Source organism: Anolis carolinensis, chromosome 2 (genome assembly GCF_035594765.1).
Source record: "Anolis carolinensis isolate JA03-04 chromosome 2, rAnoCar3.1.pri, whole genome shotgun sequence".
In the NCBI taxonomy this organism is placed as follows: Eukaryota; Metazoa; Chordata; class Lepidosauria; order Squamata; family Dactyloidae; genus Anolis; species Anolis carolinensis.
This window is the reverse complement of record NC_085842.1, coordinates 85,461,280-85,533,368: the sequence shown is the minus strand read 5'-3', so window position 1 is coordinate 85,533,368 and position 72,089 is coordinate 85,461,280.

Here is a 72,089-nt window from a genome sequence, read left to right as displayed (position 1 = left end):
AAAGAGGCAGCATTTGCTCATAGTTAAAGTTGAATGAAACAAGGATCTGGCAGGAGTTTAATATATGGGTCTACATAGGGTGATGCTTCATAGCGCCCCCTGATGATGGGTAAGGTAAGAACAAGTACAGTGCAACTTCTGTATCCAGGAGACCCATACCTGCAATTTCATTTATCTACTTCTGACAAAATATGGCTTCTCTAGACATGTTCTAGGTTCCCCATGATATTCTTGGGCCAGCAGTCCTTCATTTCAACAGGGTCAGGAATTGTATTCATATGAAATCCAGGAATGTATACTCCACAGATAAGGGGGCAGGGGGGCATACTGTAAACACTAAACATTTTATTGAAGGGTTTTTAAAAATAGCTTGCTCAAATTACCAAGCTGGATATATTGAGGTGGGAAGTCCTGCCCTTTATTATCCATATTTTATTCAGCCTCTCTGGGGTTAGGACAATTGTTGTTTTCAGAGCTTTTGGCCTATAGCTTCCAAATCTCTTATTGTAGGCCATGCTGAGTGAGTGGTGTTGCCAGATAGAAAATGAGCTGGATATTATACCTTCAATAGTTGTTTAGAAGAAGGGCTTTCAGAAGATGTTTGCCATGCAAACAAGTAACAAGAAGCAACAGTGGATGAAATCTCTGCTTCTACAGAAGCATTTAAGCTACTTAAACTCTTACCAGTTTTCACTTTGGCAACCCAATGGGTGAGACTTTTGGGAGCTACAAACCAAAAGATGTTGAGGGACAAGGACGTTCTCTACTCCAATGGAATCTGGTTGTGCAAAGGGCATATATTCCATAATCAAATTTATATGCTTTGAACTGGATTGTATGAGTCCACACTGCCATATAATCCAGTTCAAAACTGATAATCTGGATTTTATATGGCAGTGTAGAAGGGGACTGAGGCCCCTTCCACACTGCCCCTATATCCCAGGATCTGATCTCAGATTATCTGGCAGTGGAGACTCATATAATCCAGTTTAAAGCAGATAATCTGGGATCAGATTCTGGGATGTAATGAAAGGGTAGGAGGGGCCTGAGTGACCTTATGCATTCAGAACATGAATGTGTGTAACTTGCCATAGGAATGATAGTTGTTTTGGAATGACACCGACTGGTGTTGGAAAGCATTCTTTTGTTCAAAACTCAGAAAGCTGTCTAGACCTAAGAGACAGTACTTCATATACATTATCTGCCACAACCTTTCCTTCTTCCAGCTGCCCAACATCCCTTCTGCAATAGAATGGTAATGCTTCTGGGTTATTTTACTGCTGTGTTGCAAAGATAGATAATGTATATGAAGTATTGCTTTCCAAAAACAGTTGGTGTCATTCCAAAACAACCATCATTCCTATGACAAGCTCAGATGTATGAATGGCTGAAGGGACCTAAGGGCCCTTTCACATATAACCCAGAATATCAAGGCAGATAATCCACAATATTTGCTATGAACTGGATTATCTGAGTCCACACTGCCATATAATCCAGTTCGGTGTGGATTTTATACAGCTGTTTGAAAGGGGCCTAAGAGAACCATCTAGTGCAGAGGTGGAGAATATGGGCCCCTCCAGATATTGGGATTGATCTCTCATCAGCCTGTTCTACAGAGTTAATGGTGACAGATGATGTTAGTTGCGATTCAATAATACAGTACCTGGAATGCCACACATTCATCTTTCCTGAGCATTGGCATTCATGGCACCGGTGACTTAAATAAAACAACAAAGTTGTAATTTCATATTATAAGATGCCCCTCTACTCTGATTCTTATAAGTCTATGATTTGGCTCAAATCAGACTTCTGATACTTATTTCCTCTCAAAACAAAATGTGTTGAATGGTGTTGGCTGATCCAGGACCACTGATTTTTTTTTTCTTGCTGGAAGGGGATTTAAACCCAGGCTTCCTGAATTCAAGTCCAGCAGCACTAGGGTTCACTGTTTTGTTGGTGAGAGTGTGACATTGTCTTTTCAGTGTTGGGTTAAAACAACACAAGGCCTGCTTTGTACTTGAGAATAATTTACTGCCCACTACTTGCTTGTTATTGCTGCTGCTGTTTCTCTACTTAACTTTTTAAAAATGATTATAGCTTGTATTATAGTTGTTAGCTCCACTGGGGATTTTAACTGAGGAAGGAAATATTGGCTCTAAATATTTCAGCTCATATATACATTCATACAAAGAAAAATGAAATAAAATTCCTGGCATCCTGTTCAGCAGTTATGACACTGCAAGCTGGACTTTTCATCGTCTAACTGGGGATGGTTATGGATAACAGAATGGTATCCCTGCCTCCAGATTTGCCCTCAGAGTCTGGCAGCAGCCCAAACAAGGTACTTCTAAGGGCCTGGAGATCAGAATGCTGGGAAATTGCATCCCCTGCATGCTCCTGGTCTTGGGTGTCTTAAGGCAAGCAGTCATGGCAGGAACCCCAGAGAAGTCTCAGCAGCTGCCAGTTCTCAATGCATTTAGGAAACAGGGAACATGCTACAGAGGTTACATTTCAGAGCTCAAGAGCCTTGGCTGCTCTGAGGCCACAAAGATGTCAAAAGGCCAACTCAGTCCTTTGAGTAGTTGTTGTAATCATTGCCATCTTTAACTTATGGCAACCCTGATCATCAACTGTGGTGTCAAAGTCTTGCAAATTGTGTTGTGACTTCCTTGATTAAATCTATTCACTTGTAGTGCCAAGCATTGTCCTCTTCTCCAAGCAGTCATGTCTCCTAATGATGAGTCCAAAGTGAGACAGTCTCAGTTTAGCCATATTTGCTTCTAGTGATTTGCTCCAAGACCGATTTATTTGTCTTTTTCATGGTCTGTGGTATCCACAGAACTCCTCTAACACTGCTTTTGAAATGTGTTTTCAAAATCTCTATCTCCTCCCCTTCTCCATCCAGATTTCACAACCATACATGAAAATCAGAAATTCTATAACCTGGCTGAGTTTGAGTATTTAGTGATATATCTTTATACTTGAACACCATGTCTAGTTATTTCATGGTTGCCTTTCCATCTCTTGATGTCTTGGATTTAGTTTCCATTTTGTTCAACATTGGTTCTTTGTTGCCTACTTTAAAGTTATGTAAATTATTTATGGTAATTACTTTTGTCTTCTCAATATTGAACTATAACTCTGCCAAGAGCCCCCAGTGGCACAGTGGGTTAAACATTTGTGCTGGTAGGACTGCTGACTTGAAGGTTGGGCTTCTGACCTGAAGGTTGCCAGTTCAAATCCAACCCGGGGAGGGTGTGGATGAGCTCCCTCTATCAGCTCCAGCTCCATGCAGGGACATAAGAGATGGTAAAGACATTTAAAAAATCAAAGCGTACCCTAAGCAATGTCCTTGCAGATGGCCAGTTCTCTCACAACAGAAGTGACTTACAGTTTCTCAAATTGCTCCTGACACCAAAAAAAACTATAACTCTGTTTTTTGTACTTTCTTCCTTAACTTTTCTCATCACTCTTCTTCCCTGTCAGTAAAAGTACATGATAACATAGCAAATAGGTTATAATTTGCTGTTTTTCCATGACATTTTGAAGCAGCTGCTTGAGGCAGTTGTCTCACTCTGTTTAGTAATGGGGCCAGATTTGGTGTATGTAAAACTGCCAGTGGGTTTACAGATTTACTTCTTTCTTTCTTTTACCCTGCTTTTCCAATTGACCATGTAACTGGGGCTGATGAGAGTTATGGCCTGATGCATCTGGAGGTGGCAGAGTTTGGAATTCCAGGAAGGAATTCAGCTCATCCTGGTGGAATAGATCAGAATGTTTCCATCTTGCTCAGCTTTTCCTTTGTTAGAATTGTGTGATTTTATCACCCTTCCCTGGGAAAGTGTCACAACTTATCAGAACAAGATAGAAGCAATAGTTAAAGGTCAGGAAATATCATATTATCAGCCTTGTCTTTTGAGATGCATTTGGCCCAGAAAATGGAGGATGGTATCTAGTTCATTGTGGGGACCCCAGTAAAGGGCAACTGAGTAGAAGGTAGTGATGTGCATGGTATTTATTTCATCAGTTTCATTTGTCTATTCATTTAGTATCCATTCAGATGCATGAAATGAAATATGCCATTTTCGGACGAAACAAAAGGCAACACGAAAGAAGAAGCTGCACAGTCACCGTGCTTGCTTTTGTTTTCCTTTTGTTTCGGACTGGGTAACAATAAGCAGGTACTGACAGATGGCTATTTTCCCATTACAGCTGATTTGTACTATTGGGAGTTAATAATAATATTAATATTAATAACAATAGTTACTCTGGGACCCTGAGTTGAGTCTGAGAGAGGGCTGCTTCCCCATGACAACTGATGTGTGCCAATGGGTGTTAATAATAATAATATTATTAATAACAATAGTACTCTAGGGAAGACCAAAACATTTTAAAAGTTGGTGGGATAAAAGGAGTTGAAAGGCCCTCAGTGTGTGGTGATTTTCACCTCTCTAGCCCAAAAACCGAGGGGGAGGGGTTTGAGCCTCAAAAGCCCTCTCATTGCTGCCAATGGTCTGAAAATTTTTGTTTTTTCATAAGCGAGACAAAAATTCTATTTGTATAGGCACCTCATTTTCAGAAACAGGGACAAAAACAAATTGTTATAAAACTAATGAAACTAAACAAAATGAACAGCAATTCCATACAAATGCACACCACTAGTAGAAGGGCTGCTTTAGCCAGCTACAGAATGGGGGCTTTTTTTTTGCCTTGAGTTTTATTGCTGCATCCCACTTAAAGTAATGCAATCATTAAACTATAAGTTGAGGTCCTGCCTATGATATTGCAACAATGCACTGTCTTTTGACCAAAATCTGGAAACCCATTTTTTAAAAAAACAGTCAGCTGTCCTGAGCAATGGAGTTCTGTGGCACTGGCAAGAAGGGTGCTGCAAAAGGATGTAACTAGCCTCTTCCCACCTGTAATTGACAATGTAATTGACCCCTCCAGGTTGCTGTTTGTATGGTCACTCACTGGTGAGAAGGGGATGATTGCATCATTTTAATCTTAGGTCTGTGTCTTTTAATATTTGTGTTTTAATGGCTTTATGTTTTTATCTATGTATTTTAATTATGTTGTACCTAATCTTGAGGAGGAGCAGGTAAGATTTTTAAAAATATTATGGTATTATTACCATCATCATCATCATCACCATCTTGCATTGATCCACATGCTAGCACCACAGAACTTCACCCGGCTTTTAAGGTGGGGTTTGGGGTTATTTACAATTGCTGCAATGGTACCAGGATGATAAATGTGAATACGAAACACACATATATATAGTCTCAGATATAACTAATGACATCACGACTAACTAACAGGATGCCAGCCCATTGTTTTGGTGCACCTATGACTTCATTTTGACAGACCCTTGCATCTTAGTTGGCTTGGGAACTGAGTGAATCAGAACTGTAGAATCACCGCAGGAGAACACTAAATTGGGAAAGGCTGACCTACTTCTTTTCTGGGAAGTGCCACCCATTGCCCAGTGTCCCATGAAAACATTCCCATGTATTATCCAGTTCCCCTCTTTGTATCATTATTGTACCCCTTTGCCCTCTAGCTGATTCCTGCCAAACATCTACATATTTGCTGATCCTATTTTGTTACTACTTGTGGACTATTTATATACTGATTAGCTCCACATGGCTGCCTGTTTAAAGAGAAAAGCCCTAATGAGATGTTGGCTTTCTTCTCCATTTAGGAAGACCCAACCAGTGGGAAAGAAGAAAAGTGAGACTGTATTGAGCACTTCCTATCTTAATTTCAAAGCAGAATGGTTCAGAATGTGATCTTTAACAAGAGGTCTCAGGACACATTTGTAAAATGTTTCTTATGGCTTAAGAACTGGGTGCCAAGAATGAAACTGGTCAGGTCCCTTCAATGTAGGAACAAGAATAGAGAAGAGGGACAACAGTAAAGAGTTAGCTGGATCATGTTCCATCTTCTTCAGAGCTCTCCTGGGTGCCAAATTCAGCTTCCTGCTGAATTTGGCACCCAGGAAAAGAGCTGCTTTCAGGAGTTCAGCACATGTAGACTGTACCCCCAATACAGTGGAGTCTCGTTTATCCAACCTCTGTTCATCCAAGGTTCTGTATTATCCAAGGCAGTCTACCTCCTGCCCAGATCCACAGCTGTTTCTCTAGGCAGGCAAGGATCGCAGATTTTAAAAAATCTTCACAGGACTGAACTTTTCACGGATTTTAACGTCTGAAAATGTTGTTACTATAAATTCATTTTATGCAATTCTATTTTATTTGTAGTCAATTTTTAGTAGTTAATGTTTTTGTAGTCAATGTTTTCAATACATTGCAATGTTTTTGTGTTAATTCGTAAATACAATTACTACATAACATTACCATGTATTGACTGCTTTTTCTGTTGATTTGTTGTAAAACATGATGTTTTGGTGCTTAATTTGTAAAATCATAACATAATTTGATGTTTAATAGGCTTTTTCTTTATCCCTCCTTATTATCCAACATTTTCACTTATTCAACTTTCTGCCAGCCCGTTTATGTTAGATAAGCGAGACTCTACTGTATTTGTATCTTCAGTTAACATAGTCTTCTATCAAAATGGTACCCTCCAGATTAGTTGGACTACATTTCTGAGTATGGGTGGGAATGGCAGTTCAAGACATCTAGAAGGCAAGAAGGTCCCTTTCACATTACATGGTTGCATCCTATAGAATACTAGGGGCTGCAGGTTAGGGAAGCACCAGATCTCTCTAAGAATTCTAAATGTCCCCCCATAAACTACAAATCTCAAGATTCCCTATAATGTTGCTACTGCAGTTAAAATAAGTCATAGCGCTATTGTTGCATAGGGTCAGATTTAGTTCTGTTAACTTAGTTATGGATACACCCTGAATTTGCCATTGGCATGTGTATTTAATGCCTATTTCTCTTCCCTTTAATATTCTTTAACTGAGGAGTGCCTGATGGTTTTCACATTGATGTAATGTGAATCGGCTATGTGTTTCACTCCAGACTTTTAAGGAAGCTCTCCAAGGTGCTGAACTACACATTCAGGAGTGTATGTTCCACCCTGCCGATATAGAAACTACCTCTATTTTTGGTAGTCTTTTAGAGACAAAACCTGTCTGTTAAAACAGAGGAGATTTCTCTAATAATTTACAATGCTTAGGGCTCTCTATCAGCCTCCGAAAGAAGTAAAGGAAACTTCACTCTGAATAAATTTTGTCAAAAAAACCCTGTTATAAATTTGCCTTAAGGCTGCCAGAAGTCAGAAATGATTTGAAAGCACACAACAGCAAAACCAGTAATCTTCTCTTCAAACTTTTTTTTAAAAAAATATTAGAATATTTAAAGCACAACAAGAAGGATTATGCATTTTCTCCATCATTACAGTGCCTGTTTTATGAGCACATTCTCACAATCTCACCTCAGTCGCTGCTTAGATTTAGATTTAACAACACAGAGTTTTTGCACAGGCCCAGCTTTTTATCACTGCTTCAAAATGGTCCCTGGAAATGCAATAAAAGAAAGAAAAACCCTTCTTCTCCCTTATTGCACTAGCCAATGTGCACGTAATTACTAATGAGGATTGTCACCACATTGGTAAATGAAAGAAAAGCTGGGGGATGGCCATAGCATTCCAGAACTCACCCTAGCAGATGTGCCGCTGTTGTGTGTGTGTGTTAGGATGGAGGAGATTGGAGAGCCAGAGGAGTGAGAGGCAGGGAGGGGGCAGTTTTGATTTAAATCTTTTCTCTCCCCTCAAATAAAAGGCAAGTAATCCTTTATTCCTAAGTGGAAGCAGGTGGGTGCATGGATGGAGCATTCTTTGTAGTTTCTTCCAGATGTAGCAGGGAAGAATTTCAGCCAAAGAGTTGAGCAAAGTGGATCCAGGCTCCCCTTCCCTCATGGTAGACTAACACACTACCCAGGTCTCATGGTGGCTTCAAAGGTAGCTAACCTCGTCTTCTTGAAGAGGAAGAAAACCAGGATCTGATCCATGAAACCAATTCTTTACACTATAGGTGAGGGCATTCCCTCCATAATTTTTTTTGCATAGGTTCAGTCTCTTCATTTGAGACTGTATTCCTTTTGCAGAGGTTACGTTTCCACAAAGCTCCAACTACTTGGAGCTCTTGATCTGTGGAAATGAAATAGTTCTTCAAAGTAAGGCATGATTATATGAAATATGTGTGACAGGTTACACTCAGACTCAGAAGGGAATGGCAAACCTCTTTTGAATGAATCTTTCCTAGAAAAACCTCTGATAGGTTGGCCTTAGTGTTACAATAACAATTATTGCATTTGCTATATTGATTCCATCACACTGGCAATGAAGGTCCGCATAGTTAAAGCAATGGTATTCCCCATAGTAACCTATGGATACAAGAGCTGGACCATAAGGAAGGCTGAGCGAAGGAAGATAGACACTTTTGAACTTTGGTGCTGGAGGAAAATCCTGAGAGTGCCTTGGACCACAAGAAGATCCAACCAGTCCATCCTCCAGGAAATAATGCCCGGCTGCTCACTGGAGGGAAGGATATTAGAGGCAAGGAAGAGAGGCCGACCAAGGGCAAGATGGATGGACGGTATCCTTGAAGTGACTGGCATGAACTTGAAGGAACTGGGGGTGGCGACGGCCGACAGGAAACTCTGGCGTGGGCTGGTCCATGAGGTCACGAAGTCGGAAATGACTGAGTGAATGAATAATAATAATAATAATAATAATAATAATAATAATAATAATAATATTGATTCCATGGATTTTTAACTGATTTTATTTTAATAGATGATGTTTTATCCAATGTATATACCTGGTTTATGTAATGTTATTATTGTTTGCATGTTGATGTATTTTATTTTATGTATTATGTATTTTATGCATGGCATCTTTATGTGCTATTTTGTAAGCCGCCCGAGTCCGTATGGGAGATGGTGGCAGGGTATAAATACAGTACTATTTATTTATTTATTTATATTTTGGATTTTCCCCATTCAGGATACAAAGTATTATTGGGGGAGGGCTTTCTGTGAGATTTTGGAACAAAAATATCAAAGATTGAGGGATTTTGAGGATTGGTGTGAAGTTTAGGGTCACAAATGTGGGGTCCAGGGCTTGCATGTGGGTTATGGTCCACACTATGCCTACTCTGATAACTGATAATGACTCTCTGAGGTTTCAGGAAAGACTCTTAGCCTTCGCTGGAGCTGCCAAAGGTACAAACTGGGTCCTCCTCCTCCTCATCTTGAGCTACACCCTTCCCTTTTGCACTGATGCATAAACTTCTTTGGAGTTTGTCCATTTCTTCAGCTCTGTTCCATATATCTATTCAAATGTCTTAAAATCAGGGCGACAAGAAAGATACAGAAAACCTTTACTATTTCAGTTCTAATGCAGTCCTGTCACTCTACTCTTTGTCCATCTTCCTCTCAAACTCACTTACAACTAACTAGCTCGCCTTTGCCCACTTGGTTGAATGTCCACGTCCACCTACAGGGAGAACCACAGGGAAAATAAAGGAGATCGCTGCATCTTCTCAGTAATTGATTTGAGTTCTCAGAGTTGACCATTGAAGAAGCTACCACAGCTAAGGAAGAGGAGACAAGAAACTTCAGAAGCTCCTAAGTAGGCTTCTAAGTAGGGTGATGGTCTCAGCAGGTGCCAAACATGTCTGATTATGATGCTGGCCCCAGGATTGGGTTTTATACAAGATGGCTGAGGCCTGGGTAGCCAAAAAAAGAAATGTCCTTAGCATCTTCCTTCTGACTGCATGAGGGGTATAACAAAGAAGATTCATCCAAGAAGATAGGCCTGTAGTGAATGTTGCTGATTTTTATTCCAGAGAATGCCCTTGGCCAAACAGGCGTCATTTAATATAGCAGAAAGCAACAGTATGCATGTGAAACAGCAGAGGAACCTGGCTAATAGGTAGGGATATAAGCAGACTGTTGACATGTGTACATTCTGGCACAAATGTGTGGCTTTCTAACTTTTCTTCCAATGAGTACTGGATGTAAACTTTGTTAATCTCAGTATTCCCAGCCCAAAGAGGAGAAACCACTTCTTTCTATTCACTTTGTTGCAAAGGTCTCGAGTTGACACTTAGTCATGTTTGGCAAGCACTACTGCTGTTAAACTGAATACTTATTAAAGAGGAAATGTGTATGTGTGTTCTTATGGAGAAACAAATTAGAGTGAAAAACAGTATATGTCACGAATGACAGTCCAGATACTATTGGCAGCTCAGGTGACTTTGACACTTGGTGACACTTGTCTTGCCTGCCAAGGCCTACTGTGAGATCAAAGCAGGCAACATAGAGAGCCTGGAGATCCTGAACATGCGAGCATATATAAATACCCACATAACACAATACACACAAAAAGCTACATGTTTCTGAGAGATTAGGTCTCTACAATTTGCTTTATTAATTACTTATCACTCTGTAAACAGAATGTTCAGAACATTCCTGCAGCATATTTATTCTCTGTGGAATGCAGATATCAGATAATGGAAGGAAACCTGGTGATAACTCCACCTTCAGATTTACACAAATGGTGGGCAAAGTGCATATGGCACTAGAATGTTTCTGTAGATCCCCATACCCTCAGACTATCCATTTTTAGGGGGGGAAAGGGAGGATGAATTTCCAACATCTCTCTAATATTCCAGGCTAGCAGGACCTAAGTGTCCTGGGAAATTTAGAGCACCAGCATGAGTTATTTCCACTGCTAGCATTAAAGATGAACCAGTGGATATTTTAGGTAGTTTATGGCCAACTGCTGATCAATAAAACTGCTTGGAAAAGGATTTTTCTCTTGGGCACTTTCCCTGCTCCTACTACAATCTCTGTCTCTTGCTATCTCGCAGGACTCATCCAAGATGTTTTGCTGCATGACAATGCAAGATGGTACCACCCTCATTTCTGGTACAGAATCCAGTTGGAGTGGCTGTCACATTTTACTTCAATACTGGCAATGGGATAACATATTCACTTTGTTAGGGAAATCTCCCAAAATAGTAAAGCTTTGAAAAATACAAACAGGATACTTAACTGAGCAGTCAACTCACAGCATGCAAAAGGTGAAGTGTTGTGGCTGTAAAAAAAAGTCTTGAGCCAAGGAGGCAAGGATGCAGAGTTCAATCTTTAAAGTTTCAAAATGGTTTATCAAAATATATAAGAACTATATTCTTCATAGAAAAAAATTTGGTCTAAACTTCTCTCTAACTCCATTTCTTCTAAGGTTCAAAAAAGAAAAAAAAACCTCCAAACACTAAAAGGTAAAGGTAAAGGTTTCCCCTGACGTTAAGTCCAGTCGTGAACAAATCTGGGGGTTGGTGCTCATCTCCATTTCTAAGCTGATGTCCATAGACATCTCCAGGTCATGTGGCCGGCATGACTGCATGGAGCGCCGTTACCTTCCCGCCGGAGCGGTATCTATTGATCTACTCACATTTGCATTTTTCGAACTGCTAGGTTGGCAGGAATCCAAACACTACAGTTCTTCAAACACTCAGATTAGGGAGAGGTCTGCACGCAAAGATGGAAAAAGCAGAAGTGAGGCATGAGATTTCAGTTAGAAAATGAGAGGAAAGAGAGAGAGAGAGAGAGAGAGAGAGAGGGAACGAATATATTCAGGAGCCCAGTGGTTCCCAACATTTTTTGACCAGGGAGCACTTGACCAGGGACCACTTTGACCAGGGACCACTCTCCAACATTAATACCAAAAGGGTTACGAAACAGTTTTTGGTCAACTTTAGATTCAGTTATTTGGGGTGCTGATTCAGAAAATTGCATTGGATAGACCATGTCAGCTCTAGTTTCTGATACAGAACATATGCCATCCAGCAGTTGCCATCTGCTCACCCACAGAAAACCACATTTGATAATCTAGAGCTGATGTGGTCTATCCAATGCAATTTTCTGAATCAGCACCCCAAATAACCTCAGGAACAGGCCTAAAAATGAAGATATCTAGGTGCCCCCCACTTCTAGACACCACATCAAATGGCTTCACTCAATGGGAGGGAGGGAGGAGGAGAAACAGAAGTCAGGAGGCTTGTTCTCATGCTTTTCATGGGTAGTCAGTCTCTTTCCCCTCCGACATCCCTGTTGCCTCAGCACTATAAGAGGGTTTTGCTAGACCAGTCACTCTCATTGCAATGGTGTAGTAACTGTGAGGTTGTGGAACATATATTCATTCTTGGGGACCAATGGTGGTCCACGGACCACAGGTTGGGAACTGAACCACTGACCAAGCCTAATGCTATCTAACTGTTACTTACTGAGAACTGTAGACTTGAGCAGTGTGAGGTTGACTTCCAATACACTTGAGGGTTGCAGACTGGACAAAATAAAGAGTTACTACCTTAACCTCCCTAAACCTCCCTGAATCAGCCAACTATTTCTGCTCAGTTGTAAGGTTGGCTCTTTTCTTGTAGTCTTTGACCTCCATTTGTGAACTATGCAGCATACACAATGCAAGTGTAGGCAGTAGCTGCAAAAGGAGAGAGGCTAGGACACTGGCCATGAAGAAACCGAGGCACTGATATGGCAGACTGCTTGGAGATAGCAGGTTTGTCTGCTTTTCCTACCCACACCCATGACATAATCCTTGAAAATTGCAGCTGCCAGCACTCTGTCCATATTTATACTACCTATCTATAGCAGTTTGATACTACTTTAATTGACATGATTAAATCATCTGGAATATTGTTTTTTTAAAAGCTTAATTCATGGATTAGCCAATATTGTACTTTGGCAGTATCATAAGATAACATGACTCATAACAAGTGATAATAATGCATGCTAAAATGGGAGGCTGGTAGGGAAATTGGAGACCCACAATACAGATGAACAGAATAAATCAAGGAAGCCAGAGTTTGCAGGACTTGATGATAGAGTGTCTGGGAGGTCTCTCCTCCAATGGGTTGCCATACCTTGAAGTCAACTAGGCAACAATTAAAAACAACATCAACACAGCCACCTCTGCATTTCTAAGAGCTTCTACCTACTGGGGGTAGCAGAAGAGCTCTTTGTAGCCAAGAGGATGGATGCCCTTCTCTGATACCCCCACTCCCCAGTGTCTGCTGCTAGAATTTACAGGACAAAAGAAGGTGGCAGCTTGGAATCTGAGGATTCTCACAAAGAAAACCCTCAGGAGTAATTCTCTGCACCTAAAATTTAGTTTCCTTTATTTAAAAAGGCACTGCTCCAGGCCTTGACTCCTGGCAACCAATCAAGAAAACATCATCTCCCAACACACAGTGCTATTTACAGGTCATAAACACTAGCCAAAATCAACCTCAGCTGGGAAGGAGGTGGGCTGGAGAGAGACCTGTCCTGGTTAACTCATTTCTTCTAGGAAATACAGAGAGCAAGGCAGCAGCAGTTGGGGTTGCAAGCAGTTAGACTGACACATGTCCCAAGCACAATTCAACCTTGTATCTCAGATGTCAATTACATTGTTTTCTGATGATAACATCAGCCATGGTATCAGTAGGATGCCTTAGAGGACCCCATTCCCTCAGCCCGACATTTGCAATCCATGCAGATAATAATTTTCTCTCTCTTACAAAACAGCATAGAGACTTATTGCAAAGGTGACTTTATTATGAGAAACTGCCCCATACTAAAGTCTCTATCATTCCAGTGTGCTATTCTGCTATAGTCATGCTAGCAAAATTAGTGGATATATACCGCATTTGCACTGTTGATATCATGCCTCTCCTCTGTACTGCAGTTGTATCAATTTGCCATTCTGTAGTCTCATGGTCATACTTCCATACACCCTTCCTGCACAACTGCACAAGTTTGGCATTAAAAAAAAGGCAAATGTATGCACAAAATAAAATGAAAACAGCCATCTTGGGAATAGCAAGGGGGAGGGAAGAGAAGGAGAAAGCCACCCCCTGACATCACATTACTGTCAGCATGCCAGCACAGAAGTTGATCCATTCGTCCAACGTAGTTGATGAAAGCATTGCTGGATTGGGAATTATTGATGGGTATTACCCATCAATGGCTAGGGATAGGAGAATGGACTAGCAAAGTGGTAGTGGGATGCACACAGCATTGTGTGATAGGCTCCAGATATAATGCCAGCTTGCTTGCCTTGTGTGATAAAATCTTACACTTGTTTCTTGTCACAGTTAAAGAAAGTTCCTGTGAACCTGCTCAGTTTCTTCAAACTATCTCATGATCCCAAATGTCTTACACAATGGTTATCAAAATACGGTTCTCTGGGTATTTTGCACTTCACTTCCCAGAAGCCCCAGCTAGCTTGGCCAATGGTCTGGAATTTTGCAACCTGAAATCCAAAGATCTGGAGAGACAAAGGTTGAAAGCACTAATAGAATCCAAATGCTTTTCCTTCCATGTTATAATGGGAGATGCTCAAGCCCTATTGATCCAAGATAGAAGCTGTCTCATATTGAGTCAGGTTATTGATTTCTGGATGGACAACTATCCTATGTTTAGGGGGCACACACACCTTCAGCTGGACCTGATAATGCGACACCTCTTAAAAACTTCTTTCCAAGAAGCAATGGACTAAAACATGTCACATTGAACTAGATGGATGTTTGAGATGCAATATATGTATTCTACTACTGAACTACAGCTGTTATCAAATAATTCCATCTATTTATCTATGAATGAAATTCCCATTCATTTATTCATTCAACTGAAGCAAAAGGCTTATAGCTTTTGCTTCTGTTACCCTCAATGCATGAATATCAGCCTGTGTGCAATAGATGAAAAAGAAAATCTAATTCTTATCCGTGCCTTCCAGCTGGAACTTCTATGTTCCTATGCTTTTCACTTAGTAAAATATTTGTGCAAAGGGTACCAATTTAGATTTCTCATGTGCCCTCCATACTCTGCCATTGGAATCCATAAGGAAGGCAGTGAGAATAACCAAAGAAGAAAATGGTTGAGAGACTCTTGAAAAGGCAGCAAAGCCCAGCTGGAAACTGTAGCCCGCTCTTCACAGAGAAGAGTGTGGCTTTGGGGGATACTCCACCTCTTTTCTGCATCTGGCTGGTGTCCGAGCAGCCAGCGGGAGAGGCGCTGTGTTTTGAACAGAGACCCTCTCTGCTGCATCTCTGTGTGTGGCAGGGATTTCCCTCACACAACCTCTGGCTCACATCCCAAGCCCAAGGAGCCAGGGGTCAAGCAAACACAAACACAACATGTGGTTTCTCAAGAGGGGTAGAGATCCTGTTGCCAAAATGCATTCACAGAGCTCCAGCTATTAAGAAGTACAAATGAAGAAAAAGCAAGCTAAGCAGAGAGATGTTTCTCAGGCAAGCTGAAGGATGCATCCTCTCTACTGATTTGCTGGAAATAGCTAGTTGAGGGTGTTTCTGAATTTGCTCCCTTCCTACTTCTTTCTTCCTTCTGACTTATGCATGCTGCTGTCCACTGGACCTTCCTGTGTAAAAATCAATTCCTTTCCATCTTGAAGTTTTGTTACAAATGAAGTAGTCCTCACAAGTCTAGAATATTCTGTTCCAGAATTAAGTACATAAGAAAGACTACCATTCAACATTTCATTGATGAAAGCTGGGACACATCAGGCCAAGCAACATTTATGTGTGGTCAAAATGGCAAAATGAATAAGAACACGCTAGCTAGAGACTCTATCCCACAGTGGGAGCCAGTATAGTCCTCACCCTCACCATTTTTAAATGTTGTGGGAAGGGTTCCATCATAAATTGTACTCTCAATGGATTCTAAGTGTTTAGAAACCAGGAAGGAGGGGGGGGGCAGTGTGGGATTATCCTAGGAGAGATTGCAGCAGTTTCCTTTTGCCTGAGTCTACTGGGAAGGGCAAGAACCAACTCTTCCTTTCCTCTCTTCTTTCTTTGCTACTGATTTAACTGAACACAAACTACTTTTGTGCTCTGAACTCACTTTGCTTCAGTAGGAGTAAAATGACGACAGAGAGGTTTGAAAAGGACCAGGACAGATTGAGAGAGACATTTTAAAAAGAAGTTGAAAAAGTGGGATGATTAGAACTGTCCTTGCCAAATCAGGACAGTGCCAGGGCATATCAAAAGCCTCTCAATCCCAGCATTCTCTCTAAGTTGGAAAGGATCACAAGGCTATCTAGAACAACTTTCTGCCATTCAGGAATATATAACTAATGCACTTAAGAAAGATGGAAGCCTCCCTGAGTCCCTCTGGGGGGAGAGGGCAGGTTAAAATGTTTTATTTACTACTACTACTACTACTACTACTACTACTACTATTATGCCCATCAAACCCTTGTTTAAAGATATCCAAAGAAGGTCAGTCCCTTTTCCTCTGAACTGACCTGCATTGCTGGAATGACAAATATGAACTTCCAAAACAGAAGACATAGTTGTCAGTGGCATTTGAGCTGCAGCACACCCAATTTTAGCATGAAACATGGTTCAGGTCTGCCATTCATTGGACTGCTGCAGCAGAATCTGTGGTTACCTTGAAAACAATATATGTATTACCCTAAAGGAACTGGATGGCTCAAGGCAGATGTCCTTAGCATCATGCCTTCTAGATGCGTTAGGCGACTATCTCTGGCAGGCAGCCCCAATAGTTAGAATTATTGCTTTTCCACAGTGACCACCCAAATCCATAATAAAAATGTGGCAAGAAAGAGTGTGCAAAAACCCAAAGGACCAAATGTATCTGTGATGACGTGAATCTTTGCAAACAGGTTCCTCCATTGCTATGCAATCTCGGAGGTACTACAACGACTCAATCTTCTCATTCCCCAAAATCTCAATCACTGCAATCAGATCTTCCCATGATACCACCAAAAGTACAAAGAACAACAATAACACCTCATTTGGGGGTTGCTGTTGATGCACAACCTCAGGCCATTGAGGAAGACTCCGAGATACCACTGCCACTGTTATTTCAAATTCCCACCAGTAGTCCCAGTGGAGACGAGTCAGTGCAGGAGGAGGAGGAAAAGGTGGTGGTGGAGGAGCAGATGGTGTGTCTGGGGTGGATTTGAAAATCTCCCTCTCCAGCTGCACTTGCCCTCTTTCAGGCAGCGGTCCTCCCTCAAAGCACCTGGAAGGCCTCGTTCCTCCACTTGGGATCAATTCCATTTCAATCCAGCCAATTCCAAGCAGGTAGTGTGCATGCACTGTAATCTCAAAGTGAGCTGTGGAAAAGACGTCAAGCATCTCTAAACCAGTGGCCCCACCCCACGTGGATTGGCGATGAGTCTGGGACTGGAGGTGGTAGCAGCAGTTGTACTAGTTCCTCTACTGTTGGAAGTGTAAAGGATATGAGAGAGTCCATGTTTGATAAGGGGGGCATGTCCAGGGGCAGGAACAGAATGAGTGTGAAGCTGCCCACTGTGAGTGAGATCACCTGTGGATAGGAGAGTTAATGTCTCTGAATGACAAGGCCTTCCACATGGTGGAGGGGACAGGGTTTAGTCGCTTCCTCAGGTGCCTGGCTCCCCACTACAAGATTTCCTCCCGCACCACATTCTCCCGCACGGTGATTCCTTCCATGTACTGTAGCTATAGGGACCTGTTGGAGAAATTGATGGATGGTGCCGGCCAAACCTTCATCCACTTCACCACAGACCTTTGGACTTGCACCGGTGCAGCCTACTCTTACCTCTCTCTTACTGAACATTGACGGGATAGAGGAGAACATGGAGACATGTTGAAGTCATGGATGAGGCTCACACTGCTTCACAGCTCATGAGACCATAGAACACATGATGGAAGAGTGGCTTCCTGAGAGGCAGCTGCTCATACTCATGCCTGGTTTTGTGGTGTCTGATTCCAGGACCAATGTGGCACGGATGTTGCATTTCCGGGTGTGAAGTGCTAGACCTGTCAGTTTCTACAAAGGAAATTAACAAACTCCCAAGCAACATCTGGCAGATCAGAGAGCTGATCGAGCTTTGCCAGAAAATAGCAGGTTACTTCCACCACAACATCAATGGTGGAACACTTCTAAGGGAGAAGCAGGCCAAGGAGGGGGTTCCCAAATACAAACTCCTTCAGGACATCAACACCCAGTGGAACTCCACTTTCCTAATGCTCCAATGGTTGGTGGAGCTGCAGAAAGTGATCCAAGGCCTGTCACGGGCAAGTTGTCATCTGAACATGTGCCACCTGACAAAGCTGGAGTAGGACGTCATGATCCAACTGGTCTCAGTGCTCCATCCCTTCCTGGAGACAACTGAGGCATTAGTGCTTCCACAGCCCTGCTGAGCCTGGTGGTTCTTCTGGTGGGCTGAAGGACCATTTGGAAGGGCTTGGGGGAGGGGGCAGCATGCTTCAAAGCCAGAGAGTGGCTGATGGGTACTTGACATCACGGGTGATGTGGTGAATCACATCACAGGGAAGTGGTGAATCGCTTGACTGAAGCTGCAGGCAGACACCTTGACCCCTTCCTCTCCAGTACGGAGCATATGTTAGCCACCATGTACAATCCACATCTGAAAACAAGATTCTACTCAGACAATGTAGAAGGGTGGAAGGCCAAGCTCTTGTCAGCTGTGAGGGAAGCTAACAAACTGTGGACTGCAAGAGAGGGAGGTGTAGTGCTAGCAACAGAACCTTGCACAAACATCTCGGAGCCCCTTTCTCAATCGGCGACCCTGAGCACGAGTGGTAGTATTGCAAACGGGGAGATCGGCACCAGTGGGAGTCTGAGGGCAGGATTCTACATCAGGGTGGTTGCCAGAAAGACTGGGCCACAAAGGACAAACCTAAGTGTTTCAGTCCAGCAGTAACTGTACAAAATTTGGATCGCAGAAACAGATCAAGGTTCAGCCAAAATTCACAAGCCTAGTGGCTATGGTGAGACAAATTAAAAGATCTGATGCTTACATGAGTGATGTATTAGAGCTTAGCTCTCCCAGTGCCCCTCCAGGTTCACAGAATCTAAAAGGCTACCTGGTCCAAACTCCTGTCATGGATGAATATGCAACTAAATTACTCATGAAAAATGCCCATCCAACCCTTGCTTAAAGACCTCCAAAGAAGGAGATTCTCAGGACAGTTTATTCCACAGTTGAACCCTTAACAACAATAAAAAGAGTTCTTCCTGATGTTTAGATATTTTTAAATATATAATTTGAACTCACTGGTTTGTCATTTAATCTCTGGAGTAGAAGAAAATAAGCTGTCTCCATCTTTCACATGACATCCCTCCAGATATTTAAAGATAGTTATTAGCTTACATCTCAGTCTTCTTTTCTCCAAGCTAAACATACCAGTTCCTCCAGTCATTCCCCATAAGGCTGGGTTTATAGACTTTTGATCATTTTGGATGCCCTTTTCTGGGCATGTTCCAGCTTGTCCATGTCCTTCTTGAACTGTGGAAGTGGTATTTGTCAGAATCCACTTGGAATTCTGGTGAGGTATGACTAAAGCAGAATAAAGTGGCACCACTACTTCCCTCGATCTGGACACTCTGTGTCTGTTGATGCAGCTCAGAATCACACTGACTTTTTTGGCTGATGCATCACACTTTTGACTCTGGATCCTATTCACATTAGAGTTTTCAATCAAGGTGGCACCCATTGAGGTTTTCATTTTTTCCCTATCTAGCTATAATACTTTACATATCCTTGCTAAAATTCATTTTGATCATTTTGCCTAGCTCTCTGATCTGTGAAGGTCATTTTGAATGCTGATCTTATCCTCTGTGGTATTTGCTATTCTCCTCAATTTGTTGTCATTAAACAATCTAAGATAGTGAAATAGAAATCATGCTGTAAATCTGTAAAGTGTGCCTTCTTTTCCTCTATCCAATATTGTAATCCTGTATTTTTGAAGGATTAGCCCTAGTAGCTGTGACTTGAATTAGTTGAAATCCAAAATGTCTGGAGTGCAGCAGTCGGGGAGGGCTGGCCTAGAATGAGGCCCATGTACCTTCAAGGTTTATCAGGGAAGCATTTGGTTCTTCATGGGGGCCAGCTGGGCTTGGAGCAGGAAATTGCAGGGCTTGGTTCCAGTGTGTGTGGCTGAATCCCAGCACCGCAATAACTGGCTCATAAATCACAACCTCACTGAGAAAGCTTGCTTTGAACATGGTCTACACCAGAGGAAAGAGATTTAAGGGTGACCAGGCCAATTTCTGACCCTCTTCGCCCATCACACAGCACCAGGTGTCCTGAAAAGCACAGTCAATGACTTCCTGGTGTATTTGCCATGATGTATGTATATGTGATTGACTGTGGTCTCCTTATTTCCTTGAACTGAAAAAAATGCCGTACTAATGCAGGGGTGAGGCAAGATTTGCTTGCTGAGCCCAGCAATGATGGCTCAGGAGGGGCACTAGATGGAAACATAGGCACTGCAAGTAGAGTCAGAGATTCTTTCATTAATGACCTCATCATACGGGGCTAGATTTGGCAGCACCCATAGAGCTGGCTGGCTCTGATCACACAATGTGCCAGTTCCGTGGATGAAGGAGGGCACCAGAGTGCCACCACTGCCTTGGCAACATGGGAGGCTCCCCGTGTTGCCATTCCTTCAATGGGGGAAGCTGTATGCTCCATGTGCAGACCACACTTCCCCCTGTGTGAACAGTTGCTGGAGGAGCCCGGCGAAGCAGGGTGTGTTGCAGCAGCTTCCTAATGCCTGGCGGTGAACCAGAATGCTGTCGAGAGCTGCCACCAAAAGTATGATGATGAGGCTTTTAATGTGCATGTGTGTGCAGTACATATATTCACATCAGTCACAGCATGTAAAATTAGGAAATTGTTGTCATCTCCCAAAGTAACTTTTCTAATATGTGTGCATAGTAAGGTTGCCAGCTTTTAGTTGGACCAGGCATTGGTATTTTAATTCTGGAACAGGAAGATGTAGTGTAACATTTCACAAAATAGAGCTATAGGATATATTCTTCCCTTTTCCCTCCATCCCTTTTTTTTGGGTCTTCCAAAAAATTTTCTGCTCTGGATCTGTTAAATATTACAGGAGATATGTCTTGTATTCAACCTGGTGTGTGTGTGTACGTGTGAGAGAGCTCAGGACAGAGAAATCAGAACATATCCTTTCTCGAATCCTCCAGATTTGGGGCAGCCCCTTGCACAATCTATCCTGCTTTTGGATGTCAGTGGAGAACTCCAAAGGCCCACCATAGTTCTGTTAAGAAGGCTGTGAAACTCATATGAGAGCTGCTCTGCAAAAGTTTGCCCTGCTCCCATATGGTCAACGGCAGCAGGAAGGGTCCCAGTCTAGCTCTTGATGCATAGAAGAAACAGATGGCATGTTGGTTGGAGCTGGCCTGACATAATCAGTTCTGACAGCCGATTCTTTCTGTCACCAGAATTTCTTCCTGGTTGAATTACAGACAAGGTATTGTGTTCCTTTGGCTCTTCTCAATGCAAACTACTCACTCCAACTTCATTGCAATTTTAGGAGCTCCCCAGAGGATGTTAAGAGTCCAATGAGACAAGGTTCAGAGCCTAGAAGAGTTACTCAGAAGGTGGGGGACACAGTTTGTAGAATCATTCACAATTCACACATGGCCATTATCTATATAGGATGGGGGATCCAACAAGTAGATATTTTGGATTAGGATTAATGCAAAGCTAGTGGTGGCTATGTGAACAAGACAACAAGGGAGCTGGGGCCTCAACCACCAGTTTCATACCCTCTGAACAGGCCTGGCTGCTCTGGACACTGGCCCCTTGGTACTGATTGTGTGCAGTTTTGCTTTGCTTTTTGAGTTTTGACTTTATGGCACTATAATGGCTGTTTACTTTTTGCGATTGCCTTTAATTGTCTGGGCTGGGACCCTTATAGGGACATCTGATACACCCGGCTGCTCTGGTTAGATGACAGCTATAAATCAGAGGCAGAAATATAGACACGATACCTGTGGATGTATTTCATCTTTTCATTCCTTAGCAGTTGGTTGATGGTAAGGAAAAATATGAAAGCAATATTGGTAAAAGCATTGGAGAGTTACAAGTAGAAAATTGTATCACTGAAGGCCTCTGCAATATTACATGGTGTTTGTGTATGATAGCACAACAAAAGTCTCATCTTGGACTATGTAAGCATGTGTGTGTACGTATGTGTACCTTTGAGTCACCTGTTGACTTATGGCGACAAATTTCATAGGATTTTTTTAAAGGTAAGAAATACTTAGAAGTGGTTTTTCCAGTTTCTTCATTTGAAATATAGCTTATAGAAACTGATATTCATTAGTGGTCCTCCATCCAATTTCTAACCAGGGTTAACCTTGCTTAGCTTCCCAGATCAGGCAGGATCTGGCACTTTTAGGGCACTTAGGAAACTGGTCTACAGATCACACTTACTCACTAAATGGACCCAGTAAAGCAAGACCAAAGGCTTAGCAAGGACCATTTCCCTGTGCCACTAACTAATGAGGGATTCTTTCTGTGGCTGATAAGATGCTGGCAGTTTATTTGGACGTTTAGGCTTAGGTTTCCGGCCAATAAACTGTGCCCTTTATTTTGAGTTAGCCACCATGCTCCATCAATTGTTATGGACCAATTTTTGCTGTTGCTGTTAGCTGCTTAGATATCTTGCATTTTAATGTATGTTGTATAAAGTTGTAATTATGATTTAAAAGGTTGAGTGTCCTTCCTGTGCTTTGGTTCTCTCACCAAAGCTCTGAGCCTCATTGCACAGAGACAGAGCCAAGAGATTGGAAAAGTTACTTTTTGGACTATAGTTTCCAAAACTGCTGGCTGGGCATTCTGGAAGTTGAAATCCAAAGTACAGCTTTTTCTAATTCTACAAATAATTGCTATTGTGACCGCTTGTAATCTGCAAAAGAGAAGAGGAATGCTCTGCTAAAAAAGGCAGGAAAGGCAAAGTCCAGCCTGAGTTCACAAATGGACATCAAAAAGCTGTTAGACAACACCATCCACTTTTCTGCTTTCTGGTCTAGGGCTTCCCCTCTCAGGAGTTCTGACTTCAATTGTGCTTTGAATTATATTTTATTCCATATATCCAGGTTTTTTCTTCTCTCTTTTGGGAGTCCCTGCCAGAAAACCACACATAGTTGCACACATGTTTTCAATAGGAGCGTGTGCTTATGAGTGTTGGCAATCAGCAAAAAAAAAAAAAAAAAAAAAAAAAAAAAAAAATAGAGCAAGAGGAACTGCATACATCAAAACTACAGTACTTCATAGTTTCACAGTGAGCAAAATAGAAAGCGGGTGTGTGGGGTGGTGGTGGTGGTGGTGGTAATTGCCTTATTGTTTGACCCAGGCTCACTCAGACTAAAGAAATCATTGTTTGCATTAGTGTTTTACTAGAGAAACTCAGGAGCCATCAACATTCTAGTGCAGTGATGGCAGACTTTTTAGAGACCAAGTACCCAAATCTGGGGGTGAGGTCATGGGTGGACATGGGAGTGGGGGTGAGCAGGTGGGCAGCCAGGAGGGGGAGCAAGTGTGGGGTGTGCGAGGAGGGTGGGCAAGGGGTGGTGAGCAGGTGAGATGGAAAGCGGGGGCCAGGCGACAGCACTCATGCCAGGAGAGAGGGTGCTGAGTGCCCTTTCTGGCACATTTGCCGTAGGTCCATCACCACTGGACTACTGGATTTAGAACTAAAGCATTCTAAGCACCCAAATTTGTTTTAGAGACCACAGTCAAAGTCTTTCCTCACAATTACTCCAAGTTTTTTCTTTCTTTCATGAGGGTGCAGAGGGTTGGTGGAGAAATTTTGGTTGCTTTTTTGAACTAGTTGAGAAATAGAATTCCCACGGTTTCCAGCAAACTATTCCATGTTTTACCAGTTGATCCAGATTATCTTCTCCCCACCCATGCATCAGAGCATAGTTTGAAACTTTCCAGTGGAATTTATACAAGAATTCACCTGCGTAGAGAAGTATTTCTTACATATGATACTTCTAACCTCACTAGGTCAATGGGGATCTCACATAATGATTGTTTTCACCTTCAAGATCTGCAGTGTCATCAATGGAAGTTGATTCTTTCCTAAAGCAGCCCTGTTGTGGGGTTCACAGTTCCTTTGGCAATCACCAGACAGCCAACTTTCCAGTGGTGAAAGCCTTCATACTTAGGACTTCATCACATGTAATTAAATCAGCATTTCTACGCATTTAAGAAACGGCAACCGACAGAGTCCATTACATGATGCAAACCCGTACAGTGGGTTTCAGATATTTTGCCATTTCTAAAGTGTGTTTTTTCCTACACTTCCTAAGTCGATTGGCAATCAACTTCTTTTTCAATTCCTCACGTAGAGATGAGTAAAAATGCCCCATTTACCATGTGATGGAAATTCCCCCTTTCCCGCTTGTAAAGATAACAATGATGTCATCATGGAGGGATGAGCTGAGATGGGCAGTATTGATTCCTTCCTTCACCGTTATTGTTTTGGGTCTGAGGAGGAAGGAGCGGTAATTTGTTTCTCTTTTTAAACATAAAATAAATAGACTTACCTTTGAATTGAGAGCTATCTGTACAGTACTTACAAAGAGAAATTGTAATAGCCAAAGAAAATGGGGAGGAGATAGTGGGAGGAGAAATATGTCTCCCATGTGATGAGAAGGCAAATGGATAATTCAAAAAGAAAGCAGAAAGAGGAAAATCATGTGATAGGATAGGAAAATCATCCATCCAATTTCAAAATGGGGTTTTGTGAAGCTTAAAAGAAAAACAACAATCCCAAATGCTTTACTTATCCCATGGGATGATGTCCCAAGGCTGTTTTAAGCCAGCAGACATGCAGCCCACTGCTGGGGATGTACTAAAGCCTTACCAAACTATTAGAACCTGCAAGTATAACTTTTCCACTGCTGGCATTTGAGACTTTGTGGAAGTGACCCTATTCCCTTTGTTTACATGCTACCTTCAAAATTCTGGCAGAAGTTTATCACAGAGAAGAGACAAATCTAGTGGTGGGAGCAGATCTGCATATTAGCCACAGCTCAGGAAATGACACCCAGGGGAGCAGCTGCTTTGTGTAGGAGGCCATTCCAAGTGGAATCCCTATTGCAGGTGCATGAAACAGTTCCCACCTAAAATTCCACTCCCACATATCTATTGCTATCTTGTTAGGAAAGACACTACTCTTCCTATCTTTGACAAAAGGGGAAATCATGTTAAGTATGTGCCAAAGGCTTACAGCTTTGGAATTCTGCCATCCCTCTTAACATAGAACAAAGGAATCACATGGTTTGTTAAATTCATCCTGAGGGGAAATTTGGTTGTGATTCCTCCTAGTGGAAGGAGGTTTCTGAGTAGGTATTGGTGCTATGAAATATATATATATATATATCAAGAAATCGTTAGTTAGTTAACTATCTATTGTTGGACTGGGTTGAGATATATAAAGTAATATATTAGAATAAGAATGATTGAAACAGACCTAAGAATTTTATGTTCAAGTTTACATATTGTTTAAAAATTGTTTCTATGTACTTTTTACTTCAAATCCATCTTCATTCCAGATTAGTTCATGTAACTACAATACAATTTTATAATTTTATGGTGTAGCTTCTGACTTCTGAATTGTCATGAAACTTAGGTCATTTCCACACAGAGTGTTCCTAATGCTGCCAAATGTCATGCTTCCACTAAAAGTGATAAATATTGATGTGCCTTGATTCAAGGGTCTGGCATTATTTCACTCTGTTCTCTCCACCTAATTTGCATAGCTTTCTTTTTCCCATCCTTCATTGGTTTCCACATACACGTGTCTGTATTTACATCAGTAAATTGTCCTGGGTTTGAGCACAAACTTTAAAGATGGTTTTCAAGGTTCTGAATGTCATCCTCCAAATAGTTTACGCCCTATGAATAGCTATTTTAAAAAATTCAGAATAAAACTCAGAATGGATTTACCTAGCCACTGGGAGTTACCATTGTGACACATTCCTCCTTTTCCAAGTGGGTGCTTTTCAGAGCCATTTAAAAAATCTCAACAAGGTGAGTTGTTTTGAAGAAAAGTACACACAACACAGGGCAAGAGGTTTGCATTTAAGCTTCCTTTTGAGCAAACATAAGTTGAAAATCTCATTGATTTCACCCGGGAATTACCTAGTCAGGACAATATCATATTTGTGTCACATCAGACAACTTGATCTAGTCAGTTTCCCAAGTTGTTCTAATCATTATGAGGATAAAAAATGAGATAAAAAAACTTGCAGGATGATTTCCCCAGATTCTACTAATTTTTTGTCTTTATAGGTTATGGCCAGCACCCACACAGTTATTTAAAGGCTAAACAGTACAGGATGAAATGATTGCACTTGTATGGATTACAACCAGGATCTACACATTTGTTCTTAGAAGTAAGTGCTTCTGTTTTTGATGTAATCTCTGGGATGGCTACTTGAAGTGTTTGGGTTGAGGAAGTCTGATTCCCAGAAGCATTAAAGTAAGACCATAGGTCAGTGGGAAAGGACTCACAGCATAGCATGTGAATTGAGTCTGAAATCAGAAATGCACAGCAAGTGTGTCTCATGTATTTTCTTATCTTTCCATTGCAGAGAAATTACATTGCTATTTTTCTTCCTCTACATATTTTTATGTGAAAAGATGGAAGGAGGGAGATAGAAGAGGCAGGAGGAAGACAATGCTATTTGGACTTATCACTCCATGGCAGATGCCTATTGAATGTCTCATCCAGAAGCATCCAGAGGCTGAGTGCACTGAATCTGAAATATTTTGAAACCTTGATAGCTAAAATAATACTGAAAAGGGGAAATGGACAGACTTTTTCTTAATGAGAATCCTGCAGAAATTAACACAGAGGAGGAATTTTGAGAGAGAACACATCCCAATTTCTTGGGTCAGAATCCTGACACACAAGTGAAATCCATCAGAACTCTTTGTCTCCGCGATTCTGGACTTCATTATAATGTATTTTCAGCCACATCAGCTTGTGCTGCACACTCCATTCTCTCCTAATGAGCTCTCATTCTTGCACACCTCAAGGCACGTCAAGGTAAGTGTCAAACTGTCCCCTCCTCAGGCTCTTCAGTTCATCTCCTTGAGGAGCTGCTTTTCAAGCTCTCCACTCTGTGGCTTTGAGAAACACTTCATTAGCAAAGGTAGCCAGCATCCCTCTGGGCAAGAGACAGCTTATCTGCCTGTACCCTCATTAGTCCCTAACTGTTCCCTAAAACAGACGCTTGAAGCTCTGTTGATATTGACAACACTGGCAGAAAAAAGTCCCGCCATGATGTTGCTAAAATAAGAATTGTGTTACATCTCTGGTGACTCCAAGGGTTCAAGCAAAGTCTAAATTAGCACCATTCATGTGAATAATAAAGGCATCACTCACCTCAGTTCTTTGAACAGCCAGGTTTCAGGGGTGCACCCCTGAAATTCAGGGTGTCAGGTTCCTCCAGATGAGCTTATCATAAGCTTATACTGTTTTGTAATATTTCAATTTATTCACAAAGACACAAGTTGATCATCACAGCTTAAACACACCAGCAATCCCCCCTTCTCCATTCCTATTTTCCAGACTTCCAATTAAACTCTCTGGCCGTCATCTTATTTCTGTCTTAATCTGCTTCAAAGAAAGCCCTGGGATGTCTTGTTTTCATTCTTTTACACAGATATAGAATGAGCGTCTTCTTTGAGTGGTGGAGAGAAGATATGGTGAGCAATGTGAACAGTAACTCCCATCAACACCACCAGCACAACCAGCGGTGAGAATGTTGAGAGTTGATCACGTCTAGCGGACTTTGACTATAGAATTGCATTGGAAGACCTAGAGATTCCTAGCAAGACCATATTAGTCAAATCCATGAATAATTACTGGTAAGTCTGCAAAAGTTAAAGCTGCAAATGTGGAGAGCTGACTATATTTGTGTGTATAAGTTGAAACATTTTTGACAAAAAAATAAACTCCGTCAACTTATCCACATATCAGTGCTGTAAATGCAGTACCTTCCCTGACATTTTGTAGTCTTGAAGCAGAGCAGAGTGGCAATAACTATTTTTAATAAAGGCTTCATATATAAACCTTTGCAGTTTCGCAAGCCTCATGTGATTTGCCGAGAAACTATGGGAACCCCCTATTAAAAATGGCTGCAACCGCTCTGCTTCAAGTATCCAAAATGGTTACGACTAAATGTTGATTGGGCTGAAAAAGAAGGAGAGGAAGGAAGGAGAAAGTATTCCAGTATGTAGAAGCAAGGGGTAATGGGGTGGGAGCTTCTTGCCCCTGCCTTTTGTCACTGCTTTCACTCTGGGTCCCTAATAGATGCAAGTTATTTTCCTTGTTTTTCTCCCTCCATCGTCTTCTTTCCCCCTCTTTGTATAGATGTCTTAAACATCTAAAGATTAGCAATGCAGGTTACCAGCACCTCCATTGTAACCCTCAAATAAACAGATCCACTCCTTCTCTTTAGCTATTTTTAAGTATTTTTTTCTGTGAGAGGAATAAATTTGTTTATCAAATTGCCATCTTTAAACCTTAGACTTATCTTATGGGTCATAACAAAATCCATAATGTTGACCCCTCAAACCTGCCCTCAACATATACTTGAGGTCAACATATATAAGTATATGCAATACAGATCCCATTTAGCTGAAAAATCACAATATAAGGCTGCAAAATGAGATGCTGTCATATACATTTTCCTGTGTGGATACAGCAGAAATGTACCATTCTGCACTATCAGAGCATAGCAATCATTATTTATTTTATGGCATCTCCCAGAATCCCCAACCAATATCTGGGAAATCCTTAAAAATGTCCCCATGCTCTCCTGAAACCCTTTTTCTTTCTCCAGCCTCTTCTGTGTTTAGCTGCCATCACCTGTTTTAAGTGCTGTATGAGTTGGGTGACTCATTTTCCTGTGATTTGGTTTTGCTGTTCAGAGAGCCAAAGGAAGGGATTCAGTCTGAGATGATATTCTAATGTTTCAACATGGAGCCTGTCTGAGCCATATAGTGGGAAGGCTTTGTAGGATTATTCTGAGAGAGAGAGAGAGAGAGAGAGAGGGAGGGAGAGCGAGAGATAACTTGGCACACCAGAAAAAAGAGGAAAATTCCCACTGGAATAATTGATCAGGGGTAATTCCTAAAAATAGGAACTGGGGAGATTTATGAAGGGGTGGGGCATGGTAGGGTGGGACTTCTCCCAACAGTTTCATGTTTCCTCTTGGATAATTTCCTTGGTGTAAGGCAGGGGTCCCCAAACTAAGGCCCGGGGCCCACATGTGGCCCATCAAAGCCATTTATCCAGCCCCTGAGGCGGCAGCTCCCTCCTCCTCCACCGAGGAAGGTGCGTGTGGCGCAAGGGAGGAGAGAAAGGCGTGCACTTTTCCCATCTTTTCCCTCGCCTGGTGCGTGCCTTCCAAAGCTTTTCTTGTTTATAATGGTATTTTAATTATTATTTAATTAATTATTAATTATTAAGGGGTGCTTTGCTAGTGCTTTTGGTGCACAAAGGCAGAAGGAGGTTGGACTAAATAGCCCAAGGGGTCTCTTCCAATCCTCTTTATTATTTTTATTATGATTATGATTATGATTAACATTGAGGCTGTATTTATTCCTGGTTTTTTTTTTTTTTTTACTTTTTTTACTGCATAGGAATTAGTTCATAGTTTTTTAAAAAACTATAGTTCGGCCCTCCAACGGTCTGAGGGATTGTGAAGTGGCCCCCTGTTTAAAATGTTTGGGGACCCCTGGTGTTAGGGATGCTGATTTCCTTTGTACCATGTTAATTGCTTGTCTATGGCCTTTGAGCCACTGTTGTAACAGTAACTAAGCCTAGATTTATTTGTTTTGTTGACAGTCTGACCTCCCACCTTTCCATTAATACTTTTGGCCATGCAAAAGCATTTGTGGTTGGAAATGTTAAACCAGATTGGAATGTCATGGCATCCACAAAAGCACCACTACATTTATAGTAGCTTGATCCACACTATCTTAAAAAAAGGCTCTCATGGCTCATCATGTGATGAAGGCATTGGAAATAAGCCAGATTCAACTATGCACTTGTAACACTATGCACTTTGCGGATCTACCCATCACACCTCAGAAAATTTATTTCTTGAATAACAACTTCCCAAACCCCCCAAGTAGCATGGCCAGGGGAACCTGGGAGGTATAGTACCAAAACACTTTGCCTTCATCTCAGTGGATCTCAAAACTGAGTTTATAAGAAGCTACATTATACCAAATCAAACCATCTAGCACAATGTTACCTATTTTACTGTAGGTAGCAGCTCTCCAGAGTTTCAGATCTGACTCTTTCTCAGCATAGTAGAGATTTAGAGACTTCTGCATAAATGAGATTTCTGTTACTAAACCAGGCCTCTTCCTTGCTGAATGATGAAGGGCTCCCTAGGTTTCACTATGGGCCTCATAATATTGAAGTTGAGAAGCATCTTCTCCTCCCTTCTCTGCACTGTCAGCACACTGCGGGCACAGCACGAAGCCGGGCTCCTCATAGAAGAAGCCGGGGAGGAAGCAGGAGAAAGCTAGGGACAGCGGGTAACCCAGGAGAAAGCCAGGGCAATGAGGAAACAACCCATGATGGTAAGAGAACGCAGTGTGTATGCTGCCGCATGTTTTTCCCCGCTGCTTCCCAGCTTCTCACTCTCAATGTGATAAGGTCCTAAAGTGAAATCCTCACTCCTAGGACTTACTTGCTGGATGGATTTATGTATATATGTGTGAAAAGTAGTCCATCCATGGCTTGAAAACATTCCACCACCGTCCACAAAATTCCACAAAGCAAACCTTGGTTTTGCCATGTTCTATAAGGGACACCCTATTACTGTGCTATTGTGTATAATAGTATTTAAGTACCTCAGATTTTGGTATCTATGGAGGTCCTAGAACCAAACTCCAGGGATAAAAGGGATCCACTATATTTCTTTTATTTCAGTCCCAGTTTTCTCCTGGCAAGAGATTCAAAGCAGTTTTTTTTAAAAAAAAACCTGGAATATAAAGTCTAACTAAAAATCTTATTTTCAGAAGTTACAAACAATTCTGTTATGAGGCACATGGTTTAAAAAGTTTAAAACTGTTAGGAAAGGGTGCTTGAGTCCCCTCGAGGAGATAGGGCGAGTTATAAATAAAGTATTACTATTGTTAAAAACACACTTAAAACATAATTTAAAGTTACTAAGATAAAAGCACAATGCATTACATTCAAAACACTCTTCTGACATATAATTTAAGCACCAATGTGCTGACTATATAAAAGTAATATTTGCCAGCCAGAAGGAAAAAAGAGAAAAAAAAGAAAAAAAGAAAAAGAAAAGAAAAGAAAAGAAAAAGGAAGAGAATCAAATTTCCACAGACTTAGAGTACCTGCCCCCGCCCTGCGAGAATCAAATTTCCACAGATTGAGAGTACCCACCCATGCCCTTTTGTATGCTTGCCAAACATGCTTTTCGTGATCTGATGAGACTGAGAGAAAGCCCTTCCTGAAAATTGATAAAATTTCGTCTGGTATGTAAAGGAAATAAAGGTGGGGCAGAGCTGTTCCTCCATTCAGGAAGAGGAGCGCCACTGATGGGTGGGTGGAACCCTCCACTGGCCCTGCTTTGCCCATGAATCTATGCTTTAAAAAGTAATGCTGTCAGTTTTCTTGTTAGTAATAGCCACATGAAGGTCATCTAATGAGACATTTTGGGGATGGGTGTTTGAGATGTGTTAGATTCAAAGTCCAGTGGATTCCCTGCAAGGCTTGGGACCCTCAGCTCCTCCACTGTGCAAGCTAGGAGATCAGGAGGATGTAGCAACAGTGGATCTAATGGTGTTCCGTTTCTATCCAACTCTCTAACATGCCTCTCATTTTAGCTGTATCAGATGTCTTACTAAGCTGTGTGTGCATTTACTCAGGATATTTTAAAATTATTTTAAGAATGTTTTTCCCCAAGGTATAATAAGAAGGAGAAAGTCCTGTCTGCAAAAAGGTGAAAAGTTTCTTATCCCCTGGGCTTGCTAGAGGCATACTAGGTTGGAATCTCTATCTATGTGGTACCTAATAGTTTCTGGCAGGCTATTGACACCTTCTGTTTTCTGCTGTGATATTTTAGATGTTGGCACTGGGTTCTTTTGAAAATCTGGGCAGAAGAAATTTGGGTGAAGAGCTTTGTGAAACGTGAGCTCCTTGGGAAGTTTGCCAACATGGTTTTTCCCTTTGTTATCCCCAAAGAAAAGAACAAACAGGGTATAATAGGAGGTCTCTTTCAAGGGTTGCCTCCTAGCTCACATTGGCCAGCCTTGAAGAAGAAGAAAAATAAAGATTTTAATTGAATCTTGATGAAAATAAATGTGGACTTCATTTATCAGGAAGCCGGCCTGGGGGAGGGGTACCTCTCCTCTCTCTTTTTGTTTGTGTGCATGTGTTAAACCCAAAACATCTGGAAGAGGCCTGTAGAACCTTCAGCTCCTCTTGATTTATTCCATTTATACACCATCTGTCAGGGTCTTTCCAGAATATTTAAAGAATCTTTCCAGATTTTATTTAAAGCACTTAACGTGTATTTTTAAATAGTTTACTTACCACAGGCCCTGACTTTCACAAAGCTATTCTACATTATGGTTGAGATCTTATATGCGGAATAGTATTATCAGTTCAGGATCATCTAAGACCCTGGCTTTTCAGAGCCAAATTCTAGGATCTAGAGAGAGTCTTTGAGGGGCAGGGTAGGGGAGAATCCAAAAGTCACAACAGGAGGACTACTCTTTCTGCTACTTGTTTCTAACATTTTGGTTGTATCTAATGAAGATACTGAACAATTGGGACATACTGATTTCTCTTTGTGACCTCATGGACCAGCCCACGCCAGAGCTCCCTGTCGGCTGTCGCCACCCCCAGCTCCTTCAAGGTCAAGCCAGTCACTTCAAGGATACCATCCATCCATCCCAAGTCACAGCACTGGCCATACTGCAGAGGGATGGGAGGCTACGTGTGTGTATTTAAGATACTTCCTCCCTTCCCTTTCTTTTGCAGCTTTCTTTCTTCTTGTTCTCTCTGGTGCCCGTGTTCACTGGAATGACTCACCTGGAGGGAGTTTGGCTGTAGATCTGAGGGTTTCAAGTTTCATATTAGTTTTCATCATGCAATTTTTCTTCCCAATTTTAATTTATTTAATATTGAATCTTGTATTTTTTATTTTAATCCATTTTCTGGTCTTTTTTGGATGCTTTCTTGAGATTATTTCTTTTGGGTCCTTCTGTTTTCCATGCACCCTGGAACAGCTTAGGGATTTTTTTTGTTTCCTTCAGGTTGCCATATGCACTAGAATAACTCACCAGGAGGGAGTGTGGCTGTAGATCTGAGGGTTCCAGCTTCAATACTAGCTTTCCTTTCTAATTTTAATTCATTTAGTAATTAGTCCTACTTTTATTTTTGATTTTAATTCATTTACTGGTATTTTCTGATGCTTCCTTGGGGAAAAGTAATTTCTTTAGTGTCTACTGGAGTAGCATAGCATGAGAGAGTTCTTTTGAAAATTTAAGGGTCCCCAGGTTAATACAAGACTTCTGCACACAGTTAATTTTTTTCTTTTAATTCATGTATTAATTAATACTATTGCTGTTTCAATTTTAAGTCATCTATTAGTTAATTTAATTCATTTGATTTACCTTGATTAACTTCAGTACCTTCAGGTTTGTTGTTATAAGGGGTTGGTTTAAGCTCTGAATTACTGTGTCCCAAAATGATGTATGTAAAAAAAGTGTGTCACCAATATGAAATATTTGGATAGCTCTGGTCTATACTATTGACCCATACTGTAGACTATTGTAATAAAGATACATAGGTACAACCATCACTGTCATGCATGTGCAAACATTACAAGACAGAAGACAACTCTTTTGGAAACTGATCCATTTTTGTTTGGAATTTTCATTGGGAAAGTTTGTAAGTGCCAATTCCAAGTAAAGCTGGAATGCATTGCCCCCAAAATAAGAGAGTGTTGCATATCCATAACATACATTGATTTATATACATATATGCATTTTTAAAACATTTTCAATATGCCAGGGTTTTTCAAGTCTGCTTTTTCTTAAAAAAACATCACCCAAACTATTTGGAGGAAGAGTCATATAACAGGATTTCAAGTATTGTTTAGAGGGCTGCAACCCTTGGTTTCCTTTCCAAGAACCTTGTCACACAGAGCCAAAATCAATGGCATGCACTGATTTAGCCCCAGTTGCCCATTGAGCTGGCTAGCTCCAATTAGACAACACTGTGCCGGCTCAATGGGTGGAGGGCAGAACCTGTGTGTGCTGCCACTGTGGCAACATGGTAGGCTTCCCATGTTGCTAATGACTTTAATGGGGAGGGAGGCCGCGTGCTCCACGCATGCAGCACACTTCCCCCCATGGGATCAGCTGCCAGAGGAGCCGGGCATGGGGCGGTGGCTTCTCCATGTCCTCCCCACGAGACAGAGTGACATGGGACATTTTCTGTGGCAGTGTGTGATTTATAAATACTCCCCTCTCTGGTGGCACTGTAAAATTTCCTCTTGAAAGTATGTGAAAATTACCTCCAGCTTTAAGACAGATGTGTCCTTTGAGGATGTCCTGCCAACAAATAGAGTGATTCACTAGCATCAGATGAAGGATCAAGTTACCTCAGGACAAACTAATGTTAATGAATCCTTAGTGAGTTTCCATTTTCTGTTCTCACAACATGCGGTACAATTAATGGGGCAAGTCCATGGCTGAGACTTCTAAGCATGACTGTTATGGCAAATATGTGTAATAACTATGGGCTGAAACATAAGGGAAAGGAAGAATTACATACACAGCTATAGAGATGTAACTACATACCAGATCCATGTTTCCTGATATAAGAGCTGGATCTACACTGTAAAATTAATCAGTTTGACCCCACTTCAAGTATCAGGGCTCTATGCTACGAGATCTAGGGGTCTTGTAGTTTGGCGAGCTCTTAGGCAGTGAAGGCTACCTTTGAAAACTACAACTCCCATGATCCCATAGTAATGAGCCATAGTACTTAAAGTGATGTCAAACTGCATTAATTCTGCAATGTGGGTGCAATATAATGCTGTAACTGATTTAGTTCATGGGTTCAGTCTCCAATTTGAATACATTTAATTTTCAATTGAACTCAATTTTTTAAATCAAATTGGTAGTACCAATTAGAGTAAATCTATTGAAGCAATAATAACTTGGTAGATAAATCAACACTTTGGAAAATTTCATTGATTCTGGGGGTCTAGTCTAGTTAGGAAAAAAAAAGTTTTCAGACAAGTTACCCAAATCCTGTAGGTTTCATTGGCCTGGATCCAACTCATATTTCTTTTTGGAATGATCAGCTTTGCATAGTTGGAGAATATACATTCTGTAAGGACTTCTGTAGCGAATTATAGGTTTTAGTTTTTGAAATAAGAGCTTAACAGAAGAAGGAAGAGGGTAGCCTTACTGCTTTTATAAACAATTCTTTTAAAATAAGCAAATAAAATGAGTATCCTAGTGATTTGATCATGCAAAAGAGGAGTCAATGTTTACTCCCATGATTCCAAACCACTGAGCTGTAGTAATTAAAGTGCTCTCAAACTACATTAATTCTACATTGTAGATGTATCTAAGATCTCAGGATCTTTGAGGAGATCTACTACATCAAATTTTATTAGCTTTCCTGTTCCAGCAGCAACCAGGCAAATGCCACTGAGAAATTATTTTCCTTTTTTTCCAGTCGCAGGTAGATCTTTATCTTATTTCATAAGCGGATACATTAATCAGTTTAGACCTAACAAGTAGCCAACTAGTCTACTTCTTAATTTACTGTCTACATTGGAAAGATATAGTGATCTATTCAGCAAGAGCAAAAGCGTTTCCATCCCTGCGTCCAAGGGCATGACTATGGGTGCTCCCAGAAAGCATCAAAATGTAGATCAAATATGTGGGGCAAAAAATTGCAGGACTTGACAGCAAGTCCAAACACTGACCTATCAGTCCTGATAAATGGTCCACCGCTGTCTTGACACTTTCCTTTGTAATGGATAGAAATCTGTAAGATGGACAAGGGACATCTGGCAGAAATTTACTTTTTTAAAAAAATCTCTGAGATGTCCTGGACTTTATATGTGCTCATGCGGATTTCCAAATGTACACACAAGCAGATTTCTTATTCTCTCTCTCACCCAACTGTAAATTTAAGCACTGTTTAATAGCATGAACATCACAACAAAGGAATGTTTGCAGAGAATTCTTATTGTAATAGTTTTCCAATTGTGCTTCTATTTAGCCCGTGTGTCTATGGCTCCATTTTTGCCAGGCCTGATCAGCTGTTTCAGGACTGTAAATTGCACACATGCACTGGAGCAGTCCACACCAGGGTACACAAATGAAGTCACTTTTTTCCATGATTGCAGGGATATACAATCATGCAAATATTTTTGGGTGGAATTGGATTTTAAGCACACTTTTTTAACATGTGCTTTTCAGCTGTTAACCCAAACCAGTGCACATTTTTGCCAAATGTAATTTCGCTACCGTTTCTTTCGGGTTTTAGTGCATGTGTAGAAGAGCCCCATATAGTACTAGAAGATTTCAGTGTTAGAGCTTTGTATCAAGTACATTTGGCTCTAAAGTAGAATATTGGATAGTATTGGACAAGTAGGATTTTTCTTTTGAACCTTGATCAATTCAAAATAGCAGAACATTGTTCTGGAGGAAACCAATGACTCATTATTGAGAATCTGATTCAATCTGTACTAACATTAGCTGATATCCTATATCACATATATAGTTAAGAATGCTCAACTTTATTCAGCCCTCCACATTTGCTGGGATTGGGGGCATAGAACCCCAATGAAAATGAAAAACCACAAATAAAAAATTAATCTTTATTTTTACCTGAGCAATCTAGCAAATCTAGATCATGATCCTGTGGACAACTTCCACTGGAAGCTAACCATGGACTCATACTGGAGGAACTAGAGATTCCTGGAGATGCTCTCCCTAGAAATATTTGTCCAGTAATATCTATTTTAAATATCACTCTCCATACAGAAAGGACTATAGCCTACCATATTTTCCCTGCTTCACCTTTTGATCTTTGAAAATTGTGAATGATATGAGGCCTCAATTGTGAGCACCTGCAAGGCGGTGAGCCCTTGAGTTGCATAAAACCACAGGTACGTGACAGGTGGGGCTTTGTGTATATACCTCTAGGCAGCCGTTTTTTCAGCAAAGAGGCATGTAATACACAATTGCATAATCTCTCAGTGCTTTAGGCAGGGGCTTTACCCCCCTTACAGTTCTGGAAAAGAAAAGAGAGAAAAGAAATTCACAATTAGTCTTGACTGCTGATCTATTTTGCTATTCAAAAAAAGGGGGAAGCAAATGTTGTTGAAACTGTATTTTGGGGGACTCTTTCATGAAAGGTTTCATTAAACAGCTGCAAGCATGATCTAACCCCTACCTATCAGACAAAGACTGTTGATTGAATTTTGTTAGGTTAATGATTTGATCATGCGCCAATGAATACACAGGATTAGTGTTTTCTGACTGTACAAAACAGTTACCTGAAGACAAAAGATGAGGATCTAATACCTGGAAGCTGAAACTAGATTAACTCTGGGGTGGAACCTGGTTTATTATAAAGGGGGATTAGTTTTTGGGTTGTGTCCAGTTGGGGTTAATGGATAAATGGTTGACTTACTATCATCTGAATTTGTCATTTTGATGGAGCTGCTGAGGTAGTTTGCTTTCATTTACAAAAGCAAGTGGAATTTTAACTTCTCTTTCCTTCAAGATGGCATTATTATAGACCTGGGCAAAAAGAGAAGCCAAAATAAAAGCAAAACACAATGTCAGGACTCCCAAGCTGTGAGTGAATCCATGCTACAAATCTAGTGTTAAAATTTAACAGGTTTCTGCCCTTGACTAAATGAGGAAAAGTTTAGAGGCACTGTTGTGTGTTTGGTGGTGTAAGGAGCTGAGAAACATAACACTATTTTCAAAGTGAAAAACAAGTGTCAGCAATTTGAAGCTCTCCAAATGTTTGGAGTTACAATTCCCATTGTCTTCAGCCAGCATGGTCAATGTTCAGGCTTCATGTGCATTGTTGTTCAACTCTACTGAAGTGAATGTGGTTGGGGAAGGCTGTTACAGTGCTTATTTTCTAGGGCTGGAGGGGCAGGTGGCAGATGGAGAATGTGACAATACACTTTATATCTGCATGCATTAGGTTTTCCAGATCTCAGGATCTGGACTTCTTTGTCTCGTCTCCAGAGAGAAAATAAAAAATCTCAGAGTAGGATCATTGTCTTGAAAACCATGTGCATGTATATTTTCCTCATTTGTGAGACTTGATTACTAATCTAGAGTAGATCATGCTTTTTAAAAAAGATCAGCGAGTGTGGACATGGAAATTGAAGCAGCACAAAGTGATACTAAGTGTAGCTGATTGAATCAGTACTATTTTTTAGTCTGGCTAATAGAAGTGTACACGATTTCGTTTTGAGTACTGGATTTGGATAGTTTGGCTGATTTGGTTGTCAAATCCATGAAAACGAGCCTGGCATGAGGCAGCCAAAGACTTAGCCAGTCACAGGACAACTCCTAGGCTCCTATTTATACCATGTGAACAATAGCCAATTGTAATGTTAGAGAAGATGTCCATATTTCTATTTTATAGTCTTTTATTTTTAGCAAAGCAGTTCCTAAACCAAAACCAGCAAAGTAAGTTTGGAACTCAAACAAAAAAAAGAAGAAAGGGAGAAAAAAGCACAATAAAAAGTGTTTTGATTAAAGACTTCTGAATGTTAAAAGAAAACATAGGGAAGTTCTCCAATTGAAACCACACACAGAACATATTGCTTTAATGTAAACCTGAGTGCAGCTTACCGTGACACATGGCGTGACTGGAAATCAAAGTGATAAAGCCCTGGGAAAGTGTCATGAAGCCTGTACTGTATTGTTTAAAAACATGATGCATTTTAAAATATTACTTTATTTCTCTTAGAGAAAAACCTTTCCCAATTGGGGAGGGGGGGAGGAAAGACCTTATTACTAAATAATGTGGCTGCAATTCTACACCCACTTACTTAGGAATAAGCCCCATTGAACTCAGTGGGACATACCTCTGAGCAGACAGACCTAAATATCCTTAACACACGGATCCTGGAAGCTAAGCAGAGTCAGCTCTAGTTAGTACTTGGATGGGAGACTGCCAATGAATATCAGGTTCTGTAAGCTGTATTTCACAGGAAGGAGCTGACAAAACCACCTCTGAATATTCCTTGACTAAGAAAAGCTTATGAAATTCATGGGGTCATCATAAATCCAAAGGCAACTTGAAGTACACAGACACAGACACAGACACACACACACAGACACACACACACACACACACACACAGAAACAAAACCATGTTGTGAAATGTGAATTCTGAACATATACTCCCAAAACTCTTCAAGACACATTTTGAAGAATTATGGTGAGGAAAAAAAAAGTGATGTCGGAAATGTTGGCCTTATAATTAGTTCCTCCCAAGGTAACCCTTTCCCACAAGATTTATACACATATTCACAGGGCCGACATGGACATTAGGTGAGTGAGATAGCTCCCTCAGCAACTGAGTTTGAATATCATGAAGAGATAGAAATTGCTAATTTATTAATGTATCATTATTCATTGTATTCTTATTGCTAAGGAAATATACATGGGTACTTATGGGGAATTTTGCCTCAGGTGCCCAAATAACTTGCCAGACCTTAGGTGCAGTTTGCCCTGATTGTGCAGGGATGGGCATTGCTCACTGCTTTGCCTTATGCAGAAATGTGTCTTGAATTGGTCCTATTCACAGAAAATATGCTCTTAATAGAGAGATATTTTTTATCAGTTCCTGATGTTTGGAGGAGCCAACAACATATTACCTTGGACTGGGAGAATCTGGACAGATGTTAGGATTTTTTTTTTGTAGATTATGCTTCTTAATGCATAACATACCACACAGACACACAACACAGAACTTGCCTAACTACAGAAAATTTCATCACACTACCATCTAGAAAAGACATGAATTCTGAGGAGAATTCAGCTTTCTTGAACAATGGTCTCAAGAATATGAAGCCAAGGAATGCATCCCAGACCTAGGATTTTATTGCACGAGGCAAACAAACTGGTAATGCAGCTAGACTATCCTGCTACCAGTCTGCCTGCACTCCCTGTGATTCTTTTGTCCCTTGCTATTAACAGGCCCTTTCGCTTCGGTGTCACCATACTGGCAATACAGTCAGTGGGGAAAAAAGTATTTAGTCAGATACCAATTGTACAAGTTCTCCCACTTAAAAAGATGAGAGAGGCCTGTAATTGACATCATAGGTAGACCTCAACTATGAGAGACAACATGAGAAAACACATCCAGAAAATCACATTGTCTGATTTTTCATGAATTTATTTGCAAATTATGATGGAAAATAAGTATTTGGTCCATAACAACAGTTCATCTCAATACTTTGTTATATCCTTTATTGGCAATGACAGATGTCAAACATTTTCTGTAAGTCCTCACAAGGTTGGCACACACTGTTGCTGGTATGTTGGCTCATTTATCAAGAGCAGTAATGTTTTGGGGCTGTCACTGGGCAACACGGACTTTCAACTCCTTCCAAAGATTTTCTATAGGGTTGAGATCTGGAGACTGGCTAGGCCACTCCAGGACCTTGAAATGCTTCTTACGAAGCCACTCTTTCATTGCCTTGGCAGTGTGCTTGGGATCATTGTCATGCTGAAAGACCCAGCCACGTTTCATCTTCAGTGCCCTTGCTGATGGAAGGAGGTTTGCACTTAAAATCTCTTGATACATGGCCCATTCATTCTTTCATGTATACGGATCAGTCACCCTGGTCCCTTTGCAGAGAAACAGCCCCAAAGCATGATGTTGCCACCCCCATGCTTCACAGTAGGTATGGTGTTCTTTGGATGCAACTCAGCTTTGAGTTGTGTTTCTGCCAAACAGTTCTACTTTGGTTTCATCTGACCATATGACATTCTCCCAATACTCTTCTGGATCATCCAAATGCTCTCTAGCAGACTTCAGTCGGCCCTGGACATGTACTGGCTTAAGCTGGGGGACATGTCTGGCACTGCAGGATCTGAGTCCCTGGCGGTGTAGTGTGTTACTGATGGTAGCCTTTGTTACTTGCTCCCAGCTCTCTGCAGGTCATTCACTAAGTCCCCCCGTGTCGTTCTGGGATTTTTGCTCACCATTCTTGTGATCATTTTGACCCCACGGGGTGAGATCTTGCATGGAGCCCCAGATCTAGGGAGATTATCAGTGGTCTTGTATCTCTTCCATTTTCTAATTATTGCTCTCACAGTTGATTTCTTCACATCAACCTGCCTGCCTATTGCAGATTCAGTCTTCCCAGTCTGGTGCAGGGCTACAATTGTGTATCTGGTGTCCTTTGGTCTTCACCATAGTGGAGTTGGGAGTGTGACTGATTGAGGTTGTGGACAGGTGTCTTTTATACTGGTAACAAGTTCAAATAGGTGCCATTACTACAGGTAATGAATGGAGGACAGAGGAGCCTCTTAAAGAAGAAGTTACAGGTCTGTGAGACCCAGAAATCTTGCTTGTTTGTAGGTGACCAAATACTTATTTTCCACCATAATTTGCAAATAAATTCATGAAAAATCAGACAATGTGATTTTCTGGATGTGTTTTCTCATGTTGTCTCTCATAGTTGAGATCTACCTATTTTCCTCCCTATCCATCTTATCCCAAATCTTCTCAGGCAACTCTCCAACACCTGTCCATGCACTTTATTAAATGGTCCTGAAATGATGCACTTTTATATGACTGCCCCCATTTTATCCATCAGTGGTGATGCTTGGTTTTACTTCATTTTTATATAGTGACAATGGCAGTATACTGTATTCTGTGTTTTAACTGTACTTGAATTATTTAATTGCTTATTTTATTTGATTGTTGTGTGGATACTGTTTTTAGTTATTGATACTTGTTTTAACTTGTTACGTTTTGTCCCTGTTTTGGGCTTGGCCCTATGTTAGCCTCCCCGAGTCCCTTCGGGGAGATGGTGGCGGGATAGAAAAATAAATTATTATTATTATTTTATTAAGACACAGCAAACAAGATAGACATGCTGGATTTCGTATCACAAAATCAGAAGTCGAACACTTCCCAAGTGTCTAGGACTGTGTGATGTATTTTTGGATGATGCGCGCAGATCCCAGCAGGGTGGCCTTTTGCAGTTGGCAGATCGTAATTTTGTCAATGTCTATTGTTTCCAAATGCCGGCTGAGATCTTTTGGCACCGCACCCAGTGTGCCGATCACCACCGGGACCACCTGCACTGGTTTCTGTCAGAGTCTTTGAAGTTCCATCTTGAGGTCCCGATAACGGCTGAGTTTTTCCTGTTGTTTTTCGTCAATGCGACTGTCACCTGGGATGGCAACATCAATGATCCAAACCTTTTTCTTTTCCACAACTGTGATGTCTGGTGTGTTGTGTTCCAGAACTTTGTCAGTCTGGATTCGGAAGTCCCACAGTATCTTTGCGTGCTCATTCTCCAATACTTTTGCAGGTTTGTGATCCCACCAGTTCTTTACTGTTGGCAGGTGGTACTTGAGGCATAATGAATCATTTGGGCCACATAGTTGTGCCTCTGTTTGTAGTCTGTCTGTGCAATTTTCTTACAGCAGCTGAGGATATGATCAATGGTTTCGTCAGTTTCCTTGCACAGTCTGCATTTTGGGTCATCAGCTGATTTTTCCATCTTGGCCTTAATTGCATTTGTTCTGATGGCTTGCTCCTGGGCTGCAAGGATCAGGCCTTCTGTCTCCTTCTTCAGAGTCCCATTCGTGAGCCATAGCCAGGTCTTCTCCTTATCAGCTTTTCCTTCAATTTTGTCAAGGAACTTTCGATGCAATGTTTTGTGCCAGCTGTCAGCTCTAGTTTGTAGTGTGGTTTTCTTGTACTGGTTTTTTGTCTGCTGTGCTTTGAGGAGTTTCTGATTTTTGACTTCAATCAAAGCAGGTTCTTCACTTTGCTTTACATATTCTGCCAGGGCATGTTCTTCTTTGATTGCTTGTTTTACTTGTAAGAGTCCTCTGCCACCTGATCTTCTAGGCAGATATAGCCGGTCAACATCACTGTGAGAGTGCAGTGAATGATGAATGGTCATGAGTTTTCTTGTTTTTCTGTCCAAATTGTCCAGTTCCATCTGTGCCCAGTTTATGATGCCAGCAGTATATCTTATGACAGGTATGGCCCAGGTGTTTATGGCCTTGATGGTGTTGCCTCCATTGAGCTTGCTTTTGAGAATTTTTCTGACCCTTTGTGTGTATTCTTTGCTGACCACAATTTTCACATGTTCATGCTTGATGTTGTCCAGCTGTAATATGCTCAGATATTTATAGGCCTCTGTCTGGTGACACTTTATTGTTTGGCCATTGGGCATATTTATGCCCTCACTTTCAATGATTTTTCCCTTCTTCAATGCCACTGTCGAACATTTGTCCAAGCCAAACTCCATGCTGATATCAGTGCTAAAAATTCGGACAGTGTTAGTCAGAGACTGGTTTTCAGTTTCTGTTTTCCCATACAGCTTCAGGTCATCCATGTACATCAGATGCGAAATTTTGTGAGATTTCTTAGATGTTTGATAGCCGAGATTTGTTTTTTGTAAGACTGTTGACAGAGGGATCATGGCAATAATGAAAAGCAGAGGGGAAGACGAGTCTCCCTGGAAAATTCCTCTTCTGATGTTAACAAGTCCATAGCTTTTATTTCCAACAAACAGTTCAGTTTTCCAGTGCTCCATCATGTTTTCAATAAAGGTGCCAACGTTTTTACTAATCCCAATGGCGTCCAGGCACTTGATGATCCAGCTGTGTGTGTAGGAGTGAATCAAAGGCCTTTTTGTAGTCAATCCACATCATGTGAAGATTAGCTTTTCGGCTTTTACAGTTCTCCAGAATCATTTTGTCAATTAACAACTGGTCTTTTGTGCCTCTGCTTTTCCGTTTGTTGCCTTTCTGTTCATCTGGCAAGATTTTTTTTTCAAGATAGTCTTGAATTTTGTCAGCTATGGTGCCAGTCAGTAGTTTAAACATAGTGGGCAGACACGTTATTGGCCTGTAGTTTCCTGGTGCTGCTCCTTTTGCTGGATCCTTTTATATCAGGTATGTTCTTCCAGTTGTTAGCCATTCACTGATACTTCCTTTCTGCAGCATCTCATTGAATTGGTGGGCCATTTTTCCATGTAAACTAATCAGATGTTTGAGCCAAAATCCACGAAGTTGATCACTACCAGGCGATGTCCAGTTCTTGACTTTTTGCACTCGTTTGCTGATCATTTCAGTTGTTATTTCCATCTGTTCCATTTTGTTCTGTGAGAATTTTCCTTCAAACTCCTTTATCCACCCAGCGTTTTTGTTGTAGTTCTTATTATTTTCCCAAAGCTCTTTCCAGAACTTCGTAGTTACAATTTTCTCTGGCTTTATGGTTACTGTGTCTGTTGTTTGGTTCAGACTCTGGTAGAACCGTCTTTGGTCTGATTGAAACAGTTGATTTTGTCTGTACTGGATTATTCTGGCTTCATATCTTTCATTTTTATTTTTTTTTGGCTTTTGCTGTAATTTGTTCTTTCACAATTTCCATAGCTTCTTCAATTTTTCTGGTGTTCAGCCAGTACTTTCTGATCAGGTATTGCTTGATTTTGTCATTCTTCAGTTTCTTCTCTTTCATATTTTTCAGGTTACTTGCATCTGATCTAAGTTTTTTGATTTTCAACTCTAGCCTGACCTTCCACTTTGGTTTTCCAGTCGATTTTCTTTAGGGCTGCCTTGGTTGTAGGAGCCCAAGCTCTTCTGTTACTATCACTGCTGCACTGTAGACATACTGGTTTGTTTGTTCAATTGCTGTTATTTGGACAGTGGAGAGTACTGTATTCACATCTTTCATGAGAGGCGCCAGGTGTCTCTTGGGCACTGTTTTTAGAGTTGGGAACCGCTTTCTTATTGCATTTGCTGCAGCATGAGCCATGATCTTATCCTTGAGCTCTTGTTGTCTTGCTGTCAAGGTTCCTGGTGGTTCAACAGGTGTTTCAAGTGCTGGTTCTTCAAATTCTTGCAAAAGCTCCACACTTTCTTCTAGTTCAATCTGTTCCACCATTCCAAGTGTTGCTGGAGTCTCTGCTGCTTCTCTGTGCTGTGGTCTGATGGTAATTTGCTTTGCAGATTTTCTGGATTTCTTCGAGTTCAACTTCACTGAACACTTTGTTTCTGATTATGAATCTGCGTTGGTCAGCCAGTCGGGATTCTGTTATCTGTGAGTCAGGGTACTCTTGTTTCCATAGCTGATGCATCCTTTTTTGGTAGCTGCGCTTTTGAGGTTCAGAGTTGTAATAGCATTTCATAACTGTGCGGTTTTCTGGCATTGTATATTTCTGTGTATTTCATTTGTATTTTGATTCCGTAGCCCACTTGTCGATGGATGTCCAGAATCAGCAGCATCCACCACGGTCCTTTTTATCCTGGGCAACGACCGAGCCAGTATAGACTTCGTTTTGGTTTGATTCTTCATAATGCTAATGGGTTAGGTGCTCTTGGTTCTATTCCTCAGCTGAGGCCTCTCTGGCTTGGTTGGACCTGCTGGTAGTTACACTACTGCCAGCACAGCCCTCAGCGTCCTCAGAGTGGTTAAGCCCCCCCCACCACGTCAATTACAGGCCTCTCTCATCTTTTTAAGTGGGAGAACTTGTATAATTGGTATCTTACTAAATATTTTCCTCCCACTGGTGATGTCAAGGGCAGTGTTCTCCTCCTCGCCACTTCACTATTGCCAGTCTGGTTGCTTCCCTTTTAGTTTATATACTATATGTCCCCATTTTCTTGTTTATAAAGAATCGAACTTCACTAAAAATAAAAATAAATTTAAAATGAAGAAACATCAGTACTCTAGGAAGGTGGGGTAGCATGGGCTTATGGAAGTACATTTGTAGAACCACAGGTTGTATTGATAAAGAGAGGAGTGATATCAAGAGTGTTCTATATGGTACGTATCAATTATAAACAATAACGAAATAGTAGTGAAATAGTGGATTTGTGTGATAAAGTCCCTAGTGCTTGCATCGGTTCATTTTACCCTCTTTCTAATGGTGAGCAAGGAACATCAAAGGCTAATTCAGTAAGAGGTTGGGCTAGTGCAAAAGAGGACAAGGGGCCCTGTTCACTGGAGCTACGCCTGCCATTGGCTGCAAAATTGTTAAAGGTACAGCAGGAAGATTAACTGCACATTTAATCCAGGGTCCCAGCTTCTTTTTAAATAAAAGATTGGCATTTGGATTGGAAAATGGGAAAATATAAAATGGGTGCTCACCTGGGCCCATGCCTAGAATCCTGGTGAAATGGATAGCATGGAAATCCTACAGAAGTTCCCATCCTCTCATTTGCAGGGACCTAGTTTGTTTTTTTTCCAAGAACCCCAAGATCCATCTTGTAAAGTCAAATAAAAAATAATGGCATTTAGAATTAAAGAACAGAGTGCTTCAACTGAATACTTCTCCAATTCATGTCCTTAATGTTAGCAGCCTACTTTGTGGTGATGGAGTCTTTTGGCATGAGTTGCTGATAGGAATCAGAAACCCTTGCTTGTCTACTGCAAATCACTCAAAGCCCCCATTCCACTGTTTGACTATCCCAGATGTAAGAATAAGGTGCATTCCATAGAATCATAGAATCATAGAATCATAGAATAGTAGAGTTGGAAGAGACCACATGGGCCATCTAGTCCAACCCCCTGCTAAGAAGCAGGAAATCGCATTCAAAGCACCCCCGACAGATGGCCATCCAGCCTCTGCTTAAAAGCCTCCAAGGAAGGAGCGTCCACCACGGCCCCGGGGAGAGAGTTCCACTGTCGAACAGCTCTCACAGTGAGGAAGTTCTTCCTGATGTTCAGGTGGAATCTCCTTTCCTGTAGTTTGAAGCCATTGTTCCGTGTCCTAGTCTGCAGGGCAGCAGAAAACAAGCTTGCTCGCTCTTCCCTATGACTTCCCTTCACGTATTTGTACATGGCTATCATGTCTCCTCTCAGCCTTCTCTTCTGCAGGCTAAACATGCCCAGCTCTTTAAGCCGCTCCTCATAGGGCTTGTTCTCCAGACCCTTAATCATTTTAGTCGCCCTCCTCTGGACGCTTTCCAGCTTGTCAACATCTCCCTTCAACTGTGGTGCCCAAAATTGGACACAGTATTCCAGGTGTGGTCTGACCAAGGCAGAATAGAGGGGGAGCATAACTTCCCTGGATCTAGACGCTATTCCCCTATTGATGCAGGCCAGAATCCCATTGGCTTTTTTAGCAGCCGCATCACATTGTTGGCTCATGTTTAACTTGTTGTCCACGAGGACTCCAAGGTCTTTTTCGCACACACTGCTGTCAAGCCAGGCGTCCCCCATTCTGTATCTTTGATTTCCATTTTTTCTGCCGAAGTGAAGTATCTTGCATTTGTCCCTGTTGAACTTCATTTTGTTAGTTTCGGCCCATCTCTCTAGTCTGTCAAGATCGTTTTGAATTCTGCTCCTGTCTTCTGGAGTGTTAGCTATCCCTCCCAGTTTTGTGTCGTCTGCAAACTTGATGATCGTGCCTTCTAACCCTTCGTCTAAGTCGTTAATAAAGATGTTGAACAGAACCGGGCCCAGGACGGAGTCCTGCGGCACTCCACTTGTCACTTCTTTCCATGATGAAGACGACGCATTGGTGAGCACCCTTTGGGTTCGTTCGCTTAGCCAATTACAGATCCACCTAACCGTAGTTTTGTCTAGCCCACATTTTACTAGTTTCCTTGCCAGAAGGTCGTGGGGGACTTTGTCGAAGGCCTTACTGAAATCCAGGTACGCTACATCCACAGCATTCCCTGTATCGACCCAACTCGTAACTCTATCGAAAAAAGAGATCAGATTAGTCTGGCATGACTTGTTTTTGTTAAATCCGTGTTGACTATTAGCAATGACCGCATTTGTTTCTAAGTGTTCGCAGACCACTTCCTTAATGATCTTTTCCAGAATTTTGCCTGGTATTGATGTGAGGCTGACCGGACGGTAATTGTTTGGGTCGTTCTTTTTTCCCTTCTTGAAGATAGGGACCACATTCGCCCTCCTCCAATCTGCTGGGACTTCTCCCGTTCTCCAAGAACTCTCGAAGATAATTGCCAGTGGTTCTGAAATAACTTCCGCTAGTTCCTTCAGTACTCTTGGGTGTAGCTGATCTGGCCCTGGGGACTTGAATTCGTTTAGAGAGGCCAGGTGTTCCTGGACAACGTGTCTCCCTATTTGGGGTTGAATTTCCCCCAATCCTTCGTCCATTCCGTGTTGCTGAGGTTGAAGATGGCTTTCTTTTTCTGAGAAGACCGAGGCAAAGAAGGCATTGAGCAGTTCTGCCTTTTCCCTGTCCCCTGTCGCCATCACCCCATCTTCTCCTTGCAATGGCCCTATCGCCTCCTTTTTCTTCCTTTTTCTACCAACGTAAGCAAAAAAGCCTTTTTTGTTGTTTTTTATGTCCCTGGCAAGCCTGAGCTCATTTTGCGCTTTAGCCTTGCGAACCTTTTCCCTACAGGTGTTGGCTATACGTTTGAATTCTTCTTTGGTGATTTCTCCCCTTTTCCACTTCTTGTGCATGTCACTTTTGAGCTTTAGCTCAGTTAGAAGTTCTTTGGACATCCATTCTGGCTTCTTTGCACTTGTCTTATTTTTCTTCTTTGTTGGCACTGTTTGCATTTGCGCCTTGAGTATTTCACTTTTGAAAAACTCCCATCCATCCTTAACTCCCTTGTTTTTTAATATCGGCGTCCATGGAATGCCGCTCAGTAATTCCTTCATTTTTTGGAAGTCAGCTCTCTTAAAGTCCAGAAAGCGTGTTTGACTTGTCTTAGTTTCAGCATTCCTTTGTATTGCAAACTGCAGGAGCACATGGTCACTTGCCCCTAAGGATCCAACCACTTCAACTGTATTGATCAGGTCTTCCACATTTGTTAAGATTAGATCAAGAGTTGCTGATCCCCTTGTTGCCTCTTCTACCTTCTGGACCATAAAATTATCTGCAAGGCAAGTGAGGAATTTGTTGGACTTTGTACTCTTGGCTGAGTTTGTTTTCCAGCAGATATCGGGATAATTGAAATCGCCCATGACTACTATATCTCTTCTTTGTGCCTGTTTGGTCAGCTGTTGACAGAAGGCTTCATCAAGTCCTTCATCCTGACTCGGAGGTCTGTAGTAGACACCCACAACAAGATCTTTTTGAGTCCCGGTTCCCTTGATTCTTATCCAGATGCTTTCAAGCTGGTTTCCCGGATTACAGTCTTGCATTTCTTCTGCAACGTAACTATTTTTGACATATAAAGCTACTCCCCCTCCTCTCCCCTTTGTTCTATTTCTGTGAAAGAGGTTATAGCTCTCAATGGTTAAATTCCAGTGATGGGAGTCATCCCACCAGGTTTCAGTGATGCCTATGACATCGTATGTGTGGTGCTGTGCTAGGAGTTGGAGTTCGTCTTGCTTATTTCCCATGCTCTGAGCATTAGTGTAAAGACATGTAAGCCCCTGTGACCTCCTCTCGAACTGTTTATTTGGGATTATTGTGCTCTCTGTCCTTTAAAAAAGAAATGAAAATTTCATGGAACCATCTCCTCTTTTCCACTTTCTGAAATGAATTATAAAGCCAAGAAAGTGGCTCACTTGTAAACAATAAATTCAGTCTTATTTCACGACAAATGCATTGAACAAAAGATGCTACTTCCTAGGCTTTTATACAAAGACATACTGCAGTCTATCTTTCAGCAATATGTTTGCTGGCATCAATATGCAAAAACAAGACCCAACACAACAGGCTTGGTGCAAATGCATATTCTTGTCAAAACCATTCCATTATGATTTCAGAATAAATAGAAAGAAAGAACAGTTAAGGGGTGGGGATAGGATGGGGGCCAAATTTGAAAGTTTGGCAAGAAGGCATTCCATGTTTTCCGTGCTGCAAATATCTTGCCAAGACCTGAAATCTGGCCTTTCATCCTTTCTCTGCCCCTTAACAAATGAAGAATCCAATACCTAAAAAGCACAATGTCGTCAAAGTCAAATAGCTTTGTTTGGAACATAATGCCGCCCACGCAGCTTGTGCTACAGATGCTCATTAACCAACATGCAGAAAACAAGGGGAAATATTTTCCTGCTTCTCTGACTTGGGGTGGGAGGATGAAACTGAAACTCACATCCAGCTCCAACTAGAATCCTAATTCATGAATCACTAAAAAGCAGAAATTTAAGAAACATATGACCTCATAAGACATAATGCAATGGGATGAGATACAAATAAACACTGAACAGAAAGAGAGAACAAAATTGGAATGCTGCCTCAACCCAAGGCCTTTCATGCTAGACATCAATGATTGGCTCATTCTTTTGAAAAAGTCCTAGATCCTGGGAGCACAGCTCAATGACTCAGCCATTTGGTATATTTTAATGTTGCTAACCTCATCATATTATCATCATAGTATACTCCCACCTCATCCTCTCCAGCACTTTAAACTGTATTGATGATCATGGGGCTGAGACAACAGGAAATGAGAGAAATCTACCCCTCGGAAAGGAAATCCACTCCTGAAAGAGTTATCGTGGAGAAAAAATGTCTCCACCGAAGCTTTACCACCAATCCTTGTTTCCACAACAAGCCATTTTTTTCCCCAAAATCCAGTTATCACAGGGGCAGAAAGTGAGGTAAAATTTCCTGGACAGAAGCACAAAACAATAAAACAAACACCAGAGAGGTGTTAAGCCTTCCCTATGCTATCCAAAGCTAATAATTGATATATTTGGCTGGAGTTACACTTAAAAATGTACCTGTTTCAGCTTACATACACATTGAACTTAAGAACAAACCCACAGAACCTATCAGGTTCATAACTTGGGGATTGCCTGTAATGGGGGATGAGCTTCCAAGGATTTGGGCTGCCATGGTGGATCCTGGATCAAACCCAGCAGATCCCAAGTGCCTTCTGTTCCACTTCCCCAAATCAGGGTGTCTAATTTGAAAATTTGGAAAATCGTTCTAATTATACATACTAAGTACATTTGTTGTTGATATTTTTGCAATTACCAATGTTCTGAAAGAAGCAGGAAGAACAATCTTTTGTTGGCCATCGAAGAGGTATGGCAAACCAAGGAACAGGAAAAATACAAGGGATTTTCACACTCTCTTGGTTCCATTGAATGAAGCCATTTCATCCTTGGAAGAACCCCATTGGATCCTGGCCTATCTATATTTATTAACACTCTAGAGGCTAGACTAAAAATAATTAACTAGGCAATATTCAAATGAATTTAATAAAGCATCCTTTTGATGTGTTACTGAAGCTTCAGTGTCTGTCCTATATTGTCTGAACCAAAGAGGTGGCTTTCTAGTCCTCCTTTTTAAAAAGTTAAATGTTTTAAAATTATGTCGGAGAATGGGGGTGCTATTTTGGCAACAGATGTTCTTTGGAGACTTTAAAAAATGATGGTCTGTATTTACTAAGGAAAACTGCCAAGGATTGTCTGGTTATGGAAAAAGCTCAAATATGTTCAAGATCCATCAGAGGAACAGGAGTTACAATGTGTGCAGTGAACACACAACAATAGCAAATAATGATTGCATATACACACATGCACTTTTTTCTGCAAACTGTTCTGTCAAGCAGCAGGTTTTAAGAAGTTCACTGTAAGACAACATATGTTGCCAGTTTGTGTTGATAAATACATGTTCTCACATACTCTCTCTTTCTTTCTTTCTTTCTTTCTTTCTTTCTTTCTTTCTTTCTTTCTTTCTTTCTTTTCTTTTTTTTTTTTTTAAAAAAAAAACAGTTTTGGGGTTGAGATATTCTTCTTTTAGTGAGATTATTCTATGATTATGTCAGTCTCTGCCAGTTGCCAAGTATGGAAACTTCTGTCAGTTTATTTTTATTCCCCCTTTTTATTTTATTTTTTAAATAAAAAGCTACAAGGTCTTTCCACCCTGACTATAAGGATATGTGGTAGAATTATAATCATCCTCATCCTCATCCTCAATAATTAAATCTTAAAGTTGGAGGGGACCACAAGGGTTATCGATTCAAACTCTACCATGCGGGAATACACAAAGCCCCCCTTAACTATACCCATTCAACCTCTGCTTATCAAAAGAGACAGCATCCTCAGAACACCTGTTCTAAGGGCCAAGAATACAGAGGTTATAGAGACAGTGTGGTGTAGTGGTTTGAGTTGGACAAAGACACTGAGAGATCCAGTTCAGATCTCTATTTAACTATGGAAAGAGACGAGGTAGCTTTGGAAATGTCACACTCTCTCAGAGGAGGGCAAAGGCAAACCCTCTCTGAAAACTTCTTGCAAAAAAACAAAACAAAAACATGATAGGGTTGTCATAAATCCAGACAGTCATTCCTTTATTTTGAATCAGAAATGCCTGGCAGGAACAGGACAACAAGAACAGCACAGGAATTTAAAAAACAGACCTTAAACAGTTAAGCTCGGACCTTAATCAGTTTTTGCTTTTTTGTGTATTAAAATATCAACTTCTTTCCATCATGAATATATATTTTAGGTGATTTTTCCCTCAAAAATGAACTGAAACAAAAGTCAGTAGATCCTTCCTAGCCAGAGGGCCATTGTGGTTAAGTTGTCACAACTTGGAGGAAGCCCTTGAATGTTCTTAGATAAATGAAGGACAGTGCGCTGTCCACCTGCAATCCGTATAGGGATGAGATTGATCTCCTGGCTATTGCTACTGGTATATTCAAACTGATTAGCAAGAACAGCATGGCTGTTGCTGCAGTTATGGCAAGGTCACAATGGCATTGATCCAAACTCCCATGCTCATCTGGTACCCTTCCCCTTTCCATTTCTGGCTTGAGAGTCCTATTCCTGTTGCCTGGGAGCTGGTTGGGGCAATCTAGCTTTGGTTTAGGCAGAGATCACACAAACTATTTCCAGTCAGTCTAGAAGTAGAGTAGTATTAGAACACATGTATACAATGCCTCCTGGCCATACTTTTTAGGTTGCTCTCAAACTTTGGAAACCTAGACAAATGTCTTCCTGGATAAACAGCAAAGGTTCACTAACAAGATTAGCATCATCACCTGGCATGCTTAGACATCTGCCAACACCCCAGGGCTTCAGTAAAGCCGACTGCAATTGTTTTCTCTGGGCCGCCCTTTAATGTTTTTTTTCTGGCTCAGCAAGTTAGAACAGAGTGTTGCAGGGAACACATTTGGAGACTAAACTGGTGACTACAGTCAACAGCTCAGAGAGGATCTGTTACCAGGCCCGGTCCAACCGCCAGGCGAGGGAAACATTTGCCTGTGGCACCATCATCCAGTGGGCGTCGCCGAGGCCCTGGGAAGATGGCGCCACCCCCTGCCTCCTTCTCCTCCTTTCCAGGCATTCCCGCAGGGGGTGGGGCCACGTGGCACGGGGGGCAGGGCTGCGTGGCATGGGGGCGGGGCTGCGGGGGGGGGGCTGCGCTGGAGGCAAGGCCCAGCCAGGCCACGGCGGAAAGGCCTGGCCCCACCTCCTGTGCCGCATGGCTCCGCCTCCCATGCGGCGCGGCCCCCCTGTGCCACGCACCCCCCGCACCGCGCGGGCCCCCCCCGTGCCTCTTGGGGGAAGTTCCAAAAAGTACCTTTGCCTACTAAGGAAAATTACCTCAGGACAGCTCTGTCTGCTACTGCTGACCAAAAGATCATCTCACTTGGGTCCCTTGATGAATGAAATGACACTGGTGATCATTTTGTCCAGACTCAGAGATGACCACGGGCTCTTTCTATTTATATAGCTATAGTAAATTCATTCTGCTATCAACAGTGGTTCCAACTCATAAAATCCAGGGACTTACAATTCAGAAAAGAATATTTAGAATTCTCAGCTGGAGAGTCCCTCTAGTGTCTCACCAAACTACAAACAGGGTGCAAATTTGGCAGTTAATGGGGAATTGGTGTTAAAGTGGTACACTGGTAGGCAAGTGTAACGGATCTTGCCTACCGTACAGGGTTGGTTAGTGGCCTGCCTTGCAATTTTGGCAATTTTAAAAATCCTCTAAAAAGTCTATATTTTTGAAACCCAAATCTTCTATAGCATGCAATACAGTCTTTGCTTGTCTCATTGCTGTCTTCATCAGTCTTATGGAAGGAGCCAGTAAAACTTTGTAATAGCAACAGCTCTACTATAGCATTGAATTTTAATGTTTAATTTTTATTAGTCTCAATTTTGGGGGGAGAGAGAGTGGGATAGAAGTAAGGTATTATTATTATTATTATTATTATTATTATTATTATTATTATTAATAATAATAATAATAATAATAATAATAATAATAATAAGACAAAGTGAGGCAGCCACTTTAGGTTGTAGGGCATGCTGGGGGGCAATGGAAAAGCAGACTTATACCTTGTAGCAAAATGTCTTGACTCAGGGTTTTTGCATATACAAAAGAGCATATATATCTCTCTCTCTCCCCGCCCCCCCCCCCCCCCCCCCCACACACACACACGTCAAATACAAATACATTACTTTTGCTAATATATGCACTTCTTACTGCAGGACTTTAGCAGCCCATTCACTGCTGAAAAAGATTAAATTAAACATTTTAAAAAGTGAATAAATCACAGCACCTGCATTCCATATTTCATTTAAAAGACAGCTCCACAATAACAGAAGATTTTAATAAAGAGCCAATTTTTCTGTCCCCCTCCGTGGGAGCCTTTGTATGGAATTTCCATCCCTTCCACTAATGAATGCGGCCTGCCCTAACAGTGTGGATTCAGATGGTTGCAAATGGCCTGTCTTTGCCATGGTGAAGGAGAAAGACACATCCAGTGATGGGAAAGGCAAAAGTTATTTAGGATAACAGCAGGTAATGGGGCTGACCTGTTTGTGGTGGTTAAAGGAAATGCCTAATCCTGGAAGGTTCTTATTAAACTCTCAGAGCTCGAGCTTTCCCATTGCTTTGGAAACTGATTCTGTAATAAATGAATAAAATGCATTTGGGAAAAATCCCAGTCCAGACATTGGTGGAAGAGACTTCATTGTGGCCTTGCTCTTGTGCCTTGAACACAGGGACAGATAAGGTGCTGCCATAGAGGGTGTATGTGTTCCCCTAGGATGATTGTGCAGCCTTAGACTATTCCTTTTATTACAGAAAAGAGGAATCTCATGTCCTAAAAGCCTCCAAAAACAGCAGTTTGCATTTGGATTGTAAGAATACCATGTGTACTAACATCCATTTCTTTAAAGACATTTTTTCCAAACTAGAAAAGAACGTCCACGCCCTCTAACTGTTCTGACATAGCAGACCCTTTAACTCCTCTGTCACCCTATTCTTTCAATAGCTTTTTAAATGCCTCGATTTCTTGCTCCTCCTACCCTTTCCTACTCTGTCCTCAGCTGACTTCAGCTGCAAACTGAGTTTTAAGTACAAAAGTATTTGTTCTGAGTTAACTTGGGAAAGAGGAGAGAAGGAGAGGGATGAAATCTTGCTCTTCTCAGTAGACTGGCAAAAACAAACTTCTGCCTCGCTTAGCTTGTGCATTCTTCCTCATTAATCTTGCCAGCGTGACTACACTCTGATTTTGCTTGGACAAATGTGTTTTGGTTTTCATCTATGAAATGTTGGAGGAACCTGTGAATTTCATAATTTTGAAGAAGAGATCTGATAGTTGTGATAACTCAAAGACTAATTAAACCCCTCTCATAAAAATAGGAATGGCTCTGAGACAAATAGCAAAAATGCCTGCATTCTTGTTGAATTAACTTCTGCATTTCTCATGTTATGAACTGTTGATTGCTTCTGTAAATCCCACTAATTTATTCTAATTGGCATTAAGAATATAATTCAAGCCCACATAATGCAATTGATGGCAGTAACTGGTGTGAGTCTGGTACAAACAGAGAAGGGGGTGTTATTTTTTTGGAGTGCAATTCCCCAAATATCATATCCTACATTGGCTATATTGGCTTCAATGGTCTGGGAGTTGTAGTTCTCATTGCCTTTTGGTATTTTAAAATATCCAGTCTGACTACCTAACTACGAATAAGACAACTTAATATCAAGATTTAGGATGTGCTCTGCTTCTAGCTTACACATAAAGCCTTCCTTTGTATTGACCAGAACATGTCAAATAATCTTGGAAGTTCACAAAAATAAAATCTGTTTTCATTTAGGAGCCATATGAATTGGCTTAGAAGCTATAAGCTGTCATAGCAATCCATTTTTCTCTATGTCCAGCCTCTCCTGATTTATATTGCTATCTACTGCCTTTTCATTTTTAAACATTCATTTATATTAAGTGATGCCATTTTGTGAAAGACTGTAGTTAATAATTATCATCTATGGAGTACAAATGCATCCTGATGTTTTTTTACCATAGCATGTACAAAACATATAACACAGTGTGTGTGTGTGTGAGAGAGAGAGAGAGAGAGAAAGAGAGAATCATTTTAATCAAGTGGGTAACATTTTGTAATGAACTCTTACATGGACAAGTAGATTTATTGAATAGATACGCCTTCTAGCATGTGTAATGTCATCAATAATACACAATTTTCACTAACTGTGTTATGTAAGAGAATCAAAGCCCAAGTTCTGGGGAAAGATGGTGTAAAAATAAAATTAACAAAAACAATGCCAACAACAACGTATCAGCTCTTTTATTTGTGTGCATTGCTGTACAATGTTTTTCATGGATGATATGATTAGCAACAGGGCTTATATAGCATGCAACTAGCAAATAAAATGGATTAGAAAATGGATCAAACATATCCTCTTTGCTTTGTGTAGTATGTGTTATTCTTAATCAGCATATTTCTACACTGATGTCTCCATCAGATGGCAATGGAGTCTCATCGTTTGCACACATTATGACATCAAAAAATAGAGGTCTTGATTGCTATCAAATCATGTAAATGCATACTTTTGGTTTTCAATAGCCTATCGGTCATCATCTTGTGGACTATGCAACAGAGACTTGTTTTGTATAGTTTGGTTCCAGATTCCAAAAACAGACTTTATTCATAGTATTTTCTGCAGGATAAAACTTACATGGTGGGATAATTCATAATTTCATTTGTTCCTTTGATCTTGTGCAGGAGAAATACTGCCTTTGGTTTTTATTCACCCAAGAACTTCTGCAAACTTGTTTTATTACAATTTTTGAGTTATAAACTCTAAATCTGGCAAACAAATATGTCAAAATCCTATGCCATTGCTATGTTTTCCAGGTTAAAAATATAGCTAGGATCTTCATGCTTTTTTCAAGAAAATGGAGAGGATAGATCTCTTATTTGGGGGGATAGACTGCTATAGAATCACATCTGGAGAATCAATCCAAGTAAAGATTTTCATGCTGGTAACTCTCAAAATATCATGTAATTTCACCACATCAGTTCACTTCCCACTTGCTACTCCAACTGGAGTCGTTCCACTAAATCAGTTTCTGAATTGATTATGTAAATTCCATTGATTCAATAGCAACCTTATGCAGTATTCTAAGGGCATACCTTGCAATTGATATATGTAGCATTTTAATAATTTATATAGGTTTTAATGGTGTATTTTATATTGTATTTAATAATCTGGTTTTCATGTATTTGTTTGTTTGCCTTGTATGTGAAAGACTTATGGTCTAAGCATCAAATAAACTTGAACTTGAATATATCTTACTTCAGCTTGAATTAATGCTTAGATTTAGGCCCAAATGGTTATCTTTTCAGAAAAAAAGGACAAGTTGCAAAGCTCTGTCACAAAGAGGGCTCTAAGCCATGGAAACTGATGTGACTATATATTTATTTCTCTTTTAAGTCACACAAGGCATTTAAGTTGTTCTTCATTTCTGACATTTTCATGTCTTCCAAAATTCTATAGATGAAAACTGGTGCATATGTAGTTAGGGCCCACCCAGACAGGCCCAAAATACAGGATTTGTCTTGGTTTTACCAGAGGTGTCCAAACAATGTCTATGGCAAATTGAATTAATGTGGCATAAACTAAGGTTTCCCTGGTTTACTCCACATTAATTAAACACCTCATGCATTTTCCAGGGGTCAGTCTCCACAGCTATTCCACAACTTTGGGCTCCTGGAGCCCAAAGGTGAGGGATGGAGCCCACCTTCTTTCCCCAGTCCCCAATTTACTCCCTAAAATTTACTAGAAAAGGTCCCTGGTCAACATAGTTCCACTCCTCGCATCCCTGTGGTACGTAAAAATGATGTGTGAGGAGACCGGGGGTGGGGGTCAGAGACCTTTTCCAGTACGTTTTAGGGGGTAAATCATTGGCTTCAGGGTGGCTTCATGCTATCCTGATTTCAATTGGGATAGCAAGTAGTCACCCCAGGAGGGAAATCCTGGGGTTGTGGGAGGGGTTGGGGACTAGAACCTGCACCGAAGTTGATTACTGTTGCACCCTTAGGCTATGCAGGCACCTCAAAACCACACTGGAGCCCCATAATATAAGCAAGCAAGCTGTCTACTGAAGGTCATATGCAAGTGATAGCAAAATAAAGTTCAGAGTCAATTAAGTAGGTTTAAATCCACAAGAGCAAGGTACTTGAAATTCTTGAAGCAAGAGTCTTTAAAAGTCACTCAAAGAGCATAATCCAAAACTGGATATCAAAGTAAGTCCCAAGAAAGGTATCAAGAATAGTCCAAACAAGATTAATTCCAAGACAAGAGTCAAACAATAACCACAGGAAAACAAGAGTGCAGGATTAACTCCAAGATAGACGAAGGTATGAAGTCAATGGTGAAACATAAGGCTAGGGTCTTGATTAGAATAAAAACCAAACAGCAAAGTCACTGGAATATCCAACTGGATTCACAGGCTGAAGTGAGGCTGGAACTTGAAGCAAGATACACGGCTGCAGGAATACACAGGAACATGGAGCAAAGATCTTTCTTTCTTGAATAAGCAATGTTACCACCTCTGGCTGTGACAGGAAAAGCAAACCTTTTTAAGGGAAATCCAAGGCCTTTCTCCCATGAGAAAATTGCTCATTAGATTGCTTCAAAAGCAAATGCTTGCTTCTTATCAAATATTCTCATTCCTTCCTCTGGTGAGTTATTGCTGCCTTCCTGTCAAACTCATTATCCCCCTGCAGTATATCAGCTCCCACATCCAAACTAGAATGTCCATCTGGCACCTGGAGATCTGACTTTGACTGCTGTGAGGAATGCAATTCAAAATGCCTGCTTGCAACCATTCTGTCTCTGCTCCTAGAATCCACTGGGACAAACTCTGGTTGTATCTCAGGCTTTGGATGCATCTCAGGCCCAAACCCAGAGTCCTCTGGCAAGGCAGGTGCAGGGACAATCACTGGCTGAATGGGGCCAATCTCGGGCTGGGGTACAACAGTTACTTTAACTCGTTTTGGCATGGGTTTTGGCACTGTCTAGAAGCGTCCTAAGCAACACAGAGTGTGGTCAAGTTGGCAAAACCTATTAATGAGGAACAACAGACAAGCTAGAAGAGGCTGTAGTAGTTCGCTTTTGTCTCAGTCTACAGCAGTGGTTCTCAACCTGTTTTGGCCTTCAGTTCTCAAAAATCCTAACAGCTGGTAAACTGGCTAGAATTTCTGGGAGTTGTGGGCCAAAATACCTGGGGGACCCACAGGTTGAGAACCGCTGGTCTACAGGGAAAGACAAAGTTCGATCCCTCCTTTCCTCTCCTCCCTTACTAAGTTAACTGAGTACAAACTATATATTCCTTTTGAACTCTATTCGAAGCAACTGAAATAAACTGAGAACAAAGTGGAAACTGGGAAATTTTCAAAGCAGCTGAAAAAGTGGGCTTCAATTGGGATTATCAGTATTAAATCAGGTCAATTGGAGGGTATGTATTCAGGCTTTTTCTAGAAGCACAGGAGCAGTAGATTGAAAAACAAGTAGCCTACAGCAAAGAGCGCAAACCCTCATAACTGCATTATAAATACTTCAGGTTCATTTATTCACTTTAAAAATATGGCCTCACTAGGAATTTTCTAGATCTTCTAGAGTTATTCTCTGGTATTCTTAATCCAGAAGTCATTCATTTCAATAGAGATTGCTAATATCTATGGTTTCATGTATTCATATGAAGTCTGGGAAACATTTGCCCTGTGGATACAGGAGTGGTACTGTATACCTTGCCCACCAACATTGCTCATCAATGAAACACCCAATGATAATGCAAGCATGCTGGCCATAAATAAGCAGTCAGAGGCGGTTCAACCACCAGGCCAACTAGGCAGTTGCCTGTGGCGCCATCTTGTTGGGGGTGCCATCGGGGCAACTCCTGTCTCCTGCGGCCTGCCTCCACAAGGTATTGAACTGCTTTTTCTGTTGATTTGTTATAAAACATGATGTTTTAGAGATTAATTTGTAAAATCTTAATGTAATTTGATGTTTAATAGGCTTTTCCTTAATCCCTCCTTATTATCAAACATTTTCGCTTATCCAACGCTTTTATTTTTCAGTGATTGGTTTGGGGGGGGGGCACCAAAATTCTGTTCATCTACACTTGAAATATACCTAGGGCTGGCTCTGTAAGCAGTTAACATACTTTGATTCTAAATTCAACTACATATCCCAAATACAGTAGACTTATGGAATCAGACTTCAAATGTGAAATACCCATTTAATCTAGTTTAGGCCACAATGTATGATGGAAATAATTAGGGGTAATGGAATAAAATATGATTGCATGTCATACTTATTTTGTGGATGTAATATTGGGACACAGCCTGTTTTTCAGAATAACTTGCTTTGATGAACAGAGCCAGGCAGCTTTCCTTCCTTCCTTCCTTCCTTCCTTCCTTCCTTCCTTCCTTCCTTCCTTCCTTCCTTCCTTCCTTCCTTCCTTCCTTCCTTCCCCTGATTCCTGATTGCTTGATATTATTCAGGACTCCTCCCTACCTAATGTGACCTTAAATGATTCTAATGCACTTTATCTATTTACGAATTTGTTACTCATAATGTGCACCTTGCTTATCCACTATTGCAACCTCATTGTTTTTAATTTGATGTTTTAATTCTGTGTTGTGTTTTTTCACCTATTGTGTATATTTTATTATTGGTTTTTGTTTTTGTCCTTTGATGTTTTATATTTTATCATTGCTTGTATTTTGATTTTGCTGTAAGCTGCCCCGAGTCCTCTTTGGGGGAGATGGAGGCAGGATATAAATAAACTTATTATTATTATTATTATTATTATTATTATTATTATTATTATTCCCTCCCTCCCTCCCTCCCTCCCTCCCTCCCTCCCTCCCTCCCTCCCTCCCTCCCTCCCTCCTTCCTTCCTTCCTTCCTTCCTTCCTTCCTTCCTTCCTTCCTTCCTTCCTTCCTTCCTTCCTTCTGCAAGAAACCTAGAGCCCAGTCTCTCTCACACACAGCAGAGATGCTCCTGCTGTCCCTCCTCATTATTTGCTTTCAAAGAAGCATGCCCTGACAGTTCCCCCTCCCCTTCCCTCCCAGGAGCTGCCAGTCACCTGTCAAGTAGAGTCGGTTGCTGTGCTCCTTGTTCCTGCTTTCTGGGAAAGGAATGCTTAATTCAGTCAGCCCCCAGGCTGCAAAAGGCAGGGAGTAAAGAAGACCACTGGGGAATGTATGGGTATGCTGAGATAAGAGTTTGAGAGATGTATGTTGACGCTAGGTGAGATACTTCTGATTTTAGCTACATGTCTGATGTGAGGAATTTCATACTTGGTCTACCAGTATGAAATTGTTATTTATAAAGGAAGTATTTCTTATAAATGAATGAATAATTCCATGATAGGTTTCCCTAACCATAGGTCTAAAATGCCTTGCAGGAATACAGGGTGGAAGCAAGGTACAGTGAGCCCTTGGGATCTGCGGGAGTTTGATTCCAGAGATCCTCCATTTATACCAAAATCCATAGATACTCACGCTGTATATCAGAGCTGTCTGATCCTTTGGCTTCCCTGGGTCACATTGGAAGAAAAAGCCACACACCACTGTAAAATTGAAGCCAAAAGCAAGAGCATATGGATCAAAGTGGCTCCATGCCTAGTTCAGAATACACACTTGAATTCTTTTTCTCAATTCATCTTAGGTAACATATTTTTTGCTCTTTATTTTATTAGTTAAACATTGTTTGTTTCTTCTGACTGAACTATTTGCACTTATCATGTGAATCCCAGGCACAACACAAATTACATTTAAACATTCACCTTACACAAATCTTACATTGACAAATATGTGTGTTTATATATTTTTTGCAATGCTTGTGTGCTTTAACTGTGCTGTGACCTGCCTCGAGCCCAAGGAGAGGCGGGTAAGAAATAAAATCATCATCATCATCATCATCATCATCATCATCATCATGTTTTAAGTAAGTTTTTGACTTTGTGTTGGGCCCTATTTATAATAATCCTGGGCCGCAGGTTAGACAAGCCTACTGTACATAACAGAGTAGTAAAATGGTGTTCTTTATTTAAAATTGAAATAAAGTGCTGGAGAGAATGTTAGGATTTGTGAAATGCAGGAGGCTATAGGAAGGCATGTCTACACATCAGCGTAATTCTCAGTATGGAACAAAATTAAGGTTTCTTTTGGGGATTATTTTTCCTGAATATTTCAGAGCTGTAGTTGGTTAAATTTGTGGATAAACTGTGGATAAAGAGGGGCAACTGTAGTTTAATTTGCTTTTTGACTCATTGGGACAGAATCCAAGTGAAACACCTCAAAGAGTTCTGGAATAATAACCACCGTTTTTATGTGAACAGTGCTGACGATATTGCACATAAAAGCATAAAAGCATTTCATTTTTGGCTGTAGACAATTCTGTAGCTTTCGCCATCTATGCTAAACACACATTTATAAACACATAAATATTTCTGCATGTTACACTATATTCGGATACTTTAATGAAAGGCCTTTGGTGTGCCAGTTACTGCGCTGAGCCTTGTTGGGAACTAGCAAAACAGGGTTGGCTTTGCAATGAGTACAACATGAATGCTTGCTAGTTTCCCATTGCTAATTTTTTCAAGTGTATATGCAGAAACACATGATATTCCAAGTCCTGTAAATTCCAGCTAGAAATGAGAAATATTTTAAAGCATGTAGTAAATAGGTTATTGTTAGGTGCTGTCACAGCAGCTTTGGTTTAGTGTTATTGAGAAATCCAACCCCCAAATTATGAATTATTACCTGTGGCTCCATTGAGATACACAGCCAGCACATATTGGATTTTTTCCTAAACTGCATGAATTTCCCTCTTTGGAATGTTTTTATAATGTTTTCCAGCTCACCTTAGGACCTCGGGGAATGGCTTTGTAATTATAATAATTGCCTCATAACATCCTGGAAAAATCCCAGGACATATAATAAGTTTTCTCATGAAGAGACAAATAGGTTTTCTACCTTTATCTGATTTTATCTAAAACTTTATCCTGGGAATGTTGCCTATCCGGACCATCTCTATAAAATATCCATTGTATGCAACTGCACCTTAAAACACCTTTTGCCCATCGACCAGCACCTCCTTTGGCATTGGACCATCAGGACCCATCAATCACCCATCAAGCACGAGGTTTTCGGACAAACGGATTTGAGCATACGTATTTTTAAAATTTATATACTGTAATTTTATACTGTATTTAATAGTTTTTAACTGATTTTATGTATTGTTGGTTGATTTTGTATAGGCACCTAATTGTGCCAGTGTTGTAAGCCGCCCTGAGTCCCTTCAGGTGAGAAGGGCGGGATATAAATATTATAATAAATAAATAAATAAATAAGCCACATTCCACCCAGCCATGCCCAGTTTCTGAGAACTCACAACAGACACAAGACTTCAGATCCATAAATGGCAGCTTGTTAACTTTCTTGCCTTATCTCTGATTGGCTCAGAGGCAGAAAAGGACTTGTGCCTCTTCCAATGAAGTTGCGGATCCTAGGTGGACATTTTTTTTAGGAGTGGATGAGGGTTTCTTGAATGGCTGTCAAATGAAATCAAAATGCTCTGTATTTTCAATTGTGTTATGTCAGTACTTTGGAGTGTTTTCTCCAATGACATCCTCTTTGACCATTGAAAATAAACCTCTGGTTTTGCCTTCTAACCCATCTGATTTAGTCTTCTGAATTAGCTAGACACACCAGGCTTCCAAACCTGGGGTTCTTGCAGATAGTGAAATCCTAATATTAGGATACCCCGTGGCTGAAAAACTTCCACTGACTATGCTGGAGATCCTACATCAGTTACTTTAATATACATAACTAAGTAGCATCTCTTGGCCAGACTCCCCCAAGCCTGTTTTATTAGACAGCAACTGTTGCAAGTGATAGAAAGTCTGTTTTCTTGTTAATCTGGATGCAGGATACTACCAGTTCAATTACTTTCCCACCAATGATCCCTAGTGTAACAATCAGAGGCAATATACCTTTCCAATTCCTACCTGCAGCAGAACTTGCTGGCAGAAGGATGGAAATATCAATATGCTGTACCCCAATTGAACAGACCTCCAGTGCTCACAGCAGCAGCTGCTGTCCAGTAAAGCAGCTTTGTGGGGACTTCTATGATTATACCACTGGTGTCATGATTGTGTGTATGTCTATGTCTATGTGTTGTGTGCCTACAAATCATGTTTAACTTATAGTGCCTCCTAAGGTGATATTAGGTAGAAATTGCTCAGAGGAGCAATTTCTTTCCTTCCACTGAGCTGTGAGGTTGTGACAAGCCCAAAGTCACCCAGTGGCCAAGTGCAGATTTGAACCCTAGTCTACCAGTGTACTAGTCTATTAGTCAAACCACTACACCACATTGATTCTATGTGTAGAAATTCTAAATATGAATAATTACAGACTTATCGTCTTAGGTTATGCATCTGTAAATGTGAATTCCAGCCCCTATTATTGCTCAGGTCTTCCAAATTTGGCCGGGGTTTCCTTGATTGAGTCAATTCATCTCTTATGTAGTATTCCTCTTTTCCTGCTGCCTTCCATTTTACAGAGCATTATCTCCTTTTCCAGGGAGCAAATGGGTATTTAAAAGGAATTATCCAAGAAGAAGCCAAATAATGTGATTTGTATAATATGTTCAACAGCAACTTCCAGACTTCATTACTAATAATGCCATAGGCTTATTATAGAGTTGTTGGCCTCAAATGAGCAGATGAAGCTGTTTCCCAATAATGTTTCTGCGTTAGTGTGAACATAACAATGGCAAGGGACACTACAGATTTCTGGCATCTTTACTAGGGGCCTCAGATACAGAACTGAGATAGTGGCAATGCTCTACAGAAATGAGAATATTTTGGAAAAGAGAGATCTATTGAAATACATAAGAGTTGGTAATTATGGCAATACTATTCCTGAACAGTTGAGGGATGTGTTGTAATTGTTAGGTGGCTTTTGTTTCTATTAGCTTCAACTGCTTCTCCTGTGATAAGGCAGTCATGCATATCTGCTCCCACACCCAAGATTTGGTATTTCACTGCATTCCACATATTCAAAAAGTGGCATTTGGTGTGGCTTAGCAAAAGCCTAATGCTATGTTTGGCCATGAAGGTGGAGGTCACTGAAAGCAAAATGCTGCACATTCACAGGGTAACCATGAACTAAGCACAGAGTTTGTACCAAGCGGACAAAATGACTGTTTTGGCATTGGCTGTCCAAGAAGGCCTTGTGCATAAATGCAGAGACATGCATATTCATATGGCAGTGATACAAATAACTGAAGTACAAAAATAAATATAGCCAGGTAATCCTAATGGGAGGGTATGCATGATCAAGCAGGATTTCAGTTGCCAGCAATGATAGCAAACATTGTGGTGTGCATGCAGATTCTCCTACTGTCGTCAGCAAGGTTTAAGCCCTTGGCCATTGACCGTAGGCAGTAAAAGAATACCACAAAGTGGTAAATATTTCCTCCAGAAACATGAGTCACCAACCACATAAGGCATGACACTACTGTTTAACTCATGTAATATTATATTACTGGAAGTGGATAATAAAGACTGACATGGTCATTGAGAAAACAAAAGAACCACTTTTATTTGCTAGTTATTGGTGGTATTTTGAGATTATGACTCCAACACAGTGCAGTCATACATGTGAGCCTTTCACCATTTTTTCTCATTGTTTAGACCAAATCAGCACACTCCCCATTAATAAATAACAGCAAACACATCGTTTTTATTCTGTTTGAAAGTAGTGAATTACAATCATGGTTTCTACAGACAAAATATAACTCAGTTCCAGCTCATTACTGCACAAAGTAATCAGTTTGAACAACTAAAAGGGGCATTACGTTTCATTGTCCAGAATCCCTAAGTCTCAACTTGTTTAAATGGAAACAAGCCAAGTAGATGCAAATGATTTGCATATTAATTTTACCTTGATTGCATTCAAAAGGTGATGTTCAAAGGCAGCAGCTTTAAGTCAACATTTCTGGCAGGGAATACTTTTTTAAACTGCAAATTCCAACATAGATTCTCAAATATTTTGTTAACAACATATCTGACACATGTTAAAGCAACTGCTGAAGTAGGGAATTAACCTAGTTTTGTTTTTCTTCAACTAATGAACACTGAAAAGCTACAATGGCAGAAAAAATGTGTGGCAACAACACGTAGGGATGTGCAAAGATTCCCCGGTGTCTTAAAATGACAGGCAATTGCATAATTACGCTATAGTCATCTAATCCCACTCTCTCATCATAATCATTACCACCACTTGCAAATTCCTAGAAGACTGCCAGTTAATTTGTAAAATAGCGGACAACCCTGGCCTAAAGCAGAACAGACAAACAGTGCAATGATCAAGGCATGGACAAATTATTCTGCTGCCATGTTGCCATAGAGGGTTTTCATATGTGGAGCTTAACATTACCTTTGAACAGCTCCATGCTATTTATCTGAACATCTGATTGTTCTCGATGAGGTATTTGTAATGGGCTTGGGCAGTCTCGGCAATGTAAATGGTACTTAAACCATTAAAAATGAGCTTAAAATGAGTTGGTGTATACTCAGAGTTTTTAATGTAATCCCAAATGTAGCCCTGCTACAATCCTTTAGTTCTGTAGACCTCCTAGCAAGATAGAAGTAGAAGGTAAATGTGTGCAGAATCTGGAACATAGAAATATCACAGGAGGATGGGAATGCATGGGACCAAAACAGGAGAATGTTGTTGCTATTGTTGTGTGCCATCAAGTCATTCCTGACATATGGCTACCCTAATGTGACCCTATTGTTGTGTGATTTCAGCTTCCCAGAAGACTGAATGAAACACAGTCAGGTCAGAGGCAAAATCAGAGGTCTATTTTCAATGGCCATAACAACAACAACAACAACAACAACAACAACTTTATTTTTATAACCCACCACCATCTCCCCAAGGGGACTCGGGGCGGCTCACATGGGGCAAGGCCCAACAACACAATTAAAATAGAACATTACATAAAAATGCAATTCACAATAAAAACAGTATTAAAAATAGAAAAGATGTCAGCAGAGAAAGCACCGCAAAGAACCGACGTACTGCAATTGTGAACACATAGCATATTTATTACATTTGATAGCTATTCAAGACTCCTGCACCAGCTCCTGATTGGTCTAGATAGAAAGTGTCCAGCTAGGATCCGCTTCCTGGTTGGCTGTGGATTCCCTCTGACATCACTGCTGGTTGATCTTTGCTGTGGTAGGAAACCGTAATAAACTGTCATTAGATTATTTTGTAGACTCTGTCCATTTATTGATCTGCCCCCAAGATAATAATGGGTGCTTTAGAAGGATGACAATTTCAATGGGTGTTGCAAGGGTGAGTTTGGTTGGGGGCACAGTTTGTTCCCATAGATATCCCAGATTGTATCCAGTGAAACAGAAAAAGGACCCAGGAGCTCTGATGAGCAGCCATTGCATGTTTCCCCAAACATTCCAGTTTATTGTAAAACGATTATGGTAATTTGAGGATGCTGTTTCCTGGAGTCCAAAGTGTGGTGAAGCAACATTCCAAAGAAGTTCATGAAAAGTTATTACAGGACAAACAGAAAGGCAAAGCGGGCGTGTTGTATGTCCCCATGGACATACATATTATGGGGGCTGATTTTTTTATAACACTACCACAGGGTTTCTTGGAAATATGTGTTCGGGGGAGGGGGGTTGCCATTGCTTTCCTCTGAGGCTCAAAAAGTGAAACTTGCTCAAGGTATTTTATTATTTTTTCCATTGTATTTTTATTCCTGAGAGGGGATTTGAATCCTAGTTCCAGAACCATAGTCCAACACTCTTACAATTACATTATACTGACACTCCTATATATGCATCTCTAGACACTGATCCCAAGCCATATTGACATCACCAACCTGCAAAAAAGACAGAAGAAAGGTTTAAGACATAAGCTCTCTTAAACCATAGAGGTTTTTTTTTTTTTGGTTTTCGTTTGTTGATGGTGTCTGAATGGCTTCGGATCAGAGTGTTGGATGGACTGCTCTTCTCCACATGTACCCCCAACTAGTACTCCAACCAAGGAGTGTGTGTGTGTGTGTGTGTGTGTGTGTGTGTGAAAAGCAGTAGGGAAAAATCCTTTCTAATGGTGGCACCCCAACTGCAAAATGCTGCCTCCAGCTTGCCAAGTATCTACTCTGCACAGGCCGTTCTCATTTCCCAGGCTTTCTAAGCAGACCAGTTCAATCCCTCCTGATTACTTTTTGATTTTTTTGCATTTTTTTTGTTCTGGTGGCTACTTTTATGCATCAGTCCTCTGTGAAGTTACACAAATACGGTGGAATGAGTGAACAATAAAAGTGTCATCTGGAAGTAAGCCCCATCCTCTATGAGATATCAAAGAATGGAATTATCTAAACACTATTTAAAGCTTTTGTGGTTTGGACTACTGTATCTAGGTTCTGTTATAAATCACTTGGATAACGGGGCCATATTCCAGGTGATGGAAGATTTAAAGGCTGTGTTGCTTAAAAACCAGCAACTCAAGAGATAAAGTGGGGCCAATTAAGCACAGCAACACTTATGTGTTATTTCTAATTACACACAACAAGGATTATACTGGAAACATGTACTTCTATGTGTGCAACATAATCCCCAGCAGAATCTAAGCACCTACAGTATAGATGCAATATTCCCCCTCAAAAATAGGGAGGAAAAACTGCAAACATGGGGTTGACTTGATTCAAGGCTCATTTGCACAATATAGTTATATTACTTCAATTTCACTTGAACTGCCATGACAACATCCTAAGGAGTAATATTTAGGCTTCTCAGTCCAAACGTTATAGTGCTTCACCATATCACAAATCTAGGGATTTGTTAGATGTATTTATTTATTTGCCACATTTGTAGCCCGCCTTTCTCAACCCCGAAGGGGACTCAAGGCAGCTTTCACAGGCACTTGTCCAGTACATATAAAACACATATCCAACATATTAAAATTTACAAAATTAAAATTAAACAATAACATTGAAACCTAACAGTCAATTAAAATCACGCCATCCGAGAGACATAGTCTAAGCCATTCCATGATAATTGCACATTTATACCTGTATTATTGCACTACGCTCTTAACAAGGGCTTGATCCCAGAGCCAGGGCTTCACTTTCTTCCTGAAGGCTAGGAAGGAGGGAGCTAATCTCATATTGCTAGGGAGGGAGATCCACAACTGAGGGGCCATGACCGAAAAGGCCTTGTCTCTCATCCCCGCCAGCTGCACTTGCGAAACATGCGGGACCGAGACAGGGCCTCCCCAGATGATCTTAATTTCAAGGTGGTTCATAAGGGTAAGATGGGCCAGAACCATTTAGGGCTTTATAGGCCAAAGCCAGCACTTTGAACTGTGTTCGGTAGAAGACTGGCAGCCAGTAGGGCTGGAGTAACAAGGGAGTTGTGCGCTCCCTGTATGTTGCTCTGGCGATGAATCTGGCTGCCGCCCATTGGACCAATTGAAGCTCCCAAACAGTCTTCAAATGCAGCCCCACGTAGAGCGCATTGCAGTAATGTATATGGGATGTAACCACAGTGTGGACCACCATGGCCAAGTTAGACTTCCCAAGTACAGACGCCACTGGTGCACAAGTTTTAAATGTGCGAAAGCTCCCCTGGCCACTGCAGAGAACCCCCAAGCTGTGAACCTGCGGCTTCAGGGGGAGTGTGACCCCACCCAACACAGGCTGTAACCCTATGCCCTGTTTGGCCTTGTGACTGACCACGAGGACTTCTGTCTTGTCTGGATTCAGATGTAGCCATGGTGGAACCACGTTTTCTTCATGATAACTCTTTCAGGACTGCCTATAGTGTGAAAAGGCCTCTAATTATACTTTGGTTTAGTCAATGGGTTCAATCTCTAATTAGAATGAGTTTAATCTCTCATTGGCCCCAGTAGTCTAAATCCAATTGATAGTCCCAACTAGAGTAAATCCATTGAATCAACAATAACTTGGTAAATCAGCACTTTTGCAAGTTCCCTTGATTCAATGATCTACTTTAGTTAAGACTAAGAATAGCATTCAGGCACGTTAGCCAAGTTCTGTAGGTTCCATTGGCCTGGATCCAACTCATGTTTCTTTTTAGAATGATCAGTTTTGCATAGCAGGAAAATATAAAGCTATCAAGGACTTCTGTAGTGAATTATTTGCTTTGAAATAACAGCAACAGAGGGGAGAAGAGTGGGGCAGCCTTAAGCTTTTGTAAGCATTTTAAAAACAAACAAACAAGAGTATCCCTGTGATCTAAGCATGGAATAGAGGAATACATGTTTACAAATGCACCCTTGTTCCTTGTTTATCAAAATGTTCAGGAATGGCTTAACAAAACTGTCATTAGGCAAGAGAACTGGCACTCATTACTCATGATATTAAAGAAACTGACCAAACGTTGCCCGGGGCAGTTATGAAATTACATCCTGCACATCATTTGCAAAATAAATGGATAAACTAATTAGCAGAGAACAGCTTTTCTCCAGTGAGCAAATATTCTTGTTTTGACTGATGAAAAAGTGCAATATTCCCACAACAAAAGCAGATATTTGAAGGAAGACATCTGGATTCTGTGCAGCAAATTATTAACAACTGCATTTATGGTGTTACAAAACCGATTGTCCTAAAAGCTGCTATAAGACTCTTGCGAACATTCGTATAGTAACCCAGTCAATCTATCAGTCAAAGGCATGGATTCAAAATAGAGGAAAAGAGATTCCATTAACAAGAACTTCCCAAAGATAAGAGCTATTTGATAGTGGAATATGCTGCCGTAGAGACTGGTGGTATCTCCTTCTCTGGAGGTTTTTAAACTGAGGGCTCTTCCAGACTATATTTAAACCCACTTTGGATTGAGTTTAAGAAACGTGCTCTGAAGTGGGTTTAACCCCCCCCCCCCCCAAAAGGGCTTGGCCTGTTGGCTGTTCCTATGCCATCCTGAAAACTTTTGAGATTTTTTGTCATGTCAGAAGTGACTTGAGAACATACTGCATGTTGCTTATGGTGTAAGAGAATTGGCTGTCTACAGAGACGTTGCCCAGGGGATGCCCAGATGTGTTACCATCCTGCTGGGAGGCTTCTCTCATGTCCTTGCAAGCTAGAGCTGACAGATGGGAGCCCCATCTCACAGATTCAAACTGCCAACCTTCAGGACAGCAACCCAACCTTCAGGTCAGCAGTTCACCGCAGCTTCATAACTTTTGGGATGGCATCCCCCCCCCCGCCCCAAAAAAGCCTAAAAAATAAAAGAAAACTTACCGGGTGACTGTTAGGTCTGCAGGAACATATAAATGATGCACCAGGAGGGAGGGCAAGAACAATTTGGTGTGTCATTGGTACCTTCCAGGAGGCTTGCAACGAGGCCTAATGGCAACCTGGTAAGTTTTCCTTTATGTTTAAGGCTTTTGCGAGTGGGGGGATTTGGGGAGGGAGTGGGTGCCCTCTTTGCTTCTCTGGGCTCATGGGCCCTGACGACGTGAATTGGGCTGCGAAAGTCCTTCCAGGAAAGCCCGGATCTAATAGGGTGTCTAAATAATTTGGGACAAAGCAGGGTTCACCTGCATGTATTCTGGCATGGCAGAAGGGAGTTGGATGGCCCTTGTAGTCTCTTTCAGCTCTATGTTTCTATGATTCCAAGATTAGATTAATACATTACACTAGTCTAGGGTCCTTCTACACTTTCATTGTTCCATGGTATGCATGAAACTCAGCATTGA